Source organism: Erithacus rubecula (genome assembly GCF_903797595.1).
Source record: "Erithacus rubecula genome assembly, contig: scaffold_138_arrow_ctg1, whole genome shotgun sequence".
NCBI lineage: Eukaryota > Metazoa > Chordata > Aves > Passeriformes > Muscicapidae > Erithacus > Erithacus rubecula.
The window spans coordinates 98,074-169,218 of NW_027636157.1; the positions used below are offsets into that span (position 1 = coordinate 98,074).

The following is a 71,145-nucleotide window of genomic DNA, read 5'->3' on the forward strand; positions in this document are numbered from 1 at the left end:
CCTGCAAAAAAATGAAGTTAAATGTTTGTGCCTTAACCAGCTAAGAACATATGCTAAGTCACAAAGAGCATGGAACAGGAAGATGATGAAAACCAAAACCAAAAATCCCAACTGAACAAAGGACCTTACCAAAAGCAGCACTCTCTTGATCCACACAGCAAAAGCCAGAGCTCAGCTGTTTCAAAGAGCAGAGAGGCTCCTGTGGCTTCCTGCCAGCTCAGAGGTATCACTCCAACATCCCCCCCAGAGGAGGGATGAAACAGAGTCAAAGAAAGCACAGTGAAATCAGCAGAGCTGCACCCAATTTAATTCTGCACTAACAAACTCCTGGAGCCTAATTCTGTGGACTGTGAGGAATGATAAACTACTAACCTGGATCACACCAGTGGCCACCCACACAGAGACTCCTGAGAAAAGGGAGAGACAAGTCCTGGGGCTTTGGACTCAGCAGCAGCATTAAATGAGCTCTCACACATTGCTTCCCAGTCCAAGTTGCAGAGATGTGGTTCAGCACATGTATTGGGATGTCTGTTTCTGTTTAAATTTTTAATAGGTAAGCATCAATAGTAATCCCTCAGAACTTCTGGATTATGTCCTCATGTTAATTAAAACTGAATTGAAACAGAGATTTGAATCCAGAAGGGATACACAAGAGCAGACTACACCCAAAACACACATTCTACGCCTCTCCTGACATTCTGTGTAAAGTATTTAACACACTATAGGGAGAAGATCTGCACCCACATGGGGATTTATTTACACTAATTTCTTTAAACAAACCAACAGTCCTGGTTTGAAGAGGCCTTCATCTCTAGCAGGGGTTGCACAGACAAGACAAGCAGTGGGCTATGGTTCTGGGAACTGTTCTGAAGAGCCAAATGTGGTTTCATTTGTGCTTCATTGGCAGTGAGCACAGGCTGACCCAACACAGCCTCCTCCTCAGTCCCAGCCATGCATTTCCATGTCCCAGCCTGATACTGGATCTGGCTGTGGAATCACTCAGTGAATGGGATCACTTCACCAACTTAAAAAAGAGAATGCAAGAGAAAGAGAAATGTTTCCAGGCTCAGCACCCTGACAACTCATCCTGCAGCCAGGGCATCACCGAGCAGCCCCAGGAGAGGGAGGGAGAGTGGAGTAGGATCTCCCCTGCCAGGGACAGCTCCAGCCAGAATAAACACAACTTTCAGTGCACCCAGAGTGCTGTGCACGTACACCCCAACCAACACAAGCAGCACTGGTGCCAGAGCAGGCCTGGCCTGGGTGCCCTCCCTGCAGCACTCAGCTGCTGCTCAGACATTCACACTGAGCTGGGCTGACTCAAACCCACCAGGGTTGGATTCAACGACTTTTTCCTCTACTCAGATCAGTCCCCACACCTGATTCATTAAGCAGCCACAGAGATGCTTGTACCGGGAAGTCTGAGGACAGCAAAGCAGGTCAGGGAGGGCAGAGCTGCTCTGATCAGTAAAACTGCTGGTTTGAAAGCAGCCTGAAACACTGAGACAGAAACCAAAATTGCCAGCCTGAGGACAAAACTGTGAACATGCTGTTTAACTCACAACTGGCTAAAGATGAATGCAGAACAAAGCAGAACTCTTGCCAGGTGATGTAATCTACTGTGTCCCTTGCATCTCTTCCCATATGCACAGTTTTGGCTTATTGCAGTTGCTACAATGTTTTTAATACTAAAATGCCTGACCAAAAAAAAAAAAAAAAAAAGGGACTTACAAATACTTCTTATTATCCAACACTGTTAGCAAATCATGCATTAAATGAGATTTTTGCTTTGGTTTATAAAGGAACATGTGTTATGGAAGACTGTGCTGTGAAGGGTTCAACTGCTCAGATAAGTGGGGCTGTTTTGAAATGGAGTTTTTTCCCAAGTTCAGCTAACTGCAGTTGGACACAGAATATTTGTGAGACGCCAGTTCTAAATGCACTGGGCCAAGCGTGTGAGGAAACAGAGAAATTGGATCTCTAACAGTAATACCCAAACCCTTCACTAACATCCAACTTCTTACAGAATAATTCCCAAGACAAAAAAAGATCTGTTTCTGATGTATTCAAAAGCAGCTGTCAGGGTAGAGGAGTGTGTTCAAATTCCACACAGGCATCCAAAACCACCCAAAACATCCCCAAGAAATAGCCATTAATGAAAGCAGTGCATTGCCAATGTCTTTATTGAGATGCATGGCCTTAGAATGATCACACAGAGTCCCTTGGAAAGGGACACAGGCTCAGGTTTCAGCGACCATCATCACACCCTGCAGAGTGAAACAGCCTCAAAAGAGATGAGCAGAGAGTGTTCAAACCTCTGATCCCCCCTGCACACACCGACAAGCAGAGAGACACAGAAAGCAAATTAGCACTCTCTTTCACACCCTGCTGCCCTAAATACAGACACCTCCACATGGACCTGCCACAGCTCAGGGCTCCAGGACACCATCCACGACTGTGAATTCATAGAAGACAGAAAACCTAAGCTCTCATTCTTTCCCCCCTTCAGGCTTAAATCACAATAATAGGCAGGCTGGGAGGGTCTTCTGCTGATCTCATTGTGCTCCACTCAGATTGGTGGAGTTTAGACTACTAAAAATCACAATTCTCCAGTAGCATTTCACAGTACACAACTTGGTGCTGGCATACACCGGTGACCCCGTGTGACCCCACCTGTGCTCCAGTGGTGTCCAGTGGTTCCCTGTGGTGTCACCTCCAGGGCCAGCTCTGGGCTGAGTGCCCAGAACATGCGGTGCCTGTCCTGTCCCAGCTGGTTGGTGGCCACGCACGGTGCCTGAGGCATCATGGGCCCATCGAGCCAGGAACAACTCTCCCTTATGTTCCCAATCCAAATCTATTTCCAACCCCTGCCATGTCCCAGAGGGGGCTGTGGCACAGCAGCACCTCTGTGGCTGTGTCATGGAGCCAGAGAGCAGCTGTGATGTCAGAAAGGGGCTGTGTGACAGCACAGGGTGGGTTGTGTGAGGTCACAGATTGGGCTGTGACATCACAGAACAGGCTGTGATATTGCTGAGTGGGCTGTGACAGCACTAGAAGGTTGTGTGACACCATAGAGAGGGCAGTGAGGTCACAGAGGAGACTGTGCCATCATAGAGGGTGGCTCTGTGATATCAGACAGCAGGCTGTGACATTACAGAGCAGCTGTGTGATGTCCCAGAGAAGGCTGTGGCATCAGAGAGTGTGTTCTGCCATCACAGGGTGGCTATGTGACATCAGAGAGGGGCTGTGACATCCTGGAGCAGGCTGTGACATCACAGAATGGCCGTGTGACATCCCAGGGCAGATTGTGTGACATCACAGCAATGACTGTGACTTCACAGATCACAGAGGCTGTATGACATCACAGGGGTTATATGACATCACAGGGAGTGTATGACATCACAGGGGCTGTGTGACATCACAGGGCTGTGTGACATCAAAGGGGGTTGTGTGACATCATAGGGTGCTGTGTGGCATCACAGGGGGTTGTGTGACATCACATGGGCTGTGTGACATCATAGGGTGTTGTGTGACATCATAGGGTGCTGTGTGACATCACATGGGCTGTGTGACATCATATGGTGCTGTGTGACATCACAGGGGGTTGTGTGACATCATAGGGTGCTGTGTGACATCACAGAGCTCTGTGACATCACAGGGCTGTGTGAGGTCACTGGGGAGGTCACTCTGCCCCGTTCCCCCCTCACAGTCCAACGCTGCTCGTGCACAGGGGGGTCCCCTGTCCCCCCAGGTCCCCCCTGCCCCCCATGCCGCAGCCTCCCCCAGAGGATGTTCCATGAGATCGACCCCAGAGCCTGACACGGGGACAGGGGCCGGGCCCTGGGGGTGGCACAGGGGGACAGGGACCCCCGGCAGCGTCCCCGTGTCCCAGGGCCAGAGCCTGGGCCAGGGCTCCTTCACCCTGTTATGAGCCAGGGGCTGAGAGCATTTAAAAAATCCCCAGCACGGGATCAGCAAAAACCAGATTTAATGTTAAGCTACAGCACGACAAAGTTCCTTGGCAAGAGTCACCCTACTCCTGACTGGACACTTCAGGCACACCAAGGAAACAAAGCAACAACAAAAACAAACAAAATCCAGTCAATCAAACCAGAAATGGACTGAGAACTGTCCGTGTGTGTGTGCTCAGGTGGGTGTGACAAAAGGACAGTGAGGGCAAGGATAAAAGGAATGTGGCATAAAAGCCCAAGAGAGCTCAAACTTAACAGGACTTAACTTATACCTTAATCTTAATTTATACCTTAATCTTAACTTATACCTTAATCTTAACAATTTAGCAAAGGAACAACACTTACCAGTATTTAACCTAATTTATAACCTATAACAATTTAACAGAGGAATAACACCTAACAGTATTTAACTCAGCTTATAACTTATATTAAACTTAATTTAGGAAAAGAACAACACTTAACACCATTTAACTCAGCTTACATCTTGTCCTGGGGTGACTTTATGATGCTGAATTTTATCCTCATCCATCTGTTTAGTCCAGAAAGAAGTTTTAACCTTTAAGATTTGAGAGTGAAGTGGGTGGAGAAGAAGAAGCAGTGGAATGTCTGAGGCAGTTGCTTTCAAAATCTATAGATAAGAGCTTCAGCTTTCCTTCTCCTGACTGTGTTGTCTGCAGCATGGACAGGCAGTGAGAGCTCTCCTTTGTTTTTTAGTCAGTATTTTTTTAGCTAGCTGAGGCATTGAAGTTCCCTAGACTGTGGTTTTTCTTTTTCCTGGAACTGCTCAAACCTGCTCTGGACTGAAACCCCAGAAGAACACCGGGAGCTCACACCTGTGACCCGCTGGGGCCTGGGACGCTGCATTCCAGCACCAGAGGGGCTGATGAGAGACTGAGTGAGCCGAGCTACACCCACAAAAAGGACTTTCTGAATTTGCCATCTCTTCAGAACAGTGAGAGGTTTTACTGTTTAATATTTTTCACTTTTTATGCTTGTGAATACTTGTTAAATAAAGAGGGTTCTTTCCACTTTTCTCCAAGGAAATCTTTTCCTGAAGCAGTAGGAGGAGGGGCTTGAATCTGCTTTCTAAGGGGATCCATTTTGGAGTTTCCTCCCAAATTTGCCCTGAACCAGTACACACTCCAATGACCCAGGTAATAAAGATGTGTTTGCATATTATGAAGTGTGCAAGTACTAAACCTGTGCCCTTTGCAGGCAGACATCAGTTGTTTGCTCATGAACAGGCAGTGCCACTTGCAGGGCCCGAGTGCCCTGAGGTGCCGAGCTGGGATTGGCATCTCTCAGAGAAGAGATGAGGGAGAGCAGAGCACCTTGCAAGCTGCAGGTCCCTGACAGCACCAGAGGGCTCCTGTCCCATAAACATCTGCTCTGCCCATTCAGCTACCTCTGCCTTGAACCCAGAGTACTCCACATTCCTGGAAGAACCCCCCAAATCCCCAACCACGTCTTTGTTCAACATATTTATTTTTACTCTGGATTTGGGTGGTTGGGAAGGACAAAGAGAAATGCAAAGAAAATCCAGGCCATGGGGAGCCAGGAGGATGTGGAGCCTCCAGCCAGGTGTCTTCCCAACACGGATCAGCAGCACCAGGGCTCAGGGGGGCTCTGCCCACCGGGGGTCACTGGGGATCATCCAGCGCAGATCCTGCCATGGGGGATGGAGGTGGAGCAGCGCACGAAGCTCTTCCTACACTCAGGGAACTCTCAGGGCTTCTCTCAGTGGAGACTCTGTTGGTGTCTGGTCAAGTGAGAGCTCCTGGAGAAGCTCTTCCCACACTCGGGACACTCATAGGGTCTCTCCCCGGTGTGGATGTGCCAGTGCCTGACGAGAGTGGAGTCGTGCTTGAATCTCTTCCCACAGTCGTGGCAGAAGGGCCTCTCATCCCAGTGACTGCGTTAGTGCTGGAGGAGACTGGATCTTTGCTGAAACCTCTTCCTGCATTTATCACACTCTAAGGGCGTTTCACCACTGTGGATCCTCTGGTGGAGATTCAGGCTTGAGCTGTGGCTGAATCTCTTCCCACACTCCCCACACTCGTAGGGCCGTTCCCCCATGTGGATTCTCCGGTGTTGGAGCAGGAGGCATCTCCACCTGAAGCCCTTCCCACATTCCGAGCACTTGTGGGGCTTCTCCCCATGGTGAAGCTGCTCACGCAGCCCCAGCTCCGAGCTCCGGCCGCCTCCCCGGCCCGGGCTGGCTCTTTCCTGCTGGGATCCCCGGGCTGTGCGTTTGCAGCCCCTCCTGCTGCGGGATCTGCGGGGCTTTTCCTCCCCGTTGCATTCCTGCGCCGTGGAGCCGCTGCAAACGGCCTCTTGCCCGAGGCTGTGCCGCGGGGATTTGTCCTCCCTGCTGTCCGTGCTCAGCTCCTTGTCTGGGGAGGAAGGACAAGGACAGGATGGGATTTGCCTCCGGTGCCAGAGGCAAGGGCAAGGAGATCCCCCCAGGGCTGTGCTGCAGCCGGGGCCGTGCTGGGCTGGGAGATGGAGCAGGACACAGGGGGAAAGGGGCACTGACTTCCTCCTCACCTGCCTGCGGCTCCCGGGACATCTTCCTCTTCCTCACGGCCTCTTCCTCCTCCTCCTGGGTGCCAAACTTTCAGAAATCCTGGTTAGGGGGAAAAACAAGGGCTGAGCGCGTTGGGTTTGATGGTGGCGCTGCCCAAGGGCAGCTGGAGCAGTCAGCGCCCCTTTCAGCCTCGGGGGCCCGGAGCCCGCTCAGCACCAACCTCCCGCACCCCTCCAGGCTGCCGGGGGTCCCCCGGCTCCGGGATCGCCCCTCTGCGCTCTCCTCGCTCCGGGGCTCCCGCCTTCCCCCCCCGGCTCTGCTGGGGATCCCCGGAGCCGATATTGCCCCCTCCCCGCCGATACCGGGAGATCGACACGTCACAACCACCAAAATCCCTGCAGGGGCATTTCCGGCTCGGCTTTGGGTTCCTGCAAATCCAAACATCCCCTGAACCGCAAAGTAAAACCCTCCCGGAGCCCCCCATGATGGATTTGGGGCGAGCTCCCCCTCCGCACTCACCTGCGGGTTCTTGGGGGGGCGATTCTGCCGCTCCCGGGGGACGCTGCGGTCTGTGCGGGCGTGCGGGAAAAGCGCGTGGTTCCAAAATCGCTCCTCCTCTTCCTGCCGCTCCTCCTGTGTCCCTCCTCTTCCTCCCGCTGCTTCTCTTCCGTCTCTTCCCGCTCCTCCTCTTCCTCCCGCTCCTCCTCCTCTCCCAGCGCAGCCAGAGCCGCTGGAACTGGGGTGCCCAACGCCCTGAGCAACCCCAGGTCCCTCCCAGGACCCCTCAAATCCCTGGAACCGAGCGTCCCCCGCATCCCCTGGAAGATCCCCCCGTGTCCCCAAGCAGGTCGTTATTTCACATCTCTATTTTTACCCTGGTTTCGGGTGTTTGGGAAGGACAAAGAGAAATGCAGAGAAAATCCAGGCCACGGGGAGGGTGTGCAGCCCCCAGCCAGGTGTCTTCCCAACACGGATCAGCAGCACCAGGGCTCAGGGGGGCTCTGCCCACCGGGGGTCCCTGGGGATCATCCAGCGCGGATCCTGCCATGGGGATGGAGCTGCAGCAGGGCACTGTCTTGGTTTGACAGACAGGTGTCTGCTGAGGAGCTCTGGAGCTTCTCTTGAAACGGAAAATGTAAACTCCCTCCCTCTAAATTAATATGACTTGGAAATTAAGGAGCTCTCTGGCAAAGATATGGGATTTAGAATAGCAGTTTTTCACTGGGAAAATGAAAATAAAAGTATAGTAATATAAAGACCAAAACACTGGCAAGGTCAGAATGCAACCTGTAACCCTGTTGCTCAGGGTGTTGGTTACAGTCTGAATAATGGTACCTGTAGTTTTCTTGGAGTGACAGATGTGGTTTTGTTGAAGCAATGATTTTGGAGAAGGGTGTAGTTACTTTTTTAACATCTGGTGGTGATGAAGATAGGCCTGGTCTTCTTCTGGGAATTTAGTGGGAAAGGCTGCTCTGATGTTTCAAATTTCAGATTTTATTTAGGTAGGAAATACTTGGCTTTTCTCCTTGGCTGGGGCATCTCCCATAAGGTATAACTCCTTGTGGGGAGGAGTTGTGAGGGATGGGTCATGGAAGAGATAAGGAGCTCTGCTCCAGCTGGTTTCAGCAGATGATGATAGAATGTATACTTCTGCTTGCATCTTGCATTGCAACTTAAGACATGATCTACTCCTTATTCTATTACCATCTGCATCATACCTTAATTAACCTTAATTAATTAAAGAATTATCCTTCTTTCAACTCTGCTATATATTTTCATCCACAGTGAAACTTTACACACAATTCTTACTGAAGATTAGGTTATTGTGTGGTACTCAATGGATTTTTTTATCTTTCTGCATTACCTACTAAGTGTAACTGGGTTTTTGAGCAAAAACAATTGTATGGATGGGTTTGCCTTTGCTTGAGGTAGGCCTAATCTAAACAGTCTTAAAATAACTTTTATGTGTACTGCAGGGACTTTATCCCCATCCACTGTGTGCAAGGCTTCAGACTGGGCAGGACTTGCTTGAGTGATGGACTCTCAGGTGTTGACTGTTTAGGTGGCTTTTGTTAAGTTCATTTCTCAGTTTTTGGATGTTTCCCTTCAGTCACTCCTCACAGGACTTGTGTTCCAGACCCCTCACCAGCCTTGGTGAGGTTAATCTCCTGCCTATTGGTGGCAGACTCTGTTGTGTTTACTTTCATAGAAAGAATGCTGAGGGACATGACAACCAGATAAACCATGATAACACTACTGGTACTTCTCTGCATCCTACCACAACACCATGGCTCAATCTCAGTTGATGGCTGTGGTCTGAAGCAACCGTCAGGTACACCAGTGCTCGAGGACCCTCCCCCAGAGATCACAGTGACCCAGTGACTTGGCGCCCGTGGTACTGCATGTCTCAGAGGTGCACCGTGCAAGTGACTGGTTGGTTAGGACAAGAGTGACTGGGCTAGAGTATTAACTGGAGCAATTGGCAAATAAATTAAGGTAGGATGCAGGAAAGTAGAAAAATGTCTTTACGAGAAAGCTTCCACCATTGCGATCACTGTAAATTTGCTGGAAACAGATGTGACAAGCAATTTGCACTCCAACATCATGGCAAAACTCTGCCCTATGACAATGCAGCAAACAAACCCCCCTTATAATGTGTTGTCACCAGAAAAACATTGGTAATTATACCTTGGACCTCAGTACCAACAATGTTGAGATTACAAAGCTTTGCAGAGACGAACCTACTGACTGCTGGTATAACTTTAACCAAATCAATTTATGTAACATGTAATTGGCAAAATGATCCAGCAGATAAGTCAGGCCTGAAAGGTCTAATTTACCCATTTTGCTGTGGCAAAACCCACACTGACTGCGGTTACTATATACCACGGTGTAAGCCCCCCCTTGTGTTGAATGACAAACGTTTTCCCTTCCTTCACAGTAACACGAGGTGATGATGTCACAATAACGTATAGATTAATTGCTGGATCCCTCATGGAACCTGTATACAGTCATGGCACAGAACCTCACAGCCATGCTCTATTTTGTGAAATCCAAAATCAGAATTGTTGGTTAAACTGCTGCACAATTTTCCCATAAAATCATGTGTGGTAAAAACAATACTTTTAAAATACTGGGGAGAACTCAGTGTTAATGTTGTAACACCTACCACCCAGCCACCAGTTATGCTGAACCCGAAAATTTTTTAAATTGGACCATATGTAATTAGGGAAACTGGCCAACAACAAACATTGTTTAACCTGGCGTAGTGTCTTAAACAAATTAAATTGTTGATGCAAAGCAATGTCTCAGAAGTTCAGCCAGCTTGTTGGCCTTTTCTGCAAACCTCTTTTGAGGGTTGGACAACCTGGTTGCAGAAGCAGGATCCTTCTAAGAAACATATGACAAGAGACATAACCGGTATTGTGGGAATAAGATTGGGAATTTTGAATAATATTGATTCTGAAGTACTAATGAATAAATTGGCTACCACAACTGGAGATCTAACCAAATTACAACAACCACTGCAGTCATCCTTAACAAACTTAGCAACCCCACAATGGTTGTTATCAAACATATTACCAAATTGGGAAAAGTAAATGTGAATGACCACAAATTGACAATTGATGCACTCGGTGCTACACAAAATAACATCTCTTTAGCCCTCAGTTGTATCCAGGCTCAATTGTGGATGCTGTCAGTTGCTGCCTCAATTATAAGAGAAGGTGAAGAAGACACTTTTCCTACTGAAGTTCAAAGAATAATCTTGGGATTGTGCCACTAATTTTGAAAGATAATTCCAATCTTAATGGAACTTGATAAATTTTACCTATGACCACAGCACAAAGACAGCCACAGCCTTTGTACTGAGAATACATAATGCTTCAGTGCATTCAATATTCCCTATCATTGCATCAGGGCTGAATCATGATGGAGCTATTCTCTATCCTTTTGAGAATACAGAATGGGCCCATCAAATTGGTGAGAAGTGGCAAACTGTTATCTGGAAACTTGTATTGTACAGGAATAACAAGAGTTTATCTGTGAAAGTGATGCAGTCAGAGCTCAAGATATTTGCTTAGACACAGAACAAAATGTTTGTAACTTTGAAATTCATCTAAACGAGATTCCTGAAACAGTACTGGTGTATATGGGCAATGGGTGTGCATGCTTAAGAACTGCTTGTGATAGTGTTTTCATAGAAGATTTGGTAATGAGTACTAAAAATCATTCAAATTTTTGTCTGTAACTTTGCTAAAATTGCAGGATGTGATTTTTCTTTTGTAACCCCTCTCATCACCTTGTACAGTCCAATTACACACTGATCCACCATCTATTGCCTACTCCCATTGGGATGAACCTCACTCTGATAAAGCAATTGTTGTTTCACCAAGATTTAGTTGAAATTTTGGAAATGATTAAGAAAAATGGACAAAATAACCTTACTTATGGTTCATCAAAATATAAAAGAAATACACTGTGCTCTGGAAAGAGTAAAGAGAGATGCCGAACACAGGTGGTAGGATACTCTTTTTGGGTGGTCACCTACTGCTACAGGTGTCCTGAACAAATTGTATCATCCCATCATTGTTCTCTTGATTTTGGTTTTGATTGGTTTTGTTTTATCAGCAATCTTTTGCATCATGAGTTGGAGAATGATGAAATAGTTAACACTACTGACATCTGTATTAGATATATACAAATCAGTCACTGTTGACATTCCTAAGGTTATTGACACAAGGCAAGCTATATGATTTGAAATAAGATAAAATGTGGTATTGAGTAAAATGTCTTATTTTAGTTGTGTTACATTTTGAATATTGATTAAAATTGTTTACTCCAGTTGTGTTGCATTTTTAAGTATTGAATAAAATTGCTTCTTTTAATTGTGCCATATTTTGAATTGAAATGGCCATGATTATTTGTTTTGTTTTCTTTTTCCCTTTTCCTTTCCCTTATCTCTGTCCTACTTTTCTATTCTGTCCAACTTTCTGTCTCTGTTTTCCAGGATATGCTATGAACTCGGATGAGTCCTGAAGATTTCGCAACAACACTACAAAGGAGTGCTCTTGATGATGATCGTGAGCCATGGGGTGGGGCAAGGGTTGGTCCAAGGTTTCCCTGATCTGCCTCATGACATCCAAGATCAGAGACTGAGACCCCGGGACCACACTGCTCGCTCCAGACAGGAGTTTCTGGCTGGCCAAGGTGGATGCTTATCAAGGGACTAATTGTAGGTGTGTTTGCTAGTGCTTGCTCTGCCATGGTACGCTGCTCTCAAGCAGGGTACTGGCTGTAGTGTCCTGTTCCTGCACCTCTTTGGTGGAGCAACAGTCTCCACATACAATATTCTATAAATCTCCCCACCTTTTGGCCAGAGGCCACTCACTTTGGAAAACAACTATAAAAAAGTGACTTTCCTGAAGAGACTTTTGAGATCTCTTTCTCTCCACAGATGGAAGGCATCTATTGGCTGAAGACCACCAGGACATCATCTCATCTGTTGGTAGCTATTCCCCATCCTTCTCTCTCTCTCCCCTTCTACTTTGTTTCCTTTATCTTTCTCTCCCCTCTATCTCGAAACTGAGCTATTGGCACGCAATAAAGTGCATTGGTTTTGCTGCTGAATAAAACTTGAGTCCCTTGCTGTTTGTCTTTTGCACTCTGCGGTCTAGTGAACCATCCTGACTCCCACTGAGGTTGAGCAGATCATGACACCCATATAGGCTCTTGATTTTCATATTTTCATTGGGTTTTTTTACTGTTATATATAATGTCTTTCACATATTAATTTCATTGTGTGTATTATTTCCACATCCATATTTACCTTTCTTTTATACAATTTTAAAAGGCTTGCTTTCTTTACTTTTTTTACATGAAGTGCCCTGGTCTGTGGGGGAAAAATTGCACCTGCCTCTCTTCTGAACCACTCCAAGTGAAACACTAATCTTAGAAAATTAGGATTTTAGTGACCTTGCTGAAAACAATTAAAAAGTTAGAAGGGAGTAGTTTTCTGAAACTTAAATAATTAATTGTCTGTCATTTCATGTTTGCTCAGCTGCCCTTACAATGGGAAAAGACGAAACTAGGGAGCAGAACCAAAAGAATATAGACAATGCAACTAGAAACCCATTCTTTGGTAAATTGGATTATCCCCAGAAATCATTTGTATTGTCAGTGATAGAAAAGGTCAAGAGTTTAGAGTGAGGAAGACGCGCCTTACTTCCTTCTTTTAAGACCCCACTCCACGAAAATGACCCCAGACTTAATTTAAGAAGTCAATCGCACATTCTTAATAGCTATTCAAGCTAATTATCATAGGAAGCGGGAGATGGGAGGGGCTGTTATTATGAATATGTATTTGTTTGAATCCTTTGCTAATAAATAGACTTTGTGATCACCTGTGATTTTGCAGTGTGTATTAGAGGATTACCTCACGCTGCTGCCTAGCACTGAATAAACATTCACTTTCTAACTTTAAACTGTTAGAGAGTCTTTTGTCCGTCACAGCTGAGTATCGGTATTAGACCAGTACTCATATTTTGATAAATCACTGGCAGAGCCTCATCCTGTTACACCTGCAGCCATTGAGCCATCCCAGAGCCCCTGGGTCCTGCTCTGCCCAGCTGCCACACATGGGGGTGCCAGGGACCCCATCCCCAACAAGGCTCCCATTCCAGCGCTGTTCCTCTCTGGAACTTGCCCACAGCTCCCCAGGGCCCTTGTCCCCACTCAGTGTCTCTGCCATGCCCTGGCCCTGGGCCCAGGCCAGCAATGGCCCAGAGCAGGATGTGCCCATGCCCAGGGCTGTGGGGGAGCTGGTGTTTGTCCCCAGGCAGCCACTGGGATCAAACTGGGCAAACAGAGGTGCCAGTCAGGGGGAGGGATGTTGGTGCCCTGCCTGCATCTCTGATGAGCCCTTTTTACCCAGGGCATGGGGCACCAGGAGGACATTCAGAATTCGGGGTGTCCAAGAAGTGAAAATCCCCTGAGAATGGTTCCTCAGAGCTGTCCATGGCTTCAATTTATGTTTGACATTCCACAGCATTAATGAAGGCTTTTGCTTCTCTCTGTTCACAGGGACACAGCAGATCCAACTTTTATAAATGGATATTGGATGTTATAGATTTTGTCCAATTAATCAAACAACATAGTTAAATTTAGCAGTAATTTATTAATAATAGCAATTGTATATGAACTAATGCAATCAAAATATATGAGTTATAAAAATTGAAGTAAATACAAAATTTAGCAGCAATTGAAGTATAATAGGGTTTGGTAAATAACGCATAAGCAAACTGACTGGGGTATCCCTGACCGGGGGTACGGGCAGGGCCATTCCTCACACCAAACCAAATCAGCCAAGCTAAAATCTCACTTATATACTGGTTACTAATGCATATTAATACAGAATCTTCTAGAAAGCTCCTCCTCGTTTCTATTCCTAAAATATACGTCACTCTGTTGTGTTGCTCATGCGTCAAAAATAAAAAATTATCCTCTAAAAGTCCCAGAAAAACAAACAAACAAACAAAAATTTCCCAAAACACTTTTAAAAATCCCTAAAAAAATACCCAAAAACAACCTTAAAGACCCTCCAGAAAAACCACAAAAGCTCTTTAAAATCCCCTAAAAAGAACCACAAAAAGCCCCAAAATTCCCACTTAAAACTCTCCCCAGGAAACCTTTTAAAACTCCCCGAAAAACCACAAACCCCCTGCAAAAACTCCAAAAATCCACCAAAAAACTCCTTTTAAAATCCCTTAAAAAAAACCCACAAACTTTTTTTTTTTTTTTTTTTTTTTTTTTTTTTTTTTTTTTAGAGATTTGAAATGGTTTTGTTTGTTTGCTTGTTTGTTTGTTTTTTGTTGGTTTGGTTTAGTTTGGTTTCTTTTTTTTTTTTTTTAAACAGGATTTTTGAAGAAGTTTTTGGAGGAGTGTTGGAGTTTTTAAAGGGGTGTTTGGATTTTTGGGTTTTTAAAAGGTTTTTGTGGGATGGTTTTAAATGGGAATTTTTGGAGCTTTATGAGGGTTTTTTTAGGGTTTTATTTTAGGGATTTTTAAAGAGCTTTTAGGTTTTTTTGAGGGTCTTTAGAGAATTTTTTTGGATTTTTAAATTATTTTTTTGTTTCTGTTTTCAGTTTTTCTGGGATTTTCCTAAGGATTTTATGTTCAAGGGGGGATTTGAGGGTTTTTAATAGTTTTTGGGAGGAAGATTGGGTTTTTTTGTGGGTTTTAAAGGAGTTTTGTGGGGGTTTTAAAGTGAAATGTTGGGGTTTATGTTTGTTTGGGTTTTTTTAGTTTAGGGTTCTTTTGTGGGGTTTAAAGGGGTTTAGGGTTGCATTGGAGGGCTTTTAAGGTTGTTTTGGGTATTTTTTAGGGATTTTTAAATGTTTTTTGGGGATTTTTAAAGGTTTTTTATTCGAGGGGTTTTTGAGGGTTTGAGTGTTTTTTGTGGGGCTTGGTAATGGGGTAATTTTTTGGCAAATTTTGGGGGAATTGGGGGGTTTTTGGGGATGTTTTGAGTTTTGGGGGGTTTTTGCTTTTTGTGGGTGTTTTTGCATCTGTGTGCTTTGATTTTTTTTTTCCTTTTTTTTTTGCTCTTTTCCCACTTTTTACCCCCCAAAATTTCCCTCCATTATTTTTGGGTGACCCCATGTTTTTGGGTGTCTCGTGTTTTGGGGTGTCCCCATATTTCGGGGTGTCCCCCTGGGATTTGGAGTGTCCCCTCCATTATTTTGGGGTGTCCTCCGTGTTTCAGCGGGTCCTCTCAATTATTTTGGGGTGCCCCAGGTTTTGGGGTGTCCCAGGTTTTGGGGTATCCCGTGCTTTGGGGTGTCCCCTCCATTATTTTGGGGTGTCCCCTCCATTATTTTTGTGTCTCCCCGTGGTTTTGGATGTCCTGTGTTTTGGGCTGTCCCGTGTTTCGGGGGGTCCCCTCCATTATTTTGGAATGTCCCGTGTTTTGGAGTGTCCCCCCGTGTTTTGGGTGTCCCTGTGTTTTGGGGTGTCCCGTGTTTGGGGGTGTCCCCCCCGTTATGGTGTGTTCTGTGTTTTGGGGTTTTCCCTCCATTATTTCGGGGTGTCCCCTGTTTTGGACTGTCCCCCCGTGTTTTGGGGTGTCCCCCCGTGTTTTGGTGTGTTTCAAGTTTTGGGGTGTCCCCTCCACTATTTTGGGGTGTCCCGTGTTTTGGGGCGTCAAGTATTTTGGGGTGTCCCCTCGTGTTTCAGGGTGTTCCCCCGTGTTTAGGGGCGTACCTTTCATTATTTTGGGGTTTCCCCAAGTTTTTGGGATGTTCCCATGTTTTGGGGTGTCCCCTCCATTATTTTGGGGTCCCCTCATGTTTTGGAGTGTCCCGGGTTTTGGGGTATTCCCGTGTTTTCGGGTGTCCCTGTGTTTTGACATGTTCCCCAGTGTTTTGGGGTGTTCTCTCCTTTATTTTAGGGTGTCCCCTATTTTGGGGTGTCCCCGTGTTTTGGGGTGTTCCCCCGTTTTGTGGGGTCCCTTCGTGTTTTGGGGTGTCCCACCCGTGTTTTGTGGTGTCCCGTGTTTCGGAGTGTCCCCCCCATGTATGATGAGTCCCCTATTTTGGGGTGTCCCCCAGTATTTTGGGATGTCCCTCTGTTTTGGGGTGTCCCCACATGTTTCGGGGTGTTCCCGCCCCCGCCGTGTTATGAGGTGTCCCGTGTTTTGGGGTCCCCTCGTGTTTTGGGGTGTCCCGGGTTTTGGGGTGTCCCCGTGTTTTCGAGTGTTCCCCCGTGTTTTGGGTGTCTCAGGTTTCAGGGGGTCCCATGTTTTGAGGTGTCCCCTCCACTATTTTGTGTTGTCCCGTGTTTTGGGGTGTCCTCTCCTTTATTTTGGGGTGTTCTGTGTTTTGGAGTGACCCCCCTGTGTTTCGGGGTGCCCCCGTGTTCTGGGGTGTCCCCTCCATTATTTTGGGGTGTCCCTGTGTTTTGGGTGTCCCCTCCATTGTTTTGGGGTGTCCCGTGTTTAGGGGTTCTCCGTGTTTTGGGTGTCCGCGTGTTTTGTGGTGTCCCGTGTTTTGGGGTGTACCCCCGTGTTTTGGGGTGTCCCCCCATGTTTCGATGTGTCCCCTCATGTTTTGGGATGTCCTGCGTTTTGTGGTGTCCCCCCTCGTTTTGGGGTGTCCCCCCGGGTTTTTGGGGTGTCCCTGTGTTTTGGGGTGTCCCCGTGTTTTGGTGTGTCCCTTGTTTTGGGGTGTCCCCCCGGGTTTTGGGGTGTCCTTTCGGTTTTGGAATGTCTCTTTGGTTTTGGAGTGTCCCTGTGTTTTGGGGTGTCCTCCCAGATTTGTGGTTTCCCAGTGTTTTGGGGTGTCCCCTCTATTATTTTGGGGTGTCCCTGTTTTTCGGGGTGTCCTGTGTTTTGAGGTGTCCTCGTGTTTTCGCGTGTCCCGTCTTTTGGGGTGTCTCATGTTTTGGGGAACCCCTCCATTATTTTGTGGGGACCCCGTGTTTCAGGGTGTCCCATTTTTTGGGGTGTCCACCTTATTTTTTTTTTTGTGTCCCCCTAGATTATGGGATTTCCCGTGTTTTGGTGTGTCCCCCCAGGTTTTGGGGTGTCCCCATGTTTTGGGGTGTCCCCCCTGATTTGCGGTTTCCCTGTGTGCTAAGGTGTCCTCTCCATTACTTTGGGGTGTCCTGTGTTTTGGGGTGTCCCCAACGTGTTTTGGAGTGGCCCCGTGTTTTCCTGGGTCCCCGTGTTTTTGGGTGTCCCGAGTTTTGGGGTGTCCACTCAATTATTTTCGGGTGTCCCTGTGTTTTGAGGTGTCCCATATTTCGGGGTGTCCCGTGTTTTGTGGTGTCCCCCCGCGTTTTGGGGTGTCCTGTGTATTGGGGTGTCCTTCCGTTTTTTTGGATGTCCTGTGTTTTGGGGTGTCCTGTCTTTTGTGGTGTCCACGTGTTTCAGGGTGTTCCCCTGTTTTAAGGTGTCCCACCCGTGTTTTGGGGTGTCCCCCCGTGTTTTTGGTGTCCCCGTGTTTTGGTGTGTCCCTTGTTTTGGGGTGCCCCCCCGGGTTTTGGGGTGTCCCTGTGTTTTGGTGTGTCCCGAGTTTTGGGGTGTCCCCTCCATTATTTTGGGGTGTCCCCCAGTGTTTTGGAGTGTCCCACCCAGATTTGGGTTTTCCCCGTGTTTTGGGGTGTCCTGTGTCTCAGGGAGCCCCCTGTTTTGGGGTGTCCCCTTCATTATAGGCGGTGTCCGCCAGCCGCTGCCGGAGATGGCGCTGCGAAGGCGGGCGGTCGCGGGGTGAAAAGGTCTACCCGGCTCCGGTTCCTTACCGGCCTCCCGTGGGGTAGACCTGTTGCCTCTTCCCCCCCACAGTCCTTACCGGCCTGCTGTGGGGTAGATCTGTTGCCATCGGCCGGTCTTGGAGTTTGCCGGCCTATTGCCAGGTAGACCTGTTACCCTCCGCCGGTCTCAGTCTCTGGCGGCTAACGGCGGGGTAGATCTGCTGCCCTCGGCCCCCCTTACCGCTGAGCAGCGGTGCCGCTTCTCGTCCATCCCAACAGCGACCCGTTGCCCTGGCCCGCCTGCCCAGCACGCCTTTGCCCCGCATCCTGCCCGTCCCACAGCCCCCGAGCACTCGCACCGCGCTCACACTCCTGCTCACGCCTGCTCTTCCCCCTCCCCGAAAGCCGCTCCCTCAACGTGCCCGACTTGCACTCCCGGCCTAAGCCGCTGGCCCTGCCGCCTCCACGCCCCAGTGAAAAAGGGAAAGAAAAAGGAAAAAAAATAACAGAATGGCCTCACAAGATGGGACAGGGCTGCTAGGGCCATTCAGCTCCAGGGCATTACAGAGCTGTGGGCTTCGCCAGACTCCAGGATGGTACGAGGACACCTCGTCTACCCGGCTCCGGGCCAGTGCCGTCCGCCAGCCTCCGCCGGAGATGGCGCCGCAGCCGTGGTGGCCCCGGAGTGAGTAGGTGTGCCCCTGTCCGGGGTGGCCCCTGAAGGCCTGGTCTACCCAGCTCCGGGGCCGGGGCACCTGCCAGCCGCCCCCAGAGACAGCACCGCAGCAGTGGGCGGCAGTGGGGCGAGCAGCTCTGCCCCTCTCCGCGGCGGCCATGGCAAGATGGCTCTGCCCGATACTGGGGCCGGCGGTGTCCGCCAGTTGCACCCACTTGATCAGCTATGATCGCTTCTCTGCCACGTGTGCACTAGCACGGCTCGGCCCATGCATCCTGTGCTTTTTATTTTTTTGGATTCACTTTTTGCTTGCTTGCCGTCCCCTGCCTTTTCCGGAGGGAAGCCGATCCCTGTGAGCTGTGTCAAAGCCGCTGGCCCCGGCCATGGTTGGCGGCAGCTTCTCCCACGCTCGCTGCATCGCTTCCCTGGGCCGCTAAAACCTGCCCTGCCACGGCCGCCCCCTTCCCGCTCTGCACTTCTCTCACTAGGGAAACATCCTTCCATGTCGCCTCTGCCTATCCCTGTGCAGCACAATTCACCAGGCCTTGCATTGTTCACCCTCTAATAGGGAATGTGAGCTGGCTTTAGACCATCAGGAGACAGGTCAGTTTTACCCTACTGAGGATGTGCTGTTGCAACAGGCTGCTCCTGCTCCTTCTGAATCTCTTTACTGAAGTGTGTCCATCTTTCCCAGAGCCCTTTGTTCTTAAGGACTGTTCCCCTTAAAAAATCAGGGAGACAGTTCATCCCAAATCCGTGCATGCTGAGTACAGGAAAGCTTCTGCTTACATTCTGTACTTTGCAAACATATTCATTGATTGTCCTGGACTAAATGCACATATGATAATCATTTCCCCAAAATCTTTAACATATTTCCCCTCCCTGTGTGTTTTGTCCTGGGGGTCTCTCTGGTGGTCCCTGGTGGTCATGGACCCCAATGTTCCAGTGGGCCTGGCTGAGCTGGCAGGACACTGAGGCTGGTGAATTCCAGTTCCCCTTCTTACATAAGGGGCATTGTGTGGTTTGCAGAGGCCAGTAGTTTTGGAGAGCAAGCATAGTGTCAGCTCACCTGGGGTGGGCAATTTATCATCTGTTAACATGAGGTGACAGAGTGGGCTATGACATCACAGAGTGTGTTATGACATCACAGAGTGGATTATGACATCACAGAGTGGGCTATGACATCACAAAGTGGGCTACGACATCACAGACTGGGCTATGACATCACAGAGTGGGTTATGACATCACAGGATGGGCTATGACTTCGCAGAGTGGGTTATATCACAGAGTGAGTTATGACATCACAGAGTGGGCTATGACATCACAGAGTGGGTTATGACATCACAGAGTGGGCTATGACATTACAGAGTAGGCTATGACATCACAGAGTGGGTTATGACATCACAGTGTCGGTTATGACATCACAGAGTGGGCTATTTGAGGTCATTGAGCATTATAGGCTGTCCCTGTGACATCACAGGGCCAAGGTCTGACATCCCACCAGGGCTGTGTGAGGTCATTGGGTTGGTCACTCTGCCCCAGCCCCCTCACAGTTTCCCCAGACAAGTCCAATGCCGTTCATGCCCAGCAGGGTCCCCTGTCCCTCTGTATCTCCCTGCTCCACCTGGAGCCACAGCCTCCCCCAAGCATGTTCCACAAATCAACTCCAGAGCCTGATATGGGGACAAGGGGCCAGGGCTGTGTGACCAGGACATCAAGGACGTGGATTATCCAGGTCACTGGGGCTGGTTTGGGTTCCCCAGGGCAGGAAAGATGTCTGGCAGCTGGAGCAGGCTGAGGGAAGGGCCTCCAAGGTGGGGCTGGAGCCCTTTGGCTGTGAGCAGAGGCTGAGGGAGCTGGGCTTGTCCAGCCCGGAGCAGGGAAGGCTGAGGGGCTCCTCATGCCAGCCTGGCAGTGCCAGCCAGGAGCTGATGGAGAGCACAGAGCCAGGCTCTGCACCAGGGGCCTGGGGGAGACAAAACACAGTGAGTGGAAGGGGCAAGAAAGGAGAATAGACAGGATAGGAGGAATTAAAATGAGTCAGGCTGCTTTCAGCATTTCCTCAACACCAAAATCAGCCTGATTCCTCTATCTACCATGACAGCTTTGAAAATAGAGCATTGTTTGAGGTGTTCAACCCCCACTCCAAGCACAGCATCCTGATACAGCACTTGAACAGTGTTTCTACCTGTCACAGAATCATCTTTGTCTAAAATTGGTTTTGTACACAAATCCCTTGTGGGCGGCCATGGCAAGATGGCTCTGCCCGATACTGGGGCCGGCGGTGTCCGCCAGCTGCCGAGAGAGGGGAGCTACGGCTGGGACCTGCCACAGCTCCCCAAGGGCCCTTGTCCTCACAAAGTGTCTCTGCAATGCCCTGGCCAGCAGAATGCCAGGGCTATAGAAATCCAGACACATGGACACACACACAGATCTATAGGTTTGCTGAAGGGGTTTATTGATCATTCATGAGAAATTTCTCAGGGCACAAGGGAAAACAGGGGAGTCATTCAGCGATGATCAACCCCTGATGCCTCTGCAGCAGGCTGCACATGGATGTCACCAACTCTTGCAATCCTAAAACACAGAGCCCAGAACGTGACCCACCAGGAGCCACCATAACAGGAGAGGGGCCTTGTCCCAAGCCTCTCTCTGCAAGCACTGTTGACCTACCCATGGAAAGCAAGAGCCAGGCACTTCTGCCACAAAGGACCCACCAGCTTTGCAGCCACAGGGGGCTGGGGACAACAGCGGCATGAGAGACACACTGGGACACTGGGCTGACTGGGAAGAAAGGGGAAAGCAGAGGGGTCCTTGGAGAAGGGGCCTGTGGGAGCAATGGGGTGCAGGAGCTGCTGTGCTCCTGCCCCTGCACTGGGGTCCTGGCCCAGAGGCACAGCTGGGGCAGGGGCTGCACCCAGGGTCAGCCTGGGGGGTTTCTGGGGTGACAGGGATGGGAATGCAATGGGGGACCCTGGGCATGGGGTCCCTGGGAATGATCCATTGGGCAGGGATGTTGTATGGGATGTCAGTAAAAGTGCACTGGGCTGTGCTGGGAGAGATTGGGATAGTCTGGGGTGTGGTGGCCATGCAAGGGGAAGGGCTTAAACTGGCAGAACTCATGGTACCCACCAGAGGTGTCTTCAGGATCTCAAAATTTTCTAAATCCATCTGCAGAGAGATCAGGAGACCTCAGTTGTCACTGGGATGTGCCTGGTGCCAGCAAGGGATGAGGGGACTGAACTGCCACCCCAAATCCCTGAGGGAATGCCCTCCAATCCCAAACAACCTCACCTGCCACAGATAATTTTCAGTTTTTCGCAGGAGTGCCTGGGAAAGGAGAACAAACCATGGTTCTGGATTGGATCATGTGGGTCTGTGGGGCAACAAAGGTGCAGGGACCAAAGGGGTGGGGGGGGGACAGGAAAAGGGATGGGAATTCAGGACCTCCAAAGGGTTGTGGTGAGGCAGGAGAGACGCAAAACACTGAACTGGAGTGAACTGGGGAGGCCAAGGGACTGGGCTGGGGATGTGGAAGGGGCCCTGTGTGGGATGCAGGGGAGAAAGGAATTGCAGTGTAGGGACATGGGAGTGAAACAGAGGGGGTTGGAGTGGGCAGAAGAAGTGGGACAGAGGAGGAGAAGACAAGACTGGGACAGAGTCTGTGAGTGCCAGGTGAATCCAGGAATGATGCCAGGAGACAGCACTGCAGTGGCCAGGGAGAAAAGCAAGGGACTGAGGGGAAAAAAGGGAAAGCAATTGGGAATGATCAGTGGGAGGGCATTCATGGACTCTGGGTAGGACAAAGAGGAGATCCTAGGGAAATTTCAGAAGACACCAAGGATGGGAAGCTACAAAGGATGGGATGTGGAGACACCATGACATTGGGGCCCCTCCTTGGCCTGTGCCAGGGGGCACAGCAGGAGTGAGAAGAGCAGGGCCATGCTGAGCACAGCCACCTTCATCTTCCTCTAGCACTGGCAGTGCTGGCTGAGGCTGTGCCAGGTGAGGAGAACATTTATCCCTTCCAGCACTCCTCCCTGTGCCCTCCCTGGGAGCCCCCAGGCCAAAGCCTGGCTTGGCACAGCCCCCAGCCCTGGCCCCAAGCCCAGCCCTGCACAGAGTCTGTCCCACCTGTAACAGGCATCCAGCCCCCTCACCCATCATCCCTTCAGCTTCCTGCATGGGGCAGCTGCCCCTGCAAGGGCCCAGGAACCTGCAGGGGCCAAGGGCTTGGGCAGGGAGCTGGAGACAGATGAATCCCTGCTCCAACACAATCCATCTTCCAGCAGCCCCCAGACTGCTGGGGGATTGTGATCACCTGAAGGTGAGGCTGAGGCTTGGGGAATTACTCAGGTGTGGCACTTCCCACATCCACAGCACCCCATTTATCAACCCTGCAGACACCAAACTAGTCCAGTCTCCATCCCCAGAGCAGATTCCAGACAGGAATATCTCCTTCCCAGCCACTCACCCTGTCACACCTGCAGCCACTGAGCCATCCCAGAGCCCCTGGGTCCTGCTCTGCCCAGCTGCCACACATGGGGGTGCCAGGGACCCCATCTCCAACAAGGCTCCCATTCCAGCCCTGTCCCTCTCTGGGACTTGCCCACAGCTCCCCAGGGCCCTTGTCCCCACTCAGTGTCTCTGCCATGCCCTGGCCCTGGGCCCAGGCCAGCAATGGCCCAGAGCAGGATGTGCCCATGCCCAGGGCTGTGGGGGAGCTGGTGTTTGTCCCCAGGCAGCCACTGGGATCAAACTGGGCAAACAGAGGTGCCAGTCAGGGGGAGGGATGTTGGTGTTCTGCCTGCATCTCTGATGAGCCCTGTTTACCCAGGGCCTGGGACCAGGAGGACATTCAGCATTAGGGGTGTTCAAGAAGTGAAAATCCCCTGAGAAGTGGTTCCTCAGAGCTGTCCATGGCTTCAATTTATGTTTGACATTCCACAATATTAATGAAGGCTTTTGCTTCTCTCTATCCACAGGGACACTGCAGATCCAGCAAAGATGTGTTGTGGGCAGTTGGGCAAACATTTCAGGTGACTGCATTCCTGGAACTTGTCGAAGGAGCTGCAGGGCCCAGGAAGATTTTCCTGTGCAGTGCCCCAGGGATGAGGGAGCAGAGTGTCCCCATGGGGGATTCTTGAGCAGATGGAAAGTGCTCTGATGTCATTGGTGTGCTGGTCTGCTCTTGGAATGGAATTGAGGAAGTGTCCACAGGGTCCTGATGGCAGAACTTTGGCTGAGGACAGGTCCAGGTTTCCCTGGAGATCAGTGCCACTCAGGGGGATGGCACTGGATAGCCACTGGCCATGTGCCAACAGCCCAGGGAGAACAAGCTGGACGGGCACAGAGGCTCCCAGTGTGGCCAGATTGGCCTTGCTGCTTCAGGGACACCATGGGAATGTCCCTGCCTCCCTGGGGCTGTGTCTGAGCTGTGCAGATCTGTCCCTGCAGCTGCTACCAGCATTTCAGCAGTGAGGGATTTCCCATCCTGGCTGACTGGCACTTCTGTGTGAGAAATGTACAACACAGTCCTCAGCTGTGGAAAGATGGAGACTTCATGGAGCAGCTCCAGAGGAGGCTGAGATGCTCCAAGTGTTGGAGCACCTCTGGGACAGAGACAGGCTGGGAGAGTTGGGGCTGTTCAGCCTGGAGCTGAAAAGGCCATGGGGACACCCCAATGTGGCCTTGCAGGACTTCAAGGCACCTCACAGGTAATGTGAGCAGAAGTGTTTTAGTAGGGCCTGTTGGAACTGGAGAAGGGGAAATGGTTTTCAATTAGAACAGGATTAGTTCAGACTGGACAAAAGGAAGATATTTCTCCTGCTGAGGGTGGTGAAACACTGGCACAGGTTTCCCAGAGAGATGGTTGATGCCCCATCCCTGGAAACATTCCAGGCCTGCTTGGAGCAACATGATGGAGCAAAAGATGTCTCTGCTGCCACCCCAGAGGAGGGACTGTGGTGTCAGCTACCAGAGGGGTCGGTGTCTCTGTAGGATGCAATTCCCCCAGGGAGCAGAGAGAACACACAGCACCACAGGTGGCAGGAATGTCCTCCCAAGGAGACGGGAATACTCTGCATCAACAGGGTCAGCCTGCCCAGTTTTGCCTCTTTGTAGATGGGCACAAGGCTCAGAAGAGACTGAGAACCAGGAGCTGGCACAGTGTTTTTGACACCACTTGGTTTCCTGAGGGCCTAGAGTGTCCCAGGTTCCCTTTGGCTTCCTGAGGCCCCACAATGTCCCGAGGATCCCTGGACAGCCCAAGGCCCTGAGGTGTCCCAATGGATCCTTGGTTCCAAGTGGCCTCGCTCTGTCCCAGGGGCCTCTGGATTCCATGAGACCCCACAGGGTCACTGTGTCCCCCTGTTCCCACAGGGCACAGTGTCACAATGGCCCCTGAGCATCTTTAGGCACCAGAGTCTCACAGCATCCCCTCAGTTCCATGAAGTGCACAGTGTCACAATGTCCCCTTGGTTGCTGCAGTGTCACAAGGATTACTGGCAGCCAGGAGACCCTGAGGTATCCCAGTGGGTGATTCCATGTGTTACATATGTGATTCGTGCTAATTAAATTGTAACAATATTGGCAAAATTGTTCCATTGTAATTAATCAAAAATTGTATTTAATTGCTATAAAGCAAGAAAAAGATAAAGGAAATGGTTAAACAAAGCAGAAAAAAATCATCCTCCAGATGTTAGGTGGGAGGCAGGATGGGAAGGGTATAGGTCTAAGAAAAAGTGTCTAGAAATAGGTTTTCGACCTTGAATTGAGCCAAATTAGGATGATTCCAAACCACTGGACACTGGACTGAGGCCTGTTGTGGGAACATGTGTTTATTATATAACTCTAAGCTCAGTGCACCTGCGCTACCTGAGAGGTCACACAGCGAACACTGAGGAAGACCCAGAGCCTTCATCGGAAACAAGACCCCGAAAGGAGGAGAGACCCCAGCCACTGGTGACACATGGCAACACAACAGAGTGACATAGATTTTAGGAATGGAAATGAGGAGGAGATTTCTAGAAAATTCTGTATTAATATGCATTAGTAAACAGTATGTAAGTGAGAGTTTAGCTTGGCTGATTTGGTACGGTGTGAGAGGAATGGCCCTGCCTGTACCCCCGGTCGGTTTTGCTTATGCTTTATTCATCTGAACCCTATTATACTTGAATTGCTGCTAAATTTTGTAATTATTCAAATTTATGTAACTCATATGTTTTGATTGTATTCATTTATACACAATTGCTATTATTAATAAATCACTGCTAAATTTAACTTTGTGATTTGATTAATTGGACAAAAACTAACACATCCCATAGAGTAACCCCAGAAGTTATGATAGTGTCTTCTCTGATCTCCCTCCCCACTGAAGCATTATTTATATTGTTTTCTATTCAGGAGGAGCAAAGGCAATGTTACAGATAATTTCCTTCAATGTTTAGATGGAGTTGAATTGACTAGTTATTAGCATAGATATGGGTGTGGAAAGTAATTAGAATTTTTGCATTCATGAAGCCAAGTTCAGTTTCTGGTTACTATCTGGATCACTCCTCTGCCTTATTATCTTCACTGTTTTCAACAGAGCATGTCCACGTGTCCATAGCACCTCTGTGCCACTCCATCCCTTGTTTCCTGTCTTCTCTGGAGTCATACACCAAGCCCCCTCGTTGTTCTGCTCTCCAGATGTGCAGACAGCCTGTCCCTGAGGAACTACGGCCAATGCACATCCTCCTTCTTGCTGAACTTTGGTTTTGGTCTTCTCTCCATGATCCTCTTGAAGATGATGAGATGCAGGGGAGTGTCAGGAGGAGGAGAAGGCAGTTCTCATAATAAAATGATAGAACGGTTTGGGTTGGGAAGATTAAAGATAATCTCATTCCATCACCTGCCATGAGCAGGGACACTTTCCACTAGTCCAGGTTGCTCCAAGACCCATCTAGCCTGGCCTTGAACACTCCCAGGGATGGGGTGTCAACAGCTCCTCTGGCTACTTCTCCTCCCTATGTTTGGCCTTGGAAGGACCCATCACACATCCCAGAGGAGATATTGCAGGCCCATCAGCATTACTTGAGTCCCTGGAAAGGTTCTATCCTCTTGGGAAATATCAGGATGATGCAGGAGAGTGGGAAGAGCCAGCACTGATTCACCAAGGGCAAATGGGGCTCAACAAACCTGATCACCTTCTAGAAGAGTCCCCAGCTCAGCCGGGTGGGGTGAGCAGTGGACATCGTCCACCTGGGTGTCTCAAAGCTTGTGATAGAGTTTCCCACATCCTCCTCCTGGAGAAAGTGATGTGTGAGAGTCTGGACAAAGGGTCTGTGCTGTGGGTGGGAAGTGTCTGGCAGGCAGTCCCCAGAGAGTGCTGGGAAAGGGATCCTTTCCAAACTGGGAAATCCTCAGAGTTGGTGGCCCTCAGGGAGCCATATGGGGACCAGTGACCAGGGGGTCAGTGTCCACAAAGGAGACAGAGGAGTCCTGTAAAAGTGACTTTATTAATGAACAAAGGAATATGTCTGGGGGGGGGCTCTCCGTCAATAACTGTAAGCAAGTAGAATTTCATTTCACAGCCACATCACACCCTCCTTCCTTCTCCTGAGATATTTGGAAGGTACAGACTTCCATATCCACCTATAAACATGCCCCCCCTTGGTTTGTAACCCACTCTACAATGTATGATACACGGTAATCAAAATTACCTATGTCTGCCCTGGGCAGAGAAGTTAACACTCATAACCCTAGTAAGTCTTTGTTTTTCTTCCCAAAGTTCAGGAGTTTAGCACAACCTTGGCTGAGCAGCAGTCCATGTCAATTAGTAAAGCTTTCTAAAATTAGTGTTACCTTGTCATTTCCTCTGGAAAAGTATCTGGCTTTATCCACAAGGAGATTCACACAGCCAGTTTTTAAAGACACATTAATCTTATTCCTGTCAGATTTATGATCAAATGGAGTAAATCAGTGGAGACACTGATCTCCTTGGTTCCACGAGGCCCTGCAGTGTCATAATGACCCCTTGGTTCCATGACTGGTCCGAGTTCCTGCACTCTCAGTGGCTGGAGGAGATGCCACAAGAAAGCCATACTCATAGTCCTGTCATCCATCCTGTCCCTATGCCCAGTCCAGCCCCACTTCTCTCTCCTTCCCTGCCACACACTTAGTGTGTAACACCTCCCCCCTCACCCGAGTCCTTACGTGTGCAGGTGTCCTGGTTTGAAGGACAGGTATCTGACAAAATATGCCAAAGCTTCTCTTGAAATGGAGAATATAAACACTCTGCCTCCAAATTATTATAATTTTGAAATTAAGGGACTCTCAGGCATAGATATGGGAATTAGGAACAACAGTTCTTTACTAGGAAAATTAAAATAGAAATACAGTATTACAAAGAAAAATCCCCAAAACACTGACAGAGTCAGAATACAACCTGGCACCCTGTGTCATGGTGTTGGTAGCAGTCCCATTAAATGGTGGCTGCATCCTCCTGCAGTGGCAGATGTGGTTCAGTTGAAGCAGTGGTCTTGTAGAAGATACAGTTTTTCTCTGAAGGTCCAGAGATTATATGGAAATGTCTGTTCTGGAATCCAGTGGAAAGAAAGTAACTTATTGTCCAAAATCTCAGATTTTATCTAGGTAGGAAAGGCTTGGCTCCTCCCCCTGTCTGGAGCATCTCCCAATGGGATGCTGTAATTTTATCAGTCATGCACTGGGATTCAGTGGCCCAGCAGCAGATGGTATCTTCCTGGAGGGAGGATGGGTTGTGGAAAAGATAAAGATAATTGCCCCATCTTGTCTTAAAGATGGCTCATTAGCAGATGGTATGTGCCATAGAGATAAGGAATCACTACCCCACACGGTTTTGACAGATGGTGATAGAATACGCATTTCTGGCCACATCAACCCAATACAGTTAAGTGACAATGGCATCAAGAGTGTGAGACAGGGCTGGTGCCATGGGGGACCTCTGGGGCAGGAGGCCAGAAGGGATTAATTCCCCACACGCTGCAGTTCCCTGTGCCAGCCAGGACCAACACCTTGTCCAAAGTGAGCACTCCCAGGCTCAGCCAGGGCCGTGCCACACTGCAGCTCCCTGCAAACTGTGGTGTCATGGGGATGGCTTATTATCACCATTTTCGGGGTTTTGTTTTGCTTTGTTTTGGTTTGTGCCCAAGGGTGGTGGCTGTCCCTGCCCACTCCCCATCCTCACTGGCTGTGGGGCTATCATGATGAATGGGAGTCAAGCTGGGGTTTCCAGAGGGAGCCAGAGTTGGGGTGGGAGGCAGCCCTCTCCCTTTTCGGCTCAGGTTGTTTGACTGGACATCCGCAGGCAGTATCTCTGACCAGGGATCCTACTGTTCCTGTGAGTTTTGCTTGGTTCTTTTTGGGTTTTGCTGCTTTGGCACTGTGACTCAGCTTGCCAGCTTGGCTTATTTTGCTGCTCTGCTGTTGGAAAACCCAGAGCCAGTGTATGCACACCAGGACTCAGGAAAACCCTGTTTCTCTCTGGGGGCTGCTCCCCTCCTCATAGCCTGGACCCAGGTTCCTGACAGGGCCAGTGAGAAATCTCGAGAAGTCCTTTCCTAGCTGTGTTTGGGAGCTGGGCTGCTGCTGCCTAGCCCCCACTATGCCTCTACTGCTGCTGCAGGGATTTTTTTCTGCACTGTAGCTGCTTTGTTCCTGCCTGCTGAGAGGTCTCACAGTCCAGCTGCAGCTGCAGAGTTTCTGCTGCCTCCTTCTTGCTGTCCTGGGGGAGCCCACCCTGTCCACCCTGTTGTTCCAGCCTGCTGCTTCTGAGGTTTCCTGTTACAGCCCCTTTCGCTGTCAAGAGAAGGCACCAGGACTGGGTGCTCCAGTGAATTTGTAAAGCAAGTGCCTTCTCCATCCCTTCTCCATCCCTTCTCATCCTTTCCCATCCCTTCTCCATTCCTTCTCATCCTTTCCCATCCCTTTTCCATATCTTCTCCATCCACCAGCTGTGCCCACCATCATTAAAGTGGACAAAGATGGCCGGACCAGAGCCACAGTGCCCCCTGCAGTCGGGGGGAATCATTGCACCCACCATGCCTGGCCCTGAGCCACCAGTGCCCCTGCTGGCTGTGATGGGAACTGCACCAAGGGGAAACTGCCCATGGCCAAGAGAAGGCTGATGCAGGATTTGGGAAGAGGTTAGGTTCTACAATTTCAATACTTAGCATTTAGTAAACTGGGGTTTTCTTGTTGGTTTTTTTTTTTTTTCAAATAACCAGGAGTTTTTTTCACTTTAATTCCCTGGTATCCATTTCTCTCTTTGGCAGAAGAAAAAATGGAATTATTGAAGCCCTTTCTCCTTAGAGAAAACAGCCATTGCAAGGCATTTTCTCCTGAAATTTTTCTTGAAACTGAGATGCACAGCAGCAGCTTCAAGGCCAAAACTTGAGTCACAGACAGTTTTCCACTCTTTATATCTAGAGTTCACCAAGAAATGTCCTGCGGTGGGTTGCCCCTTTCCGACAGACCCCCTTGCTGAGTCTGTCCCCAGGAAGAGCCACGTTTCTTCTCCTGTAGGGCAGCCTGTTCTTTCAGGATCCAGTGAGCACAGGGGCAATGGCAGCCCCTGAGGAAAGTGAGATTGCCTGTGGAGCTGCCTGATGCAAAACAGACTTCAGCCGCTGTGAAATTTTACATGTTCCCCAAACTGTCAATTAGTGCAATGAAATTTTGATGAACTCCATTGAGAATGACATTTGACCATCAATAACTATTTCTTTAGGTTTTCGCATTGTTTTCTACCTCATTGACTGTCAGGCTTTGATTGACACAATTTTTTCATGTTGGTTGTAGCGAATGAAAAGTCTGGATTTTTAAAATATTAGATGAAATGCAGGAAGGACTGCCTAGAGAAAGAAATAAGAAACTCAGTTAAACCAAAGAAGGATGAGAGAAGGCAAGAGAAACTGCAGGAATGTAATGACTAACAGCTGGTCCAGAGGCTTCACAGTTTTAAATAATCCTAATGATAATTTTATAACTGAAATATAACTAATTATATAACTATCTTAATTATATAACTTGACTAGTCTGGGCCATTGGACAGCAGATGCAGGCAGTTTAGGCAGCTATTGGCCAGTTAGCCAGAAGGCAACTAATTCAGTGAATCAGGACTGACCGTGTGGACTTTCAAAACTGTATAAGGAGCACAGTACTCAATAAAAGTTGACTGTTGTTGCATGAACTTCAGTGCTTTCAGTTGCATGCCTGTCTCTGAAACTGCAACACAAGAAGCTTCTTACCTCCAAACAGTTTTCCAAAATGTTATGGCAGAGAGGTAGCAGCAGAAATGCAGAACACTGTGTGTGTCCCCACACAGCTCGACTCCCAGAGCTCTGTCGTTGAGGAACACCTCTGGGTTTGCAGCTGCACTTCCAGAGGCAGATGAGATGCAGGTTGAGAGGCAGGTTGAGCTCTGGGTTGGAGCCCAGAGAGACCAGAGGCTCTGAACCGCCAAACTTTGCTGACAAAGGACAGAACCCCAGTGATGGCAGTGAGGTGGATGGACACTGAGAGACACAGCAAGAGCCCTGAACTGCCAGACACGATGGATAGCAAAGGACACCAAGGCCTGCAATGCCAGTGAGATGCATGGACACAGAGACTCAGGAGCAGAAGATTTGGGAGGAAAAGAAAGACTTGTGGGCTGGAAATGTGAGGGGGAAAAGCTGGTAAATAGGAGAGGACTAAATGGTGGGATATGTTAGGTTAAAAATGGGAAACAAGAGGGGGCAAAAGGAAAGGAAATGTCTGGGGGAAAAGGATAGGAAATGTCAGGGGAAACAAGAGGGGGGAAAAGGGCAGAAAACCTGAAGGGAAAAATCAGCAGGAAAATGGAGGGAAGATGGATGGAAATGAGAGGGAAAATGAGTGTGCAATAGAAGGGGAGAAAAGGTGAAAAACATGAGGGGACAGAAGGGTGAGAACCGTAAGAGAAAAAGTGATGGGAAATAAGGGGGGAGAAAAGGGTTGCAGAAGAAAAGGTGCAAAACATCAGAAAGGGTGGTAAAAATGACGAGCCCAAGGGACACTTTGCTCAGATGCACCAGCTCAAGCTGTTTCTGTGTCATTACACCATAAATTAAAGGCTTTGTGAAATCAGACATCTGCCATGGGAAACCTGGGGTGGAACTGATGAGGAAACATGGTCTGACCGTGTGAGTGGGGGGTGTGGGGACTAAACTGGGGACATGTCAGGTCACTGGAGCTGCCAGTGAATGCATGATGCAGGAAGAAAGTGATTTACCAAAATATGAATATTGGTCTAATACCAATACTCAACAGTGACGGACAAAAGACTCTCTAACAGTTTAAAGTTAGAAAGTGCATGTTTATTCAGTCCTGGGCAGGAGCGTGGGGTAACCCCCTAATATGCACTACAAAATCACAGGTGATCACAGGGTCTATTTATTGACAAAGCTTCAAATGATTACATATTCATAATACCAGCACCTCCCATTCCCCGCTTCCATGGTAATTAGTTTGAATGGACATCGAGCATGCGTGGTTGCCTTCTTGAATTAAGTTTTGGGTTGTTTTTGTGGGAAGAGGTCTTAAAAAGAGGAAGTAAGGCGAATCTTCCTTGCCCTAAACTCTCGACCTTTTCTATCAATGACAATACAAATGACTTCTGAGAGCACTCCAATTTCCCTCTTTCATGACTTTGAATAAGTTTTTTTGAATAAGATTGCACAGCTGAGCAAACATAAAATGACAGACAAACAATTATTTAAGTTTCAGATAACTGCTCCCTTCTAACTTCTAACTTTTAATTCTTTTCAGCAAGGTAACTAAAATCCTAATTTTCTAAGATGAGTGTTTCACCATCGAGGGGTGGGGAGCTACTCTGGCAGATCCCCTGCAGTGGTGTCTGTTGTGACCGGCCGTGCTCGCTGTCATCAGCACCCTGGCCCCCTTCTCCACAGCTGTCTCTTGCTAATCTCTTCTCATTTCTGGTCAAAATTATGATCACACCAATGCCAGTATGGTGCAGGGTCCTTTGTGACACTGTGTTACCTGTAGGAAAAGCCTTACAAAGTAAGGGCCTTGACACTCTTATAAAATCATGGTTCAGATTTGTTACTTTGGCTAAGTAGGAAAGGACTATGAGAAAGTGACTCAGCTGAATTAGAGGAAGAAAAACAAGTTATATAACAATTATGTGTTTACATCGTGGTGTATGGTGGTTGGTTGAATTACATTTGTTGTGCTTAAATGGAATGCAACTGATAATGGCCTAAGTGCTTTAAAAGGCCTGGTTTTTGCAGTAAAGATCTCTCTTGTACCTGCCAGGGAACTCTGTCACTCTGCTTCATACAACTCCCGAGACTCTGTGAAAACTCCCAAGGCAGGAGATTTTAACTGCTGGGAATGGAGCCCCTTCACAGCAGCGGTTCCAGTGACCCCACGTCCCGTTTGAGTCCCCACACCCCACAGCTGCACAGTCAGACCAGGTTTCCTCACTGCTTCAACACCAGGTTTCCCATGGCAGAGTCTCACGTCTCATTCCAGAAAGCCATTTATTCAAGGTGCAGTAACACAGGAACTGCTCAGGCTGCTCCATCCCAGCAGGACCCTGAACAAAGGACCCTGGTCTCATGTAATTTGTCTCTCCATTTCCCCTTTTTTATTCACATTTTCTGACCTTTTCCCCTCAAGTTTCCCACCATTTTTCCTCTCAGACTTCCCTCCCATCTGTCCCCTCACATTTCCTGTTATTTTTGGCCTCATCTTTCCTGGGTTTTTTTCCTTATCTTTTGCACCCACTTTTCCTCCTCATGTTTCCTCTCTTTTTCTCCTGATGTTTCCTGTCCTCTTCCCCCTCAAGTTTCCTGCTCTTTTCTCCCTTCACACTATCTCCCCCTTTTGCCCCTCACATTTCTTGTCATGTTGTCCTCTCATGTTTCCTGCCCTTCTGTCCCATTACATTTGCCATCATTTTTTTCCCCTGATGTTTCCCACCCTTTTTTCCCTTCTGTTTCACACCCTTTCTTTCTTTCTTTCTTTCTTTCTTTCTTTCTTTCTTTCTTTCTTTCTTTCTTTCTTTCTTTCTTTCTTTCTTTCTTTCTTTCTTTCTTTCTTTCTCTTTCTTTCTTTCTTTCTTTCTTTCTTTCTTTCTTTCTTTCTTTCTTTCTTTCTTTCTTTCTTTCTTTCTTTCTTTCTTTCTTTCTTTCTTTCTTTCTTTCTTTCTTTCTTTCTTTCTTTCTTTCTTTCTTCTTTCTTTCTTTCTTTTCTTTTTCTTTCTTTCTTTCTTTCTTTCTTTCTTTCTTTCTTTCTTTCTTTCTTTCTTTCTTTCTTTCTTTCTTTCTTTCTTTCTTTCTTTCTTTCTTTCTTTCTTTCTTTCTTTCTTTCTTTCCTTTCTTTCCTTTCTTTCCTTTCTTTCTTTCTTTTTCTTTCCTTTTTTCTCTCATTTCCCATCCTTTTCCTTCAAGTTTCCTGTCCTTTTTTGTCTTCCATTTCCCACCATTTTTCTCCCCAAGTTTCTTGCCCTTATTCCCTGCTGTTGTTTCCCACCCTTTTTCCCTCCTGTTGTTTTCTGGGCTTTTGTCCTCTCACATTTTCCACTGCTTTTCCCCCTCATGTTTCCCCACCATTTTGTCCCCTCACATTTTCCACCCTTTCCTCCTTACATTTCTCACCTGAAATTCTCACTGTTCTTCCTCAAGTTGCTCTGCTACCTTTACCTTAAGTGTTTCTATATTGCTTCAAAAATGTTGCACTATACTTGTGTATAGAGCTACTTGTGGTGCGGTCATCAACTTTTCCATAACAAAGTTTAAATAGATTCTTTATTTTATTTCAAAACCAAAGATATCTCTAACTAATATGTATAGTATATATTCACTATATATATAATTAATATACATGAGATAATATATTATTTACTCTTATAATTATATGCAATTATATATATTTATAATCCATGTAATTTATACATTTTGTTTACCAGTATAAATTATATATATAAAGTAATTCAGGTTCTAGAATTAAATATAGTTCAGAAGGGTCTGTGGCAGGGCTTGGATCCAGCCACACTGACTTCTCTCTTAGGATTTTAGACACCCAGGTCTGAGCACCCACGATCCTTCTCTCTGGCCTGCAATCTTTCAAATTCTGTGGAAGAAGCAGAACCCATGTGAGCCCCCGTGTCTGCACACCAGGGGCCATCACAAGGCCCAGGAGGAGGAGCATCGGGGGCATGTGGCTGTGAGCAGGGATGCAGCCCACCACAGCTTCTCTTACCTTCCTGCTGACAGATGAAGTGGGTGCAGAGGCCATCCATCAAGCAGTCATTCTGTCCTGAATGACTTGAGAAGATGGCCCAGTGGCTTCCCCAGGACTGGGATCTGGATCTCTCCACAGGCAGCACCTCTGTCCTTATTGGGACCAGCCTGGGGGAGGCCGGCAGGAGAGCAGAAGGGCTGAGGGTGGGCAGCTCAGCCTCGGAGCGGGAGCCAGGAGGGGACTGGCCATGACCCCAGGGTTATTCTAGACCACCTCACACCATGCTCAGGGGCTGTGGGGAATGGGCCCCTACTGTCAGGGCAATGGTGGAGTCAGCAGTCACGGGAATGCTGGGCTGCACGTTGAGAAGGAGCTTAGAAAGCCAGGACATCCTTTCACACCTCACAATTCAGCAGGTGTTTGAGTTTGTGTCCCTGACAAGCCTTATGTGAAGGTCCCTCTCTGCTCAGTGGCACCAGCAGCACAGTGTGCGCAGGGAGAATCTTGATCTTCGCTGCTTTTTTAGAAACTTCAGGATCAAGCTGGTCTGAGCTGCCAGGCAATGGATGGAGGCATCCTTCTCTCTTGCTTGCAGTATTTCAACTTCTGCAACACAAAGAGAGCCCAGATGAGCCCCTGTATGTGCAGAGACCCCTTGGCTCCCCCAGGCCCTGGCTCCCCACTCACTCCAGATGACATCAGCCAGGGTGTCCTCACTCTGCTCTCTCAGGTGCCGCGCAGCCAGCCCTGGGCACAGAGCTCCATCAGCCCCTGCTCCCCAGGGTACATCCAGCAGCGTGGCCCCTGGCCCTGCCTGTCCCCCTCAGCAGCCCGGGGCTGGCACTGGGCAAGGCGGCCACCAAAGCCACTCACAGCAGGCACAGGGAGGCCAAGCCCTGCCCGTGGCAGCCCCAGGGCTGGGGGGGACGGGGCCAGGCTGCCCCAAGAGGGACCCTGGGGACTGGGACTCACCAATGAACCTGAGGGCCGCCTCTCGCATGGGGGCCTGAGGGCTCATCAGGTAGAGCTGGCTGTCCCACATGAACTGTTCAGCCCTGCTGCTGTCCTTGGCCAGCTGGGGAGAGCACAGGGGTGTGGGCATTTCTAAGAGGCTCCCGGCTGGCCAGAGCAGCCCCTCCTGCCAGCACCCTGTGCCCCAGAGCCCTCCCTCATGCTGCAGCCATGGAGGGGACATGAGGAGGCTGCTGTTCTTGAGACAGGGGCAAGGGTGCAGCTCTGGGCTTTGGGCCCAGGACAGGCCCAGCTGCAGAGCTCACAGCCCCAGCATGGTGTGGTGGGCAGTCCTCGCCCAGCCTGGGGCTTGTCCTCACCAAGCACTCGCCCATCCTCCATGTCTGCTCTGTCTGCACCAGGTGCTTTAGCTCTTTCCACTTTAGGTGCTCTGCTATAGCCAGGATGGCTTCCCTGGAGGCCTGCAGGACAGAGGCTGGGAGGTGGCACCAGGGCCTGTGGAAGGAGGCCTCACCCCAATGCCCGGGATCCCCTGGGGGTGTCAGCCGCCCCTCTCTGGGTCACTGCCCAGCCTGGACATCGGTACCTTGGCCACACTGGGGGCCTGGTCACTCATGTGAAGGACAAGCCTGACCAGAGCCTTCCATAAGTTTCTTCTCATGGCCTTCTTGTCCCTCCGCACTGTTTTGCCCAGCAGGTCTCTGAAGAGGCAGATGGAGCGCTCCCGTACACACTCTTCCTCCTGGTGGAAGGAGGAAAGCTGAGCTTCGCACACAGCAGCTCCCTGCCCGCGGCCAGCAGGGGCTGAGCTGAGCTGGCTGAGGCGAGGGGCGATGCTGCGGGTCCCAGCCCAGAGCGGGCAGCAGCAGCTCTGGGCTGCAAGGCCCAGAACCCATCCCAGGAGAGCCCAGGGGAGCGGGACCTGCTCCCAGTGCTGTCCCAGGGCTGGGCTGCAGGGCAGCTGGCATTGCCCAGGGTCCCGCTGTGGGGCTCAGGCTCCCACATCAGCCTTACCGCATCAAAGAGGTGCAAGAGACTGTGCACCATCTTCACAGCCATGGGGCTGGCCTCACTCTTCTTCAGCTCTCCCAGCACATTTCGGCAGGCGTCCATGGCCATCATTGAAATGTCCCAAGACCGATCCCAAAGGAATTTCAGCAGCTCGGGCAGGAGGCCCTTCATTATTCTTGCCTATGAAAAAGACAGTTTCCATTCCGTGAAAACTTCTGTGGCTCTTCGGTCCCTAGACAGCCACCAGGCCACACCATAGCAGGCAGGGCATCTGGAGCAGTCAACCCAGCACCTGACTCACAGCCCAGGACAAACCAGCACCTTCCCTGAGACCTCAGACTCCAGGTGCCACATCTGTCCCTGACTGCAGCCTGCTCACCGTCTCGGCTCTCTCCGACAGCGTCACCAGGGCCCTGAGCACCAGATGGACCATTTCCCTTCTTGGAGAGCTCCAAAGACACAAGTTTTTGTATAGTGGACACACTTTGTAGTCCAGCAAATTACCATAGGCCAGCATCTGGAAGAAAGCAGAAAAGAGCAGGGGCAGAGGTGGCAGGGCTCCCCTGGCACAACTGCGGGCAAGGGCACGTGGGCTTTACCAGATGACTCACAGATAAGAAAATAAGGCAGGATTTCTGCTGTCGAGTGAAGATGTTGTTATGCCAGTCCTGCAGTTGGATATTCAGCTCCTTCAAAACCTTCTCCAGAGTCTGGCGCACAGAGAACATCCCCTTCCACAGACAGACTTTGTCACTGCAAGGCAGAGCGCTGTCAGCAGGGCTGCCCCAGCCACTGCAGCACAGCCTGGGCCAGCCCTGCAGGGCTTGGGTGCCCAGGGACCCTGCCCAGGCAGGTGGGCACAGCTGACAGGGTGTTCCCCATGGGGCTGGGAGCAGCGAGCTGGCTCTGGGCTGCCTGGCCAGCTTTGGCTGCTGTGGGCCTGGGCTGGCAAGCGTGGTAGGATGGAGGGCCCTGCTCCCTTTTGGGATCCTGCAGTGTTCCTTGGGTCTTGCAGCCAGAGAATCTCAGGTGCCTCTCCCCTCAGGGAACAAGCCCTCTGGGCTCTCAGGGCCAGTACCTGAATATTGGGGCAACCTCCAGAGCTGTCGCAATGACCTGCCCAGGCCACTTATCCACCATCAGGGCAAGCAGTGAGTGAAAGCTGTGAGCGGTTGTGTTTTTCTCATCACAGTACTCAAAGAGGTGTCTCACAATCTTTGGCACCTGCAGGGAACACAGGTGAGGCTGGTGCTGCCACTGCAGTGCAGCTGTGTCTTGGGCTGCCCTGCCCATCCCTCTGTCACGACTTAAAGGACACAGTTAGTTCGTCTCAAAGCACTGCCAAAGAAGGAAGTTCACATAAGATAAGCCACCACACAGGGTGCAGATTGCAAAAAGGAAGGCGATAATTCCAGCCTGAGCAGAGGTCTGGAATTAGCACACGGGACAAAATGTCACTGTGCAGACTGAGGGAAAAGCACAGACAGCAACCACAGCAAGACCCCACACCTGGTGAGGCAGGTCTGGGCTACCTGTCTGGACAAAAAATCCTTTGGGATTTTTGGGAGAAGGAAGGAACTGCTTACAGAAGGCCAGCCCAAGTTGTGTCAACAGCACAGATGCCTTGTGGCTACCCAGGACTTGGACAGATAAAAGTGGCACATTGAGAACACTTGGGGGGATCCCTGCAACTGAGAAGGTCAGTAGGGCCAGTGTGACACCACAGGGACCTTTGTGCTGGTGACAATCTGTGTTTGTAATCTGTGTTTGTGTGTCTGTCTCTCTTTCCCCCTCTTTCTCTCTATATCCCATTAATTCTTTCATTTAATCCATAGTATTGACCTTGACATATGGGTTTTTTTTGCACCTTAACTCTGGTTGAGGCATCTTTTAATGACCAGATCCTGACATTATTTGGGTGTCTGAGCAGGACCCTAACACCCTCTCTGCTGCCTCAAGGTGGCTTCAGCAGCCTCACACACCTGGCTTTGGGAGGGAAGGAGGCAGGAACCAGACAGGGCTCAAGGGCAGGGCAATCCACACAGGCCACTTACATCCATCAGCCACAGCTCAGGGGATTCCATGGCCACCTCCAGAAACTCCACTGGAGCATTCTTGTCTAGGAGGCTGGAGCGTCCCAAGATCTCGATGGCTGCAAGGACGACGCCTGTCCTCTCAGCAGGCCTGAGGTACCTCCCAAAGGCCTGTGGCAGGAAGGAAGGGATCAGAGGCCAGTGCCAGCCAGTGCCCCGAGGTGCTGCTTGGCTGGGCAGTGCCAGCAGCCCCGGCCAGAGGTGCTGGGCAGTGCTGGCGGCAGTGGCCACAGGAAAGCTGGCAGCAGTGCCCACGGTCCCTGTGCAGGGGAGGATGAGGATGGCCCCGGGGCAGGGAGGAGGGCTGGGCTCTCAGGCATGGGGTGCAGCCCCTGCAGAGACCCAGGGCTCGCTGGTGGCCAGCAGGGCTGGGGAGCTGCTGCTGCTGCTGCCTGGACACCACAGTTCCCTGCTCAGGGACAGTGGGAACCCTCTCATCAGGGACAGCCCCACGGGGTCTGTGCCCCCTTGCACACACAAATCCCCTGCTGATGCCACAGGTGAGAAGCCCAGCAAGGGGAAAGGCTCCTTACCTGAACTCTCCTGGTGGTGGGCATATTCAGCAAGGAGGTGATCTCAGATTCCCAGTATGCTGGGGGCTGGGCATGACCCTGTGGCAGTGTGACACCTAAAGAGAGGGGACAGCACCACTGGGGACATGGTGGCACCTGCACCAAGCACAACAAGGGGCTGTTGCAAGGCCCAGAAAGACAAGCAGGTGTATCTGGGGATGTGGCCACATGGGGATGCAGCCCACCACAGCTTCTCTTACATTTCTGCTCAGAGAGGAATGTCATGAGGGAGCAGAGACTGTCCAGTGCCATCAAGCTGGTTTCTTCTGTCCTGAACAACTTGAAAAACAGATGGCCCAGCAGCTTCCCAAGGACTGGGATCTGGATCTGTCTGCTGGCAGCACTGCTGTTCTCATTTTGACCAGCCTGGCGGAGGCAGGCAGAAGAGGAGCTGAGGGTGGGCAGCTCATCCTGGAGGCATTTGAGGCTGTGACTGTACCAGGGCACAGGGATGGCCTGGCTGGAGGGTAGCAGGTCCTTACCTGCAGAGAGGAAGGGTCGGCCAGCAAATGGCTCAGCAGCCTAACCCTGCCCATGACCCTCTCCTGCACTGCCACTGTGTCAAAGAACAAGTAGTCCAGCAGAACCTGGGAAGAGAGCAGCTGCAGGTGAGCCCCACAAGCAGACTCCCACTCCAGCAGCAGCAGCAGCTCAGCCCTGCTCCTGAGACACACTTGCACCATCCCTCCAGTCTTCCTTATGCTCTGGGGGATGTCCTGGTTCTGGCTAGGACAAGAGCCAGGAAAAGACTGGACACAACCCTGGGCTCCTTCCCCTACAGAGAGAGGAACAGCCTCTGACCCCCCCACTCTCTGCACAGGCCTGACCTCCAAGATGTCCTGCAGCATCTCGCTGGTTTTGGAGGCAGGAGAGCTGAGCACCATCACCTCCAGCATGGTGTCCATAGCATGCAGGGTCTGCAAGGGTGACAGAGAGCAGTGGCGGTGATTCTGCTGTTCCTCCCACCGCCAGAAGACTGATCTGAACTCCCAGTGTGAGGGGAGGGACACAGGAGCAGGTTTTGTGCTGGGGCAGAGCAGCCAGCATTCCTGGATGTGGCTGGAGCCTGGCAAGGGATGATGGAATGAGGGTAGGAAAGGGAAGCTGAGACCATGGCCTGCCCTGTATTTTTGGTCCTAAGGCAGCATGGGGTGGCCAGTAGCAGCCCAGAGGGACTGGAAACTCCTCCACTTCACCCAGCATTTACCTGAACATAGAGGGATGCTTCTAGGCTCTGCATTTCCCAATTTGGACGAAGGAAAAAGATTCTGTCAAAGCAGACCCGTAAAAGTTTTCTGCTCTCCAGCACTGTTCCGATGGTGCTGCAAAGAGAGAGGGGCCCAGTTGGACACTGGTGCTGGGAGCAGTGCCTCAAGGTCTCCTGCAGCACTGGGCAGGGCTGCCAGCAGGGATGGGCAGGTGGGCACACAGCACTGGGCAGGGGTCTGCGGGCCCTTGGGCCAGTACCTCAGTCCAGCGAGGGCGAGCATGGCGAGCCGCCGCACCTGGGTGCAGATCTTGTACTTGGGCTCCAATTTCAGCAGCACCTGCAGAGCACAGCTGGGCTGGAACCTGGCTGCTGCCAGCACCCACAGCCACCAGAGCTTTGCCCTGCCCAAGTGGAGCCCTCACAGGCTGCTGGGGGTCCTTGCCCCCTTCCCCAGAGTGCTGCATGCCTCCTCACCTCGATCATCTCTCCCAGCTTGTATCTGCTGCAGAAAACATCCAGACCCTGGGAGAAGCCACTGTCCTTGGCTGCTCTGCACAGGATGCAGATGCTGTCAAGGAACTTCAGCTTCAGGTCCTTGTCCTTGAGCTGGGGGACAGACACAACAGGGCAATGTGAAGTGTGGACACCCAGCCAGGAGGACCAGAGCCCTGGGGTGCAGTGCCCTGTGTGCAGCTGCTCAGCAGAGCCAGCACCCCTGTCCAGGCACAGCCACCACCCAGCGAGCCGTGGGTACCTGGTCTGGACTGCTGGCAAAGGCATGGATGAAGTCCATGGCTTCCTGTGCATAAACAGGTACCCAGCTGGCATCTGGAGGGGCAGAGAAAGGAGAGCTGCAGTGGGTGCTGTGACAGGACAGAGCAGAGGAAGGAGCAGGAGCTGCAGCCCCTCTGTGCCAGGGCTGGTGTCCCACCCTGTGCAGCCCCGGCATTCTGGCATCACTCCCACCCCTGCAATCCCCACTGCCCGTGTGCCAGGGAAACCAGATCACAGCCTGGGGACCCAGCCCTGCCCAGTCCCACAGGGCCCCTCACTCACTGGGCTGCAGTGGCTGCAGCATGGCCAACTCGGGGGGCTCCGCTGCAGAGCTGCTCTCCTGAGGAGCCACCACCTCCTCCCAGGCCACCCTGGGCTGTCTTGGAGGTCTCTTCTCCATTTTACGTAATGGAGAAAATGTATAAATATCGGCAAGGGGGAAGGTTGGGTGAAATATCTCTCTCCCTTCTGCAGGGACAAGAGGTGAGCTGTGCTCGCGGGCTCGTCGCCAGCTGCGTGCTCCCGTCCTGTCCCGTTGCTGTCCGGCAGGACACTGCAGCCTGGGGCTGGTTCCAGCTCAGCACAGCCTGGGAGCTGTTGCTAGGGGCAGGTGGCTGGGTCACAGGGAGCCCTTTGTGACACCCCAGTTACCCCCAGTATGATGCTCCCACTGAAACATTCCAAACCACGCGCTGCTCCCTTCTCCCAATCTCCCTCCTCTCTGCCGAGGGATGGAGAAGAGAACTGCAAGCAAAGAAATGAAAGGTCACAGGTTGAGCTAAGAACAATTTACTAAAAGCAGCAATGAAACAAAGTGAGATCCCTGATCTGCCAAACCTTATGGATGACAAAGGAGACCAAGGCCTGTGATGACAGCGAGAGGGATGGACATGGAGACACCCAGCAGGAGTGGACAGCTCGAGAGCAAAAGAGAAACTGTGGGAGGGAGACATGAGGGGACAAAAGGACAGGAGTGGGAGGGGGGAAAACAGTGGGAACTATGAGGAGAAAAGGGCATGAAACATGAGGGGGAAAAGGGCGGAAAGCATGAGGTAAAAAATGGGAAACATGAGGGGACAAAAGGGCAGGAAATGTGATGGGATCAGACACTGGGGAATATGAGGGGAGAAAAATGCAGCAAACATGAAGGGAGGAAAGGGGCACTAAACCTGAGAGAAGAAAAGGTTGGGAAATGGATGGCAACAAAGGACAGTAAACTTGAGTGAAAACAACGGGAAATGAGAGGAAGAAAGTGTGCAAAACAAGTGGAGAAAAGGTGGAAAATGTGAGAGAAAAAATTATGGGAAATGTGATGGCATGGAAGGACAAGAAATGTGACAGGGAAAAATGGCAGAAACGTGAGGGGAGAAAAGGGCAGGATATGTGAGGGAAGAAAGGGAAGGAAACTTGAGTGGAAAAAGACAGGAAATGGGCAGGAAAAATGGGTGCGAAATGTGAGGGTGAAAAAAGGCAGAAAACACGGGACCAAAATGATGGGAAATGTGAGGGGACAGAAGGGTGGGAAGCATGAGAGGAAAAGTGGTAGGAAACTTGAGAGGAAAAGGGCAGGAAATGTGAATAAAAAGGGGAAATGGCAAGACAAATGACATGAGCCCAGGGTCCCTTGTTCAGAGTACTGCTCAGATGCAGCAGCTGGAGCTGTTCCTGTGTTACTGCACCTTGAATTAGTGGAATGAGACATGTGAGACTCTGCCATAGGAAACCTGGGGTTGAAGCAGTGAGGAAACCTGGTCTGACTGTGGGGCTGCAGGGTGTGGGGACTCAAATGGGGACATGTGGGGTCACTGGAACCACTGCTGTGAAGGGGCTCCATTCCCAGCAGTTAAAATCTCTGGCCTTGAGAGTTTTCACAAAGAGTCCTGGACCCAGGGTTCCATGTGTCCCCTCAGAGCCATAATGTCCCCATGGTTCCAGGAGTCCCTGCAGTGTCACAGATGAGCAGCACTGCAGTGACAGCAGCACCACTGGAGGGGTTGCAGCAGCTGTGGAACAGCAGGGGAGAAGTTGTGGAACACAAATCCCATGAGCAGTTGCTGAGGGAGCTGGGGTTGTTTATCCTGGACAAGAGGATGCTCAGGAGGGACCTTCTTGCTCTCTACAACTTCATGGCAGAAAGATGCAGCCAGGTGGGCATTGGTCTCTTCTCCCAGGGAACAGACAGGACAAGAGGACACAGCCTTAAGCGAAACACAGGAAGGCTTAGCCTGGACATTAGAAGGAATTTATTCACAGAATGGGTGATTGGGCATTGGAAGGGGCGGCCCAGGGAGGTGGTGGAGTCACTGTCCCTGGAGGTGTTTAAGGAAAGAGTGGATGTAGCACTCAGTGCCATGGCCTGGTGACAAGGTGCTGTTAGGTCATCGGTTGGACGGGATGATCTCAAAGGTCTTTTACAACCTAAATTCTGTGATTCTGTGGTTCTGTGATTCAATGGAGCAGCAGTGGCACATGGGTGGAAAATCGTGGCACAGGCCTGGCAGCCGTGCAGGGCTGGCACAGGTTTGGCAGCAGCAGCAGAGCAAGAGCAGCAGCCGTGGAACAAGAGGGGAGCAGGGCAGGAGTGGATAAGGAGCAGAGGAGCAGCGAGAGATGAGCAGCGCTGGAGCAGGAGCGCAGCAGGGGTGGCACAGTGGTGGGGAGCAGAGGAACTGTGCTGGAAGAGCAGCAGAGCAGCCCTGGAGCAGCTCCTGAGCAGCAGGGCAGTGAGCATGGCAAGGTGCAGCAGTGGGGCACAGCAGGCACAGCCAGGGAGCAGTGGGGCACAGGCCTGGCAGCCGTGCAGGGCCGGCGCAGGTGCCGAAGCTGCGGGACACAGAGCGGCTGCGAGCGCTGTGTCCTGCAGGAGCCGCCCTGCACAGCAGAGCCGTGCCCCTCAGGCTGCCCCAGAGCGGGGAAACAGCAGCTGCTGCTGGGCTGGGGCAGCTGTGCATGGCCTGCACCTCATGGGCACTGGGGGCTCTGATCCTGCTCACTGTGGCCGCTTCTGTGCTGCGGGACCCTTCCCGTTCATCTGGAGTCATGAACTCAGGAGAAACTCAAAACCAAAGGAATCAAACTGCCTTCTCTACTGCAGGGAAACACATCTTGCTAGAAGCTTAATGATTTCTGATTTAGGAACAAAAGTGGGTCAATTATTGGCATGTGGTTTGTTCTAATCCAGGAAGAATTTCCAAAGTACTGTGATTTGGTGGTGAAAATGAGGAACATGCCTCATCAACTGGATATTGCACACAGAGTACATAACTATTTGCGGTCATCATGATCAATAAAACAACCGGAATTCTTTTCCCAATTTCACTCTCTTCCTCTCTCTGGGATTAAGCCTCCACCACTCCCTGCAGGTCTGTTTCCCATAATCTGCTCCTCGGGAAAGATGTGATCCTCTGGGATGCGAGAAATGAGCAGTGGGAAGAGGGAGGATAATGGACCACTTCATGTGCACGCTCTGTTTTTGTAGCCTCTGGATTTCCAATGGTCAGAAATTGTCATGTTCTAAAGTATCTGACCAAATCCCATATTTCTCATTTTTGCCCTGGCAGAAAACCTTCCTTTGGCCCTGTTTAGGAGCTGACCCTTGGCAACACCTCATTGCAGATGCTTTTGTGTTGGTTTTGCTAAGGCATGACAAGAAAATCATAAAAAGGGGAAGGGATGAGGGACAGGAAAGAAACAATTCCTTTCTTTTGTCTTCCTTGTGGAACATCTCCTCCAGAGGTTGTGCTGCAGTCAGAGACGTCCCAGCTTTGCTGAAATTATGTATTGATTATTCAGGAGAAACGGCCCCAGGCTCAAAGGGGTCAGGGTGCTCTTCAAGGGATTATCATCTCCTCATACCACTAGAGGGGATCAGGACACCAGTGTCCCCACAACCTCCAATCCTAAAAGACAAAATCCAGAATGTTACCTCTGGTGCCCACTGGGATATGAGAGGGGTCCTATCCCCACAACTCTCCCTGCAGGCACTTCTCACCCAGGCATCCTGAGAGGCAGCCAGGTGCTTCTACTGCAGAAGACCTGCCAGATTTTCAGCCACAGGGGCTGGGGAAAAAAAAAAAAAGACTGATTAGAGACACACTGGGCTGGGCTCAATGGCAGGTGAAAGCAGAAGATCCTCGGGGAAGGGGCCTAGGGGAGCAATGGGGTGCAGGAGCTGCTGTGCTCCTGCCCAGAAGTTCTGGGGTCCTGGCCCAGAGGCACAGCTGGGGCAGGGGCTGCACCCTGGATCATCCAGGGGGTTCTGGGGTGACAGGGATGGAAATGCAATGGTTGGACCCAGGGCACAGGGTCCCTGGGAAAAATCCATGGGGCAGGGGTGTTGTCTGGGATGTCAGTAGGGGTGCACTGGGCTGTACTGGGACAGACTGGGATAGTCTGGGGTGTGGTGGCCATGCCAGGGAAGGCTCTGACACTGGCAGAACTCGTGGTGTTTAGACCCACCAGAGATGTTTCCAGGATTGTGACATTGTCTGAATCCGTCTGCAGAGAGATCAGGAGACCTCAGTGGTTACTGGGATGTCCCCCGTGTCTGACACAGATGGGAGAACCAAACTGCCCCCCAATTCCCAGATTGGATGCCCTCCAATGCCAGCACCCCACTCACCTCCTGGAGATCATCTTGGGTTCCTTCAGGAATGCCTGGGAAAGGAGATCAAAGACTGGGCCTTGTGGGGCTATGGGAGGACAAGGGTGCAGGGAACAGGGCAGGGGCAATGGGGTGGGAATTCAGGGCTGCCAAGGAGGTCTGTTTGAGGTGGGGGAGACCAAAAGACACTGGGGTAAAAAACTGGCGTAAATTGGGTAAATAAAGAGACTGGGCTGAAAGTGTGGAAAGGACATGGTATAAAGTACAGAAGAGGAGAGAGGAATTGCAGTGTAGGGATATAGGACTGCAAGAGAGGGGATTGTGGGGACAGAAGTATGAAGACAGATGATGACAAAACCAACAGGTCTGGAAAATGGTGTGGGAGTGGGGATGAGTCAGGAAATTTTATAGGGGAATCCAGCTTCAGTGGCCAGGAAGAAAGGCAAATGATTGAGGGGGGACATGGAAGGAAAGGCTTTGGGAATGGTCAGTGCAAGAGCGTTTGGGGACCCTGGATAGGACAAAGAGGAGAAAGCAAGGAGGAAAGGTCACAAGAGACCAAAAGGATGGGATGGGATGCTACAAAGGGCAGGGTATGGGAACGGTGTTTGACTGGTGCCTCACCTTGGCCTGTACAAGGGGGGCACAGCACGATGGAAAAGAGCAGGGCCACGCTGAGCACAGCCACCTTCATCTTCCTCTTGCACTGGGCAGCGCTGGCTGAGACTGCAGCAGGGCAGGAGCACCTTTAGCCCTGCCAGGATTCCTCCCTGCCCCCTCCCCAACAGCCCCCAGACCAAAGCCCAGCCTAGCACAGCCCCCAGCCCTGGCCACAAGCCCAGCCCTGGCACAGAGTCCATCCCAGCTGTGGCACAGAACCAACCCCCTTGCCCATCATCCCTGCAGCTTGCTGCACGGGGCAGCTGCCCCTGGAGGGAACTGGGCACCCGGGGGGGCAAGGGGAGCAGGCAGGGAACCCAGGGCAGCTTAGGACCCTTTGGGGACAACCCCCACTCCAACACAATCCATCCTCCAACAGTCCCCAGAGCCAGATCCCCCATCTCCTGCTGCCCCTCTGCTCCCAGAGCTTTTCCTGTGGGACACCCCAGAAATGACCACAGCCCCAAACCCAGCATGAAGGAGAACAAGGGGAACAAGGGATATGTGATCAGATGAGTAATTGGCATATCCAATCACTGGAGACACTGGGGAGCACTGGGCAATGTTGATCACCTGCACAGAAGGCTGAGGGTTAAGGAATTGCTCAGGTCTGGCACTTCCCACATGCAGAAATCCTCATTATTCCTATTTCCCTACAGTCCCAAAACCAGTCCAGTCTCCAGCTCCAGAGCTGAGTCCAGAGGGGAATATGCCCTGCCCTGACCCTTCTGTCACACCTTCAGCCTCTGTGCCATCACAGAGCACCTGGGTCCTACTCAGCTTCACATGGGTGTTTCAGGGACCCCATCTCCAACAAGGCTCCCACTCCAGCCCTGTCCCTGCGTGGGACTTGCCCACAGCTCTGCAAAGCCATGGTCCCCACAGTGTCTCTGCAATGCCCTGGCCCTGGGCCCAGGCCAGCACTGGCCCAGAGCAGGATGTGCCCATCCCAAGGGACAAGGGGAAGTGAGCACTTCTCCTAGAGCAGTCACTGGAAGTTAATTGGGCAAACAGAGATGCCCTGTGAGGAGGAGCAATGTTGGTCCCTGCCAGCATCTCTGATAACCCCTGTTTACCCAGGGCCTGAAGCACCAAGGAGAAATTCACAGTCTTGGGCTTCCAGGAAGGGAAATCCACAGTGAAGTGGCTCCTGAGAGCTGTCCCTGGCTGTGTTTGCTCACTGACATTCCAGGACATTAGTGAAGGGTTCTGCTTCTCTCTTTCCACAGCGACACTGGATCCATCAGAGATATGCTGTGGCCCAGCTGGGAAAACATTTCAGGCCACTGCCTTGACTGTTCTGGAACTACCCCAAGGAGTCCCAATGCCCACAGAGGAAGATTTTCCTCTGAAATGTTGTTGCTTTGTGCCATGGAGGAGAGAGCAGATTCCCATGGGGAATTCTTCCAATCCCCAGGTTCTCCTCTTTGTCCCAATAACGGTTCTCAAATGCAATCCCAGCAATCATTCCCAATGCCTTTCTTCCTTTTTTCTCCTCAGTCCCTTGCCTTTCTCCTTGGCCACTGCGGCAGTACCTTTTGATACCATTCTCTTTTCCCCCCTCTACTTCCAAATCCTCTCCCAGTCCCATTGGTTTTTTTCCTCAACCATTCTATTTCTTCTGTTTCTGCCCAGCCCCTCCCTTTCAGTCCTGTGTCCCTAGACTGGAATTTCTTTATCCTCTCCTGTATTCCACATAGGGCCCCTTCCAGAACCCCTTGGGCTCTTTGGGTCACCCCAGCTCAGTGTGTTTGGGTCTCCCCACCTAAAACAGAGGTCCTTGGAGGCCCTGAATTCCCATTCCCAATCCTTTGCCTCTGCTCCCTGCACTCGTGTCCTCCCACAGCCCCACAAGGCGCAGTCCAGACCAAGCCTTTGTTCTCCTTTCCCAGGCACTCGTGGAAGGAGTCCAAGATGATCCCCAAGGTGAGTGGGGTGCTGGCATTGGAGGGCATCCCCTCAGAGAATTTGGGGTGGCAGTTCAGTCCCCCCATCCCTTGCTGGCACCAGGCACATCCCAGTGACAACTGAGGTCTCCCAATCTCTCTGTAGATGGATTTAGACAATTTTGAGTTCCTGAAGACACCTCATGAGTTCTGCCAGTGTCAGAGCCTTCCCTGGCATGGAAAGAAACCACTTTCTGCATTTATCACACTCGTAGGGCCATTCCCCCGTGTGGATTCTCCGGTGTTTGATCAGGCTGGATCTCCACCTGAAGCCCTTCCCACATTCTGAGCACTTGTGGGGCTTCTCCCCATGGTGAAGCTGCTCACGCAGCCCCAGCTCTGAGCTCCGGCCGCCTCCCCGGCCCGGGCTGGCTCTTTCCTGCTGGGATCCCCGGGCTGTGCGTTTGCAGCCCCTCCTGCTGCGGGATCTGCGGGGCTTTTCCTCCCCGTTGCATTCCTGCGCCGTGGAGCCGCTGCAAACGGCCTCTTGCCCGAGGCTGTGCCGCGGGGATTTGTCCTCCCTGCTGTCCGTGCTCAGCTCCTTGTATGGGGGAGGAAGGACAAGGAGAGGATGGGATTTGCCTCCGTGCCAGAGGAAAGAGCAAGGAGATCCCCCCAGGGCTGTGCTGCAGCCGGGGCTGTGCTGGGCTGGGAGATGGAGCAGGACACAGGGGGAAAGGGGCACTGACTTCCTCCTCACCTGCCTGCGGCTCCCAGGCCATCGACCTCGTCCTCATGGCCTCCTCCTTCTCCTCTTCGGTGCTGAGGGTTGGGAAATCCTGGTTTGGGGAGGAAAACAAGGGCTGAGCGGGTTGGGTTTGATGGTGGCGCTGCCCAAGGGCAGCTGGAGCAGTCAGCGCCCCTTTCAGCCTCGGGGGCCCGGAGCCCGCTCAGCACCAACCTCCCGCACCCCTCCAGGCTGCCGGGGGTCCCCCGGCTCCGGGATCGCCCCTCTGAGCTCTCCCCGCTCCGGGGCTCCCGCCTTCCCCCCCGGCTCTGCCGGGGATCCCCAGAGCCGAGGAGCCACCAAGATCCCGCCAGGGCCATTTCCGCCTCGGCTTTGGGCTCCTGCAAGATCCAAATATCCCCTGAAACGAAAAGTAAAACCCTCCCGCAGCCCCCGTGATGGATTTGGGGCGAGCTCCCCCTCCCCGCTCACCTGCGGGTTTTTGGGGAGTGATGCTGCCGGACCCGGGGAAACTGCGGCCTCAGCGAGCCGGCGGGAGAAGCCCGTGGTTCCAAAATCGCTCCTCCTCTTCCTGCCGCTCCTCCTGTGTCCCTCCTCTTCCTCCCGTAGCTTCTCTTCCGTCTCTTCCCGCTCCTCCTCTTTCTCCCGCTCCTCCTCCTCTCCCAGCGCAGCCAGAGCCGCTGGAACTGGGGTGCCCAACGCCCTGAGAAACCCCCAGGTCCCTCCCAGGACCCCTCAAATCCCTGGAATCGAGCGTCCCCCGCATCCCCTGGAAGATCCCCCCGTGTCCCCAAGCAGGTCGTTATTTCACATCTCTATTTTTACCCTGGTTTTGGGTGTTTGGGAAGGACAAAGAGAAATGCAGAGAAAATCCAGGCCACGGGGAGAGTGTGCAGCCCCCATCCAGGTGTCTTCCCAACACGGATCAGCAGCACCAGGGCTCAGGGGGGCTCTGCCCACCGGGGGTCCCTGGGGATCATCCAGCGCGGATCCTGCCATGGGGATGGAGCTGCAGCAGGGCACTGTCTTGGTTTGACAGACAGGTGTCTGCTGAGGAGCTCTGGAGCTTCTCTTGAAATGGAAAATGTAAACTCCCTCCCTCTAAATTAATATGACTTGGAAATTAAGGAGCTCTCTGGCAAAGGTATGAGATTTAGAAGAGCAGTTTTTCACTGGGAAAATGCAAGTATAGTAATATAAAGACCAAACCATTGGCAAGGTCAGAATGCAGCCTGTAACCCTGTTGCTCAGGGTGTTGGTTACAGTCTGAATAATGGTACCTATAGTTTTCTTGGAGTGACAGATGTGGTTTTGTTGAAGCAATGATTTTGGAGAAGGGTGTAGTTACTTTTTTAACATCTAGTGGTGATGATGGTAGGCCTGGTCTTCTTTTGGGAATTTAGTGGGAAAGGTTGCTCTGATGTTTCAAATTTCAGATTTTATTTAGGTAGGAAATGCTTGGCTTTTCTCCTTGGCTGGGGCATCTCCCATAAGGTATAACTCCTTGTGGGGAGGAGTTCTGAGGGATGGGTCATGGAAGAGATAAGGAGCCCTGCTCCACCTGGTTTCAGCAGATGGTGATAGAATGTATACTTCTGCTTGCATCTTGCATTGCAACTTAAGACATGATCTACTCCTTATTCTATTACCATCTGCATCCTATCTTAAATAATACCTTCTTTCAGCTCTGCTATATATTTTTATCCACGGTGAAACTTTACACACAGTTCTCACTTAAGATTAGGTTTTTCTGTGGTACTCAATGGGTTTCTTTATCTTTCTGCATTACCTACTAAGTGTAACTAGGTTTTTGAGCAAAAACAAATGTATGGATTGGTTTGCCTTTGCTTGAGGTGGGCCTAATCTAAACAGTCTTAAAATACCTTTTATGTGCACTACAGAGACTTTATCCCCATCCACTGTGTGCCAGGCTTCAGACTGGGCAGGACTTGCTTGAGTGATGGACTCTCAGGTGTTGACTATTTAGGTGTCTTTTGTTAAGTTCATTTCTCAATGTTTGGATGTTTCCCTGCCAAGTGCCTTTAGGGTAATTTTAAGGAGTCTGTTGTACAGTTCAACTTTCCTGGCAGCTGGTGTGTGATAAGGGATATGATCTATTTATTCAATATCCTGGTTTTTGGCTGAGGTGTTTCTAAGGCTGTTCTTGAAATGGGTCCTGTTGTCTGACGATTCTCTCAGGGGTGCTGTGTCTTTATAGGACTTGCTTTTTTGGGCTTCAGACAGTGTTTTGAGTAGTAGTGTGAGGTACAGTGTAGGTTTCTAATGATCTAGTGGTGGCTTCTACAGTTGTGATCACGTAGCACTTGCCTTGGGGGGTTTGAGGCAGTGTGATGTAGTTCATTTGCTGGGCTTCTTTATACTTATATTTGGAATACTGCCCCCCATATTAGAGAGGCCTTATCAGCTTGGCTTGCTTGATTTTAGCAAGTCTTACAGTTATGGATAACTTGAGATATGGAATTTATTGTTAAATCTGCTTTTTAGTTTTGTGCCTGCTTATAGGTGGCATTTTGTCTTGATGGCTTGAGGCACTGTGGGCCTATTGAGCTAGGAAAAACTCTCCCTTATGTTGTTAATTTAAATTTATTGGTGATATCTCTATTTTTGCAGCTCGATCTACTTGCTCCTTGTTTTAGTGTTCTTTATTAGCCTGACTACGTGGCCGTCTACATGATGGACTTTGACAGACAGTTTGTCTGAGTGGCAATGTTTTTCCACTTAGCAAATCAGCAGCCTGAATTGCAATCAGCAGCCTGAATTGGTTTTCCTTTATGTTGCTAGCTGGCCATTTTTTGCCTTTCTATCTAACTGCACAGAGCATTGGTTAGTATTTATGATTCAGTATAAATGTAGTGCTTTGGCCAGTTCTCTCTTTCAGCAGTGTCCAGGGCCAACTGAATGGCTTTGAGTTCAGCAAGTGCACTTGATTCACCTTCTCCTTCAGTAGCTTGTGTGACTCATCATGTGGGGCTCCCTGCGGCCACTTTACACTTGTGGTTCATCTCAACCATGAGACAGAAACTGTCAGTGACAAGAGCACAGCGTGTTTCTTGTGCTGGTAGTTGGTTGTATGGTGGAGCTTTTTAGCCTGGGTTACTTGTTTCTGCTCCTTTTTGTTACTGAGACTAAAGTTTTAATCTTGTGGCCAGTTTGTAATTATTTTTAAAATTTCAGGGCAATTCAGATTTCCAATACAGGCTCACTGTGTGATGAAGGCAATCCATTTATTCTATGTAGTGTTGGTGGTGTGGTGGGTAGAGGGATCCTTTTCTTTAAACATCCACTCCAGAACCGGGGTAGTTGGGGTGCCAAGAGGAGTTGTGCTTTTGTACTAATTACTTCTGAGGTGGGTTAAACTTTCTTATTTTTGTGGGAGTGTAGTTGGCTTTAGTCTTTCCATAACTTTGATTCTAGAATTCTAGTGCTCAGCCTCGAGTCTCCCCAGGCACCTTCTGCTAAAGGCTCCAGGACAAGCCATTGTTCCTGGCTGCAGAGTAAAGCACATTCCTCACTTTTGGTCCTGTCCTGACTGGGCTAAAGGCTACTGTATGAGCGATTTTCTGCTTAATGTGGGCAAAGGCTTGTTACTGTTCAGGGCTGGAGTTGGAATTGTTCTTCTTGAAGGTAACCAGGTAGAGAGGGCTCACAGTCTGTCTGTACTCAGGAATGTGCATTCTCTAAAAACCTATGGTGCCTAGGAAAGCTTGTGTTTCCTTCTTGGTCGTTGGTGGAGGTATTGCAGTGATCTTATTGATAACTTCAGAGGGAATCTGATGCTGTCAATCTACCACTTCACTCCCAGGAACTGGATCTCTCAGGCAGGTCCTTTGGCTTTGCTCTTCTTGATGGTGAAGCCAGCTTCCCGCAGAATCTGGATGATCTTCTCTCCTTTCTCACACACTTTTATTGCTGTGTTTGTCCACACAATGATGTTACTGGTATACTGTAGATGCTTTGGAGCTTTTCCCCTTTCTAGTGCAGTTTGGGTTAGTTTATGGCAGATGGTGGGGCTGTGTTTCCAGCCCTGGGGCAGTCGGTTCCAGGTGTGCTGGACACCCCTCCAGGTGAAAGCAAACTGAGGCCTGCACTCTGCTGCCAAAGGAATGGAGAAAAATGCATTGAAAAATTGCAATGTCAGTGGTGCCACTTTGCTGCCTTGGACTCCAGCTCGTACTGGAGTTCCAGCATGTCTGGCACAGCAGCACTCAGCAACTATTGAGAGAGAGACAGGAACTACTGACTGGTGATCAGAATCCAAATTTACTGTGAGCTACATATGCTTATATAATATTTTTAGGAAGGCTAGTATTTTTTTTTTAGTGCATTGATTGGGTTAACCATCACACATATTGCAACTGTTCTTCTTAATTCAATCTTCTTTCCTGTCACCAGTCTTGATCCAATCTTCATGCAATCTTCAAAGCTCTCTGTGTTCTTACCAAGGCCTCTTGGTTATCCAGCTGCTTATGCTAATTAAATCCATGGTACTCTCTGTCTGCTCCCACAGTGGAGTCACTCCATTCAAGGCACAATAGCAACAGTCAATTTCTATTTTCTGTCAGACTTGCCCACAGGCAAACTGGGGCTGTTGAAGGATGAGTGGGTTTTACTGACCACCCTTTGGGTTTCTAGCCAAAATTTTATGGATGGGGATCATGGCATCTTGATTCATCTGATACTGCTGGCAGTGCACCATCGTGATGGCAATTGGCACTTGTTGCTCTCCTACCTTCAAGAGTCCTACTGCAGATGGGTTTTCTGATCGTCCAGGCAAGGTGTTCAATTGTTTAATGCCCTCTGCCTCTACAGCAGCTATTCCAAAAGCCCACCTGAGTCCCTTTGGATCTTTGTAATAGCTGTTCCTTAGAAAGTCTGCGCCTAGAATACACGGAGCATCTGGGCTGTGGAGACCAAAGGCATTCCCAATTAGGGAAAGCAACCCCTGTTTTATTCCCTGGGTCAACCCTGTGCCCCTCTCCCTGTCTGTCAGCCTTTGGTCACTCCCACCCTGTTCCCCTGTTGGCCTTTTTGCCCTAACCCCACCCTTGGACACCCCCTGTCCCCTGGTAATTGACCCCTAAAGTTTTCCCCGCCTGCTGATCCCATGTACCAAACCTGAAGCCCCCACAAGCCCCATTGCCTCTGTTCCCTGAACTCTGGATGATGCAGATCTGTGGCTGAAATAAACATCTCTATAAAACCCTTGCAAAGGCCTTTCCTGCTCCTTTATTAGCTACCACCCTAATTAACAACCAGATGCAACACTGGGCCAGTCACAATTGGATGTTTCTGCCACTCCTTCCCAGTCAGGCTCACCTCAGCCTCCAGCAAAGTCATTTCCTGTGATCCTCTTGTCACCCCAACAATGGCAACAGGTTCTTCCCCCACATGTCCTGATGCCATTAGGGTACACTGTGAACCAGTATCAACTAACACCTCATGTTTTTGTGGCTCTGATGTGCCAGGGCATTGAATCTACTCCATCCAAAAGACCTGGCTTTCCCATGCCTCTCCCTGGCTCGAGGCAGAGCCCCTCTAGCCCTGGTTATTATTTCTTTTTTGGGCATACATACTAGAGGTTCTTTTAAGGGGATCTCACAGGTTATCCTCCTTTCTGTAATACCTGGCAGCTTGGTCATGGGAGGCTCCCTTCCCTTTAGTGGAGCTCCCTCTGTTAACGTTTCCCTCCCTGAGTTGACACACCCGTGCTGCCAGGACAGAGGTGGGTTTCTCATCTCACCTTTTCCTGATTTCCCCATGGTTGTGCAAAAAGAACCACTGGTCAGCTTGTGGGGTGTCCCCTCTCTCCCTAGCTGGGGGGTGTTGGGCTCTGACTTTGGGGCCTGTGACTCGTACTCATGCTGCACTGATCTTCCTCATCTCTTCCCTTATCTCCCTCATCTCTTAAACTCCTCTTTGAGTTCCTTAGCCAGAGCAGAGACACGAGTCTGCATCGGGCTGTTGATCATACTCTTGTAATTTCTGAGCTTGTTGATGACAGAACCCAGTCTCTTGGTTGTTACCAGCACTAATCATTGCAATGAAGGTGGTATATTGAGATGGTCCTAGATTTGTGAAATTCCACATCTGCCCTGTGCACCTGACTTTGTCATGGCCATTGTCATGCTGTCCACCCCTCCCAGAGAGCACCTCCAGTGCTGCCACTTCTCTCAGCTGCTGGATCCCTTCCTCAAGGCTCTTCCAGTGCATTCTATGGTGGTGCTCCTGCATTCTCTCTCTGTGGAAAAACCTCTCTCTTACACTCATTAAAAACTACTCCCAGAGGGAAAGGGGGTCTGGCTCCCTTACCTGATCCACAGCTGAGTCCTGGGTCAAGGATCCCAAATTCCTTGCCTCAGAACCATCCAGTTGCACACCTGTACCCAAAAAATTCCGGACCTGAAGTAATCAGATTGTATAAACCTTATGCCCCCATCATACAATGTCTTTTTGCAAATTACAGAGACTTTTATACTACAGGGAATCAGTGATAATCTCAACCTCTGACTCCCCTACAGGTTGTGAGGACCCTCCTTTCTTATCTTTATTAACTGGGTGCTCTCATTTCATCTTAGACTTTTTAGTTTTTACAAGGGTGACTGCTGCTGGCTGTGCCTGCTCCTGCAGCTCAGCTGGAACCTGGATGGTTGTAACGTCTGTGGGTTCCACTGCTGCATCATCAGACTGTCCCTCCGTGAGGCAGGGGAGGGTTTCTCACTAGCTGAAGCAGTGCTTTCCTTCAGCATATGGGAATAGGAATAACAGTGTTTACTAGAAAAATTAAAATAAAAATATAGTAGTATAAAAAGCAGAGTACTGACATAGTCAGAATACAGCCTGACGCCCTGTTGGTCAGGGTGTTGTTAGCAGTGTGATTAAATGGTGGCTGTAGTTTTCTTGGAGTGACAGATGTGGTTTTGTTGAAACAATGATTTTGGAGAAAGGTGTAGTTTCTTTTTTAAGTCTAGTGGTGATGAAGATGGATTTGGTCTTCCTCTGGGAATTTAATGGAAAAAGGCTTCTCTGATGTTTCAAATTTTCCGACTTTTTTTGGCACTTCCTCATGGATGAGGGTGGCACCTCAAATTGAGGATGTAATTTGATCAGTCCTGCAGTGAGATTTAGTGGCTTATTAACCGAAGATATCTTCATAGACAAAGCGTGGGTCCTGGAAGAGGTAAAGAAAACAGCTGCACCAGGCTTTAACAGCTGGCCTATTAACAGAGGATATTCCCCCCCTCCCCCACATCCCATCCCCCCCACAGTTATGAGGGATGAGTCATGGAAAAGATAAGGAACACTGCTCTACCTGGTTTTAACAGATGGTGATAGAATATATACTTCTGGTTACATTTGGCATTGCAGCCTAAGACTGGCACAAAGCTCTTCCCACACTCAGGGCACTCCCAGGGCTTCCCTCAGTGGTGCCTCCGTTGGTATCTGGTGCAATGAGAGCTCTGTGAGAAGCTCTTCCCACACTTGGGACACTCACAGGGGCTGAGCCATCCCAAGGAGCGGGGCTGTGCTGTGCTCTGGTGCCTGTGCCATCCCAAGGAGGGGGCTGGCTGTGGTTTGTTTGGTGCCTGTGCCATCCCCAGGGCAGTGTCCCAGGGCAGCTCTCAGTGTCCCCAGCAGGTCACGCTGTCCAGTGCAGCCGTGCCAGCGGTCACTGCGCACTCGGGGCAGGCTGGGCTGGACGGGGCTCGGGGCAGAAACGCCGCCCCCGGGACTGGGGTCTCCCCCTGCCTCTGGGCCCAGCCCCTGGTGGCAGCGCCTTGGGCAGGGCACGGGGCTGCTGCTGGCCCAGGGGGACAGGCCTTGCCCCCTGCCAGCTGCCTGGGCCCCTCTCATGCCTGTCCCACATCCCTGGGGCTCCTGTCCCTGCTGCTCCCCAACACCTTCACTGCCCCCATCAAAGCCACACTCAACCTCTGCACTGTGACCTCTGGAAAAAAGGAAGGATGAGAGAAAGGAAGTGTTGTCAGTTGACCCTGGCTGGATTCCAGGCACCCACCAGAGCTGCTCTCTCACTCCCCTCCAGAGATGGACAGGAGATGGAAAACAGAATGAAGGTTTCATGGGTTGGGATGAGGCCTGGGACAGATCACTCAATAAATGCCATCATGGAACAAACAGATTCAAAATTAGAGATACTAATTGAATTTCTTGCTCCTTAAATTAGAGCAGGATAGTGAGAAGTAAAATAAAGGTTAAAAAATACCTTTTGCCCATCCGTCCCTCCTTTCCAGCTCTACCTTCTGTCCTCAACAGCAGCCACAGAACGTGATGTGACAACACACTTTGAAATTTTTTTGACCGATCACAGAAAGCAAAACCATATTGACAGTAGTTCTATCCAAGCACTAGAAGTACACGTACCTTTATTTAAAACACTGCTTGTTCTCAGTGTGTTCTCAGTCACCCCGAGAATGGTTACAGACACTCCCAGTTTATCCCAGTTGCCCTCAGCATGCTCGTGGTCATTCCCAGTCACAGCCACTTGTCCCAGTAAGGTTCCAGTTTCCACCAGCATGGTCCCAGTCAATCTCAGTCAGTGCCAGCTGGTCCCACTGTGATCCCTGTTGCCCCAGTTCTCATCCTGTTGGGTCCCAGTGTGCTCTGATCCTGCTCCCAGTGGGTCCCAATCCTAGCCCCGGGATATCCCAGTTGATCCCAGCCTGTCCCAGTGGATCCCAGCCTCTCCCAGTCCATGCCGGTCCCTTCCCAGCAGCCGCCGCCGTTTCCCGGATCCTGCCCCTCCCGGCCCCGGAGCTGCCGCCGGACGCCCCCCCAAGATGCTGCCGGGGGTCGGGGGCTTCGTGTTGGGCTTCGTCTGCCTGGGCTGGGGCTCGGCCTCCACTGCAGGAGAAGGTGAGGGGGGGTCCCCGGGGGTCATGTTCCCCCCTCGGAGTGTGTGTGACTCCCCCGTGTCCCCCCATGCCGGGGTCACCCCCTTTTCTCTGCCCCAGAGCTCCTGACCCAGCTCCTGCTCCCCCCTGGGAGGGGCTTTGGGGAGCCCAACTGGAGATGTTGGGACCATGGACAAGGGAGACCCGTGGGTTCCCTGGGGCCCTGAAGGGGCACCCCGGACAGGCGGTACCCCTGGAGCCCCTGTGACACCCACGGGGAGCCCAGAGAAGGGGAACCTCTGGCATTGCCAGGAGTAGCCCAGAGAGAGGGGATACCAATAACCCTGGAGCTGCAGAAGCCCAAGGTGGAGAGATCAGAGAGGGGGAACTCCTGGGTGGGAGGTTTTTTGCTGAATCTTGGTGGTTTGGAGTTTTATGAGGGTGGCTGGTTTTGCTGGTCTGGAGGTTTTTATGGACACCAGACACCTGGTGACTTCTAGAGACGGACTTGGGCAGGAGGAATACCCAATGAAGTCAGATCTGTCGAGCTTTGCTCATTTTTACAGTCCCTCTTTATCAATGTTTGACTACAACCTAGTGATCAAAATAGCAATTAAAACAATGCTAAAAATGTTGATTACATGGTCAAACTAAAATAAAAGTTGGAAGTTAGAGTTTAAAAAAAATCTAGCAAAGAAAACTCAATTGTAAAATGAAAGATACAAATTGTAGGCAAACTACAAAACCATGTAAAAACAAACTACCAAACTAGGCAAAAATACAAAATCCACCAGGGGCTGATTTTGTGAATGTGCATTTATCTCCTTTTTTATCTCTTTTTTTATCTTTATCTCTTATCTCTTTATCTTTATCCTTATCTCTTCCATTTTGTTGCTATTAAGCTGATTTGGCTTCACCGAGCCTCAGTGAACAGAGGCTTTGGGAGAGAAATTTCAATTCCCCTCCCCCTGGACAAAAGTGAATAAACCCCTGATTAAAGTTACATTTAAAAATGTTCAAAGTTGTATCATTTCCAACACAGAGACCCCTGCACCCCCAGTCCTACTCCTCCTCTCAGATGGGCACAGAGCTGCTAAGACACGAGGAGGGGGATGGTCCTGATGCCTCCCCCACAACCCCCAACCCATGCAAAAGTTATGGGGCAGTTTGAAGCCATTTTGGGGATGAACAGGGGCAGGTTTGGGGAGGGCAGAGGGACAATTTGGAGGGCATGTTGGGGTGTTGCCATGTCTCCCCTTCCCCCGAATTTCCCCTTTCCCTGGCACTCCTGAGGACTTCCTTTAATATGCTGTGGTTTGAAGGGATGGTGCTTGGATCTGGAGCTTGCTCCCCAAACTCCAGCTCTGGTCCCGCTGTGGAAGTGACTAGGAAAGGAGCACCCCACCATGGGGCATTCCTGGCCCAACTCTAGACACAAAGAGTGTGGAACTGAAGGCCCACACACTGCTGTGCACGTGGTGCCACCTTTCAGAACACAGAAACCCAAAATGTTTTCATGGGCATCTCTAACTGCAGAGCGGGCAGCTGGAGTCTGCTCCTCTCCAGGAGCCGGGAACTGCCCCTGGTGCTTCAGCACATGGCACTTCCTGCAGGGATTTGCAACCAATAATGCAACATCCTGAACTGCAAGGGATGCACAAGGGCCATCAAGGCCAACTGCTGGCCCTGCACAGGACAGGACCCCAACACTCGCCCCTGGTCCTGAAAGCATTGTCCAAATGCTGCTGGAGCTCTGGCAGCCGTGGCTCAGGACCGTTACCTCGGGAGCCGCTCAGTGCCCATCACCCTCTGAGCAAAGAATCTTCTCCTGATCTCCAGCCTGACCCTGCCCTGGCACAGCTTCAAGCCGTTCCCTGGGGTCTTCTCACTGCTCAGCAGAGCTCAGAGGTTGGTGCCTGCCCCTCCAGTGCCCCTCAGGAGGAAGCTGCAGACTGCTATGGGGTGTCCTGCAAGTGCCTCAGCCTTGTTAAACTTCATGTGGTTGATGATTGCCCCTCTCTCGGATTTCTTAAGGTCTCTCTGCCCTTGAGCAAGTCAACAGCTCCTTCCAATTTAGTGCTGTCTGCAAACTACTTACTATTCCTTCAAGGCCTGCATCCAGGTCCTTCATGAGGATGTTGAAGAGCACAGGGCTGAGGGTGGAGCCCTGCAGACCCCACTGGTGACAGGTCACCAGTCTGGTGTCACCCCAGGCGCTGTCACCCGTGCCTGACCTGTGAGCCAGCTGCTCCCCCATCACATGGCATGTTTATCCAGCTGGGGGCTGGAACACTTTCTCCAGAGGGATCCTGGTAGAGACAGCATCTAAAGCTTTACTGGAATTCAAAAAGACGACATCAGCTGTCTCCATGAACTCCATGGATTCCACTCTTGTAAAAGGCAAGCAGGATTGAGCAGGACTTTCCCTCTCCTGAAGCCACATTGCCTGTGACCAATGACTGCATTGACCTCCAGATGTTCTTCAATGCCTCACTGAATAACCTTCTCCATCATTTTAGCAGGCATTGAAGTGACACTGACAGGCCTGTAGTGTCCAGGGTCACCCTTCTGACCTCTTGGAAAAATTAGCCAGCATCCAGTCAGGTTGGACATCTCCAGATTCCCAAAACTCTCAAAAATGATCAAGAGAGACCTTGTGAAAATATCAGCACTTCTTTGTTTATTATTGGATGTAGAGAATTAACCTGGTTAAGAGGTTAAAAGGTGCTGCTTGTAACAGTAAATAGATTTTTCACACCATTTCATTCATGTGGACACAATGCTGTTTATCATGGGCACTGGCAGCTACCCACAAAGAACTGCCCAAATATATTCAAGTCACTGCTCCAGCAGTGGATAATCCATGAAAACCAGTCACCATGTGCAGTGCTTAAGCTTAACTGGCTTGTTTGGTGAAAGATACATTTAATTCCTTCTCTCCTGGCCCAGTCCTGTAGCACCCAGGCAGAGACATGGCTTTGTTTGATTGGATGGAATTGGGCTTGGTAAATAACTAAACCACCATGTAAAGGATCTTTGTGGACTTTCACCTATGGCTTGTGCTTGGCTTAGTGCAGACACAACCTCCACATTCAGGCTGGGAATACTTACAGGATCTCCCACCACTTCATTTAACTGCTCCTGAAATCACCTGAGTATCTCAGTCACCATGTAGGACACTGTTTGGTAGCAGTGTGTGCCCACCCTGACCATCATCTCTGGGTTCACTTTGGTTTAGGGCTATAGACTCTACACGCTGACATTCTCCCTCTAAGATTCCCTCTCTCTCATCTCCATCACCAAGCTCTGCCTGAAGCCTCCCCATACAATCAGACTTGGCAGTGAGCAGCTCCTCTGCCTGCAGCTTCTTTTCCTTCTCCTGATCATGCTCAGCAGCAACAGCACCTTCCCCAAATCCTGCTCTCCCTCTCCAGGGCATTTAAACCCCCTGAACAATAGACAGCCCTCTCTGTGTGGCACCAGGGGTTATGAGCATCATTTGCCCTTAGGAAAACCCCTGGTTTCCAGGATTCTTAATGCAGGGCAATTAAGAATTAAGCAGGCCCTCCACAGCCCCACCCTTGTGCCATACCACCCTGTCTTGGGTTGCAACACATGATGTGACCAGAAATGTGCATTCTATCACCATTTGGTAAAGCTGGGTGGTGATCCTTATCTCAGAGAGACATATTATCTGCTAACAGGCCATCTTTAAAACCAAGTGTTATGTTTTCCACAACCCATCCTCCCTCCAGGAAGATACCATCTGCTGACAGGCCATTCAGTCCCACTGCATAACTGATAAAATTACATTATCCCATTGGGAAATGCTCCAGCCAAGAAGAAGAGCCTAGCATTACCTACCTAGATAAAAAACTTCAATTTTGAAGACCAAGGTAGCCAGAGGATTCCAGAGGAAAGACAAACCTTTCCACATCATCACTAAACTTTCAAAAAACCCTGCAGCCTTCTACAAAAGCATTGTTTCAGCTGAACCACACCTGCCACTCCAAGACGGCTGCAGCCACCATTTAATCACACTTCTACCAACACCCTGACTGACAAGATGTCAGGTTGTATTCTGACTCTGTCAGTGTTTCAGAGTTGCACTTTGTAATATTGTATTTCTATTTTAATCTTCCTAGCAAAAAAAAGGAATTGTTACTCCTGATTCCCATATCTTTGCCTAAAAGCCGCTTAATATAAAAAATGATAATAATTCAGTGGGAGAAGGTTCACATTCTCCATTTCAAAGAGAAGCTCCTGTCTTTTTTAGCAAACACCTGTCCTCCAAACCAAGACACAACCCCTTATTGCCAGGGGCCCTGAGGGCAGGAAGAACTGCAGCACAACCAGCTGGAAAAACGCATCAAACCTCTGTGACTCTCCTGCAGAGGCAAGCAGGGAGAGCAGAGGCAGCTGGGCACTCAGGAAAGCCTTTCACCCAGCACAGCCCTGCTCCTCCCAGGGAGCAAAATCCTGGGGCAGCCACTCTCAGGTGCTGTGCTGGGCAGAGGGAAATGACCATGCATCAGGAGAGATGTGTCCCTGCTGTGCCACAGCTCTCACTGCACAGGGAGCTCCTGTCCTGGACACACAACCCTGGGGTCAGAGGCTCTGCTGGCTGGGAGAGGAGACCAGGGGGTCTGGCTCAGGGGAAGGTGTCTGCATTGCTGGGGATCACAGGAGCTTTCCAAGTTCTCTCTCCCATGACATTTCATTGGAGTTTCACACAGCTCCCCACCTGTGTGGCTGCTGCTGGGAGCCATCCCTGCAGGAACTGTTTCTCTGCCCTCAGATCTTTCCCTGTCATGGGGAACAGACCCCAACACAAACTGCTATCTGCTCAGCTCTGACATGAAGAAACCTCCTGGTTTCAGGCCCTCCAGGGAGTTACTCTTACCAGAAGGAAGCTGCTGGGGCAGTGATCTGCCACAGGCACTCACAGGGGTTCCTGATGAATTCCAGGGTGTCTCTGGGGCTCTAAAGTGCTATGAGGTCCCCAGCAGTGACAGGGGCTCCATGAGGGCATCCCAGAGGTCTCTCTGGGCACCCAAAGAACAGCGAGGTCACAGGTGTCCATTGTGACATCACAGGGATCTCCAGGTTTCTAAGGAACCAGGAGCTTGTACAGCCACGGAGTCTCCACGGTATTCAAGGGCTCTTTAATCTGTTAAGGAATCTTGGAGTCACGGGCAGGCACAGCGGCTCCATGGGGACAACAGAGCCCTCCCTACGTGCTAAGGGGCCAGTTTGTCACAGACACTCACAGGGGCTCTGCAGTGCCATTCCAAGAGTCTTCAGGCTGCTAAAGACCAGGGATGTCACAGACATTTACAGGGCCTCCTGTGGTGGGCAAAGTGGGAACTTCAGACAAAGTTTATCACAGAAGATCCTGTTGAGTGCAGGAAGGATTCCCCATCTGCTCTTCCCAATGAACTCCTGATGTTAGTCTCCATCCTGATGGATGTTCCGACCCCTGTGTTCATCCAGGTGCCTAGGGAGAACCAGAAGGATGTGGAGAACACCAGCCAGGTATCTTCCCCACATGGGTCATGGGGAATGTGGGACACCAGGACTCTGCCCAATGGGGATCCTCTGATGGGGAATGGAGTTGGAGCAGCAGACAAAGCCCTTCCTGCAGTCAGGCCCCTCACAGGGTTTCCCTTACTGGTGGCTCCGTTGGTGTTTGGTCAGGGTAGAGCTCCTAGAGAAGCTCTTCCCACACTCAGGACACTCGTGGGGCCTCTCCCCCATGTGTGTGTGCTGGTGCTTGAGGAGATTCGAACTGCTCCAAGCCTTTTTCCCACACTCGCAACACTCGTAGGGCCATTCCCCAGAGTGGATCTTCTGGTGGGAGGTGAGATTGGACCTATCAATGAAGCTCTTCCCACATTCCAAGCACGTATAGGGCTGTTCCCCAGTGTGCATGTGCCAGTGGCTGAGGAGGCCAAAGCTTTCTCTGAAGCTCTTCCCACATTCCCCACAGCTGTAGGGCCATTCTCCCGTGTGCACCTGCTGATGGGAGGTCAGCTTGGACTTAGTGATGAAGCTCTTCCCACATTCTGAGCACATGTAGGGCTTCTCCCTGCCATGAAGCTGCTCAGGGAGCACCAGGTCTGAGCTGCAGCTGGATCTCTGGTCACCTTCCTGGCCCAGGGTGGGTCTTCCCTCCACAGAGAACCCTGGGCTGGGTTTGCAGCCCCTCCTTGGGCAGGATCTCTGGGCCTTCTTCTCCCTGTTGCATTCCTGTGCCCTGGAGCCACTGCAAACGGCCTCTTTCCCGAGGCTGTGCCGCGGGGATTTGTCCTCCCTGCTGTCCGTGCTCAGCTCCTTGTCTGGGGGAGGAAAGACAAGGAGAGGATGGGATTTGCCTCCATGACAGAGAGAAGGGCAAGGAGATCCCCCCACAGTGTGTCCCCGGGAGGAGGGTGTCAGCAGTGAATTTGTCCTGCAGCAAGATGGAGCAGGACACAGGGGGAAAGGGGCACTGACTTCCTTCTCATCTGCCAGTAGCTGTTGGGCATCTTCCTCTTCCTCTCAGCCCCCTCCTCCTCCACGGGACCAAGGTTTGCAAATGGAAATTCCCGCTTTGGGAGGCAGGGAGAATCGCCCTGCAGTAAAAGCACTCCTCCTTCTGAGACGCCCTTCCTTCTCCTCTCATTGCTTCTCTTCCTCCCACTCTTTGCCCAACTCTGCTGGGCGCTGACACACAAAATCAGCCAATCTTTACTGCTCAGAATTTCAAAGCAGATGCTCTACTCAAGGCACCAGGACTGGTACTGCGAGCACTGGGAATAATAGGGCGATGGTTGGAAGCGATGCTGTGAGACCCGGAAAGGAACTAGGAGCGCTTTCCCTGCCAGTGCCGCTCTTACTGGGAGCACTGGGAGGGAACTGGGAACAAAGAGTGCCTGAAAACAGCTGTGGCTGCTGGTGGGCGGGGTCAGAGCTGTGGGCGGGGTTATGCAAATCAGGAGCAATCACACACTGGGATTTGTGGGCAGGAGCAGCGCGGGGTTTCTGCGGTCACGTGAGCACCGTGAGGGGGACGGAGCAATGGCGGTGGCGTCCGGTGAGAGGGGACAGGGAGGGGGAATGGGGACAGGGATGGGGAATTTGAGAGCTAGGACAGGGACAGGTATTATGGGACCGAGAGTTTTACTGGGACCGGAAATACGGAACAGAGAACTGGCACTGGGAATCGGCACTGGAAACTGGAATGGGGACAGAGACTGGGAATGGGAACAAGAATGGGGACAGGGACTGAGACTATGGGACAGTGAAATGGGAAAGGGACCGGGATTTCGGGATTGGCACCAATACTGAGAATGGGACCAGGAATACTGGACAGGGAGCAGGACTGGGGAAAGGGAGCGGGATTGGGACTGGGGAAGGAATGAGGACTGAGTGCAGCAATTCCGGACCTGGAGCGGGAACAGGGACCGGGACTATGGGACCCAGAGCCAGAATATGGGATAGGGACGAGGACTAGAATCGGGAATGGGGACCGGTACTGGCACCGGCTGTGGGGATTGGGTGTGGCTTTAGATCTTCCCAGAGCAGAGCAGCTGCTGGCTGCTGTAAAGTTGTTTCTTGTCAAGGCACGTCAGGCTCCAAAGGCAAAGAGCCCAAGGCTCTGCAGTCCCTGTTCAATCTCTCTGCCATAAAGTCCCGATGGAAGCAGGAGCAGCTCTCTGCTGCAAGAGGTCGAAGCTGCGGCTGGTGCAGAGTCTCCAGAGGCAGATGCTCCCTGGCCTTTCATCTTCTCTTCTTTTCTTCTTCATCTTCCTCTTCTTCTTTTACGTGCTGGTAGTAGTGATGATGATGGTGGTGGAGGAAGGGAACGCGACGAGAGAGGAGGGAGAGAGAGCTCTGGCTCCAATACATGGATTTTTATTGACAAATTTCCCAGTGATCAAAAAACAGGAACCTGAAGCATTTCTCCTAAACCTATTAGAATTCTGGTTCTCAAATATGAACATCTACATATATAACTTGTGCACATGGCCTATCTGTTCTATCTGTAGAATATAGGAAATGTTCTTAACGTATTTTTATTTTCTCTAGAGCTGTGGTTTTGAGCTCTCACTGCAGGTTATTTTTCACGCAGGACACAAAGGCTTTCGTTTTTAAGGCACTTAAAAATACTCTTACTTATTCCAAACTAGGATTTATACTTCTACTTCATACCTATACACCTTAATATTTCCACTTACCTAAACTAAAGGTCAGGCCTCGATTTCATGTTGAAGTGGCTTAATGTATTCTATTTCTCAGAAGTTTTTGAATTCAAATTTTGCATTCTGTTCTCTCTCAGAGGGACTCAGAGAGGATTCTCTGTTCCACATTCTAACAACTGGGAATGGGGACCGGGGCATGGAAATGGGAATGAAAACAGGAACAGGAAATGGAAATATGGGAATGGGACACAGAATATGGAAATAGTAATTGGAGAGACAATATGGGATGAGGATTTAGAAGATGGGACAGGGAATGGAAATTGGAACAGGGGGACGGGACTGGGAATAGGAATACGAGAACTGCACTCGAAATACAGAAATAGAAATGTACATACATTGAGAGCTTCCTGTCAAAACCTTATCTTTCCCAGCAGACAGGGAATATGGGACTGGGAATATGGGAATGACAACCAGGCAAAGAATACGGGATAGGAAGAGGGAATGACTGCAAGAATGGGAATTGGACTGGGATGGGAGCCAGGAGGATGTGGAGCCCCCAGCCAGGTATCTTCCCAACACAGATCAGCAGCACCAGGGCTCAGGGGGGCTCTGCCCACCAGGGGTCACTGGGGATCATCCAGCACAGATCCTGCCATGGGGATGGAGCTGCAGCAGGGCACGAAGCTCTTCCCATACCTGGGACACTCACAGGGCTTCTCTTAGTGGAGACTCTGTTGGTGTCTGGTCAAGTGAGAGCTCCTGGAGAAGCTCTTCCGACACTCGGGACACTCGTAGGGTCTTTCCCCGGTGTGGATGCGCCGGTGGCTGACAAGGTTTGAGTTTTCCTTGAAGTCCTTCCTGCAGTCAGGACACTCATAAGGCCTCTCATCCCTGTGATAGCGAAAGTGCTTGAGAAGCTTGGAGCTGCTCTCAAACGTCTTCCTGCATTTATCACACTCAAAGGGCCTCTCCCCAGTGTGGCTCCTCTGGTGCACAGTCAGGCCTGAGCTATGGCAGAATCTCCTCCCACACTCCCCACATTTGTTGGGTGTCTCCCCGGTGTGGATCCTCTGGTGCTCAGTCAGGATTGAGCGGCGGCTGAATCTCTTCCCACACTCCCCACACTCGTAGGGCCGTTCCCCCGTGTGGATTCTCCGGTGTCTGATCAGGCTGGATCTCCACCTGAAGCCCTTCCCACATTCCGAGCACTTGTGGGGCTTCTCCCCATGGTGAAGCTGCTCACGCAGACCCAGCTCCGAGCTCCGGCCGCCTCCCCGGCCTGGGCTGGCTCTTTCCTGCTGGGATCCCCGGGCTGTGCGTTTGCAGCCCCTCCTGCTGCAGGATCTGCAGGGCTTTTCCTCCCCGTTGCATTCCTGCGCCGTGGAGCCGCTGCAAACGGCCTCTTGCCCGAGGCTGTGCCGCGGGGATTTGTCCTCCCTGCTGTCCGTGCTCAGCTCCTTGTCTGGGGGAGGAAGGACAAGGAGAGGATGGGATTTGCCTCCGTGCCAGAGGGAAGGGCAAGGAGATCCCCCCAGGGCTGTGCTGCAGCCGGGGCCGTGCTGGGCTGAGAGATGGAGCAGGACACAGGGGGAAAGGGGCACTGACTTCATCCTCACCTGCCTGCGGCTCCCGGGCCACTGTCCTCGTCCTCATGGCCTCCTCCTCGGTGCCAAAGTTTGGGAAATCCTGGTTTGGGGAGGAAAACAAGGGCTGAGCACGTTGGGTTTGATGGTGGCGCTGCCCAAGGGCAGCTGGAGCAGTCAGTGCCCCTTTCAGCCTCGGGGGCCCGGAGCCCGCTCAGCACCAACCTCCCGCACCCCTCCAGGCTGCCGGGGGTCCCCCGGCTCCGGGATGGCCCATCTGAGCTCTCCCCGCTCCGGGGCTCCCGCCTTCCCCCCTGGCTCTGCCGGGGATCTCCAGAAGTGCTATCGCTTCCTCCCCGCCATTCCGTGGCGATCGCAACGCGGGAACCACCAAGATCCCGCCAGGGGCATTTCCGGATCGGCTTTGGGCTCCTGCAAGATCCAAACATCCCCTGAAAGGAAAAACAAAACCCTCCCGGAGCCGGCCATGATGGATTTGGGGTGAGCTCCCCCTCCCCCTCCCCCTCCCCGCTCACCCGCGTGATTGTGCTGGACTCGGAGAAACCGCGAACTCAGCGACCAGGCGAGGTAAGCCCGTGGGTCCAAAATCGCTCCTCCTCTTCCTGTCGCTCCTCCTATGTCGCTCCTCTTCCTCCCGCTGCTTCTCTTCCGTCTTTTCCCGCTCCTCCTCTTCCTCCCGCTCCTCCTCCTCTCCCAGCGCAGCCAAAGCCGCTGGAACTGGGGTGCCCAACGCTCTGACAAACCCCCAGGTCCCTCCCAGGACCCCTCAAATCCCTGGAACCGAGCGTCCCCCGCATCCCCTGGAAGATCCCCCCGTGTGCCCAAGCAGGTCGTTATGTAACATCTCTATTTTTATCCTGGTTTTGGGTGTTTGGGAAGGATAAAGAGAAATGCAGAGAAAATCCAGGCCACGGGGAGGATGTGCAGCCCCCAGCCAGGTGTCTTCCCAACACGGATCAGCAGCACCAGGGCTCAGGGGGGCTCTGCCCACCGGGGGTCCCTGGGGATCATCCAGCGCGGATCCTGCCATGGGGATGGAGCTGCAGCAGGGCACTGTCTTGGTTTGAAAGACAGGTGTCTGCTGAGGAGCTCTGGAGCTTCTCTTGAAATGGAAAATGTAAACTCCCTCCTTCTAAATTAATATGACTTTGAAATTAAGGAGCTCCCTGGAAAACATGTGGGATTTAGAATAGCAGTTTTTCACTGGGAAAATGAATATAAAAACATAGTAATATAAAGACCAAAACACTGGCAAGGTCAGAATGCAGCCTGTAACCCTGTTCCTCAGGGTGTTGGTTACAGTCTGAATAATGGTACCTATAGTTTTCTTGCAGTGACAGATGTGGTTTTGTTGAAGCAATGATTTTGGAGAAGGGTGTAGTTACTTTTGTAACATCTAGTGGTGATGAAGATAGGCGTGGTCTTCTTCTGTGAATTTAGTGGGAAATGTTGCTCTGATGTTTCATATTTCAGATTTTATTTAGGTAGGAAATGCTTGGCTTTTCTCCTTGGGTGAGGCATCTCCCATAAGGTATAACTCCTTGTGGGGAGGAGTTGTGAGGGATGGGTCATGGAAGAGGTAAGGAGCCCTGCTCCACCTGGTTTCAGCAGATGCTGATAGAATGTATACTTCTGCTTGCATCTTGCATTGCAACTTAAGACATGATCTACTCCTTATTCTATTACCATCTGCATCCTACCTTAAATAATACCTTCTTTCAACTTTGCTGTATATTTTTATCCACAGTGAAACTTTACACACAGTTCTCACTTAAGATTAGGTTTTTCTGTGGTCCTCAATGGGTTTCTTTATCTTTCTGCATTACCTACTAAGTGTAACCAGGTTTTTGAGCAAAAAACAATTGTACGGATTGGTTTGCCTTTGCTTGAGGTCGGCCTAATCTAAACAGTCTTAAAATACCTTTTATGTGTACTGCAGGGACTTTATCCCCATCCACTGTGTGCAAGGCTTCAGACTGGGAAGGACTTGCTTGAGTGATGGACTCTCATGTGTTGACTATTGAGGTGGCTTTTGTTAAGTTCATTTTGCAATTTTTGGATGTTTCCCTGCCAAGTGCCTTTAGGGTAATTTTAAGTAGTCTGTTGTACAGTTCAACTTTCCTGGCAGCTGGTGTGTGATAAGGGATATAATCTATTTATTCAATATCCTGGTTTTTGGCTGAGGTGTTTCTAAGGCTGTTCTTGAAATGGGTCCTGTTGTCTGACGATTCTCTCAGGGGTGCTGTGTCTTTATAGGACTTGCTTTTTTGGGCTTTAGACGGTGTTTTGAGTAGCAGTGTGAGGTACAGGGTGGGTTTCTAATGATCCAGTGGTGGCTTCTACAATTGTGATCACGTAGCACTTGCCTTGGGGGGGTTTGAGGCAGTGTGATGTAGTTCATTTGCTCGGCTTACTTATATTTGGAATACAGCCCCCCCCATTAGAGAGGCCTTATGGGCTTGGCTTCCTTGATTTTAGCACATGTCTTACAGCTATGGATAACTTGAGTAGTGCAATTTATAGTTAAATCTGCTTTTCAATCTTGTTCCTACTTATAGATGGCATTTTTGCCTTGATGGCTTGAGGCAGTATGAGCCTATTGAGCTAGGAACAACTCTCCCTTATTTAAATTTGTTTGTGACATCTCTATTTTTGCAGCTTGATTTGCTTGCTCCTTGTTTTAGTGTTCTTTATTAGCCTGACTTTTGGGGACGTGGCCCTCTACATGATGGACTTTTACAGAGAGTTTGTCTGAGTGGCAATGTTTTTGCACTCATCAGCAGCCTCAATTGGTTTTCCTTTATGTTCCTAGCTGGCCTTTTTTCACGTTTCTAGCTCACTCCACAGAGCATTGGTTACTATTTATGATTCAGTATAAAGTTAGAGCTTTGGCCAGTTCTCTCTTTCAGCAGTGTCCAGGGCCAGCTGAATGGCTTTGAGTTCAGCAAGTGCACTTGATTCACCTTCTCCTTCAGTAGCTTGTGTGACTCGTCGTGTGGGGCTCCCTGCGGCCACTTTCCACTTCTGGTTCATCTCAACCATGAGACAGAAACTGTCAGTGACAAGAGCACAGCGTGTTTCTTGTGCTGGTAGTTGGATGTATGGTGGAGCTTTTTAGCCTGGGTTACTTGTTTCTGCTGCTTTCTGTTAGTGAAACAAAAGATTTTATCTTGTGGCCGGTTTTGACTGTTTTTAAAATTTCAGGGTGATTTGTGTTTCTGATCCAGCCGTGCTGTGTGATGAGAGCAATCCATGGGCTCCATGTGGTATGGGTGGCGTGGTGGGTA

At 50.7% G+C, this 71,145-nt stretch overlaps 1 long non-coding RNA gene across 1 annotated transcript; it reads right to left on the reverse strand.

The window, feature by feature from the left end:
* Positions 1-5,976: 5,976 nt before the first annotated feature.
* LOC306815472 lies at positions 5,977-49,709 on the reverse strand. Its single transcript, XR_013777405.1, has 3 exons — positions 49,673-49,709; positions 6,519-6,597; positions 5,977-6,364 (listed from the first exon to the last, which is right to left on the reverse strand). It is a non-coding gene; the product is annotated as an uncharacterized lncRNA (long non-coding RNA).
* Between the last annotated feature and the right edge of the window lie 21,436 nt (positions 49,710-71,145).